This window comes from Coenobita brevimanus, chromosome 76 (assembly GCF_032717465.1).
Source record: "Coenobita brevimanus isolate Jiangsu-jjx chromosome 76, ASM3271746v2, whole genome shotgun sequence".
In the NCBI taxonomy this organism is placed as follows: Eukaryota; Metazoa; Arthropoda; class Malacostraca; order Decapoda; family Coenobitidae; genus Coenobita; species Coenobita brevimanus.
Window position 1 is genome coordinate 17576516 of NC_137029.1, and position 72089 is coordinate 17648604.

Here is a 72089-nt window from a genome sequence, read left to right on the forward strand (position 1 = left end):
TATATATATATATATATATATATATATATATATATATATATATATATATATATATATATATATATATATATATATATATATATATATATATATATATATATATATATATATATATATATATATATATATATATATATATACTGAACAGCCATGGCGACACCACACAACCTTATTGCACGCCCACACCGATCGTGAACCATTCACCTAGATGCCCATTAACACTTGCACATGCTTCACTACGTTTTTGTTTTCGTTTTTAAAGGCTCCAACATGCTTGCATGTGTCGGCCTTGGTCACCTAATGGCAGCTCTCCACGCTACACGATCCATTGCAGCCTCCCTGTTCAGTCCCTTAACCCTGAGGTCACACTTAATGACCTCGTCCCATGTCTTTCTCGGTCTACCCCTCATAACCCCACCCCCAATATTAACACTTCTCACCTTCCTCACCCAGTTATCATCCCCCATCCTCCCCACATCACAAAAACTCTTGACGGCACCTAGCAGCTTACCATCTACACCCTACATGTGCAAAACTGTCCACAGTCCTTCTCTGTCCACTTTATTGTATGCTTTATCCAGATCCATGGATGCCATAAACACCTTATGGTCCTTCTCACAAGCCTTCCTTGTTATCTGTCTCACTGCAAATATTTGATCCACACATCATCTGCCTCCCCTAAAGCCACCCTGTTCATCTCTGACTAGGATTTCTGGTATCTCTCTTACTTTCTCTATAATAATTCTTCCATATACCCTCCCTACCACGATAATTCTCGCACTTACTGCGCTCACCTTTATTTTGTACGGGGGTACAATCACAGCCTTTTTCCACTCTGCTGGCACAGTTTCAGTCATCCATGCCTTCTTACATATCTCCAACAAGCACTTCATTCCACTTTCTCCACTACACTTAAGCATCTCTGCATATACCTCATCAACCCCAGCTGCTTCCCCATTTTTCAGCCACTTCACAGCACTCATCACCTGAGATGTGGGCACCATCCAGCCCTCTTAAACTACCAGAAGAGGCTGGATGACTCCATCGCTGATGCCTGTCCAGGATGTAACACAGCACCCCATATTATTAATCACATTATGGAAGACTGCATTGCACACAATCACCTATGCCAACAACACAACATACACTCTTTAAGAGCTCTTTGGGAAAGCCCGGTCTCGGCCATGGCCTTCCTAAGGGACTCGGGGCTGTTTGGCCAGACTGCCTAGGGAACAGCTACTACTCCTACTACTACTCTTCACCTGTGCGAGTGTCACGTCTCCTGGCACTGCATTCCTTCTCTGCACACCCCCAAAACCAATCATGTTTACAGCTGCTCTGCTCTCTCTATTCCCATTCATCAGGCTTTCAAAATATTCTTTCCATCTCGTCCTTACTTCATCCGCATGGGGTAACAATCTATCACCTACATCCTTCACACCATCACATTTCTTTCCACTTTCATTTCTACATTTCTGCAGCACTTTCCAGCATAACTTCCCATTTTCAGAGTAATTTGCATTCATTTTCCTTCCGAGATCATCTTTTACCTCCTCCTTTTTCCTCTTCACTAGTCTCTTTACGTGCTTCTTGCTCTCAATATATTCAGTTCTTATTTCAACTGAACCCCCGTCCTGTAACCATTTTATCTACTTCTTCCTCTTTTCCTTCACTGCTCTCTTAACCTCATCATCCCACCATGCCGTACCCTTCTTCTTCATTGTTATTCTTGCCACACCACACACTGCTTTAGCATTCCTTACTAAGCAATCCCTATATGCATTCCACAGGCTGTCCAGACCCATTTCATTCCATTTCGCTGATTCTAACTCCTCCTCTACTTTGGTCCTGTAATCATCTGCCAATTCTTTGATCCTCAGCTTCTGAACTTTCAGTCTTTTTCCCTTACTGCTCCTCCCTATCCTGATCCACCTCACTCCTTTCATCTTGATCTTGCATACCACAATCACATGATCTGACAGACCTCCACATCGTCCTTTCACGACCTTCGTATCAGCAACCATTCCCATCATCAACCTCTCTACGAGCACGTAATCAATCAGGCTTCTTTAAACACGATCTCCGTTCCCTCTGTACCATGTATATTTATGTGCATCTTTGTGTTTGAAATACGAGCTACAAATGCACAGTTTCCTCTCCTGGCACATATCCCTTAGTCGCTTCCCTTTGTCATTTTCTCCTGGTACTCCGTAACAACCCATTATGTCATCCTCAGGACCAGTGCCTACTCTTCCATTCATATCGCCCATTACGACCACTTTATAGCTCCTGGGCATTTCTCCCACTACTTCATCCAGCTCATCCCAAAACCTGTCTATCTCTCTCTCACTCCTGTCCTCACATGGTGCATACACTACAATAATACACTTTCACCTTCTCAAACTTGAACTTGACATAAATACACCTCGAACTGACACATATGTAGTCTCCCATTCCACTCTGCAACACCTCAGCTCCTTCCTTGCATCTTCCTTGCTCATTCATTCCCAATCTTACACATTTCATACCCTCCCACTCCTTCACTTCACACCCTTTCATCTTCGTTTCACAGAATGCCATCACACATTCACCACTTCCACCCTCTTGCTCTCCTCATTCACACCTCTCATATTCCACATGGCCATACGAGAGTGCCCATTTGGCTGGGGCCCTGGACAGGTATTGGGCCCTCCGAGGCTTTCTGAAACAACTGCTAAGATTAAGAGATTTTGCATAAAGGAATCTGGGGGACACTTAACCCTGCCAGAAACCCCGGTTATATGGTTACCACCCAGCATAGTAAACGGTTTCCTGAGTACAGGAAACCATTTGGCTTGTCACTCAGTAAACAGATCATATGGCATCTCTACAATGAAGATTGGATGATGGGCGCCCCCATCCACCATATATATATATATATATATATATATATATATATATATATATATATATATATACATATATAATCTCATTTCATCTCATCAGCCGTTTGAGTGTCCACTGCAGGACCGGCCTATCCCTACTGAAGTGGGGACGATACAGCCAATGTATCTCTACCATGTGGCTTAGGCTGTCTAGTAGAGATTGTATGTAGGGTGAGAAGTGCTTGTAAGTGTAACTGTTGTGTTGGAGTGGCTTTGGATGTGTGTGTAGTCTGTGGACCAAGTGTAATCAGCCCGTGCAAGCCAACTGGGTGCAAGCATATTTTATTGTATGCGACACTGGTTCAACCACAGCACCCCTTGTGTCCGCCAATGCAATACTTGGCCAGAAGAACGCTCCCAAAGTTTTTTACCCTGGCGGGACGCGAACCCTCGTTCTTCAGTGTACGAAAATGCACACTTTACCACTGTACCACAGAGGCTCTATATATATATATATATATATATATATATATATATATATATATATATATATATATATATATATATATACACTGGTATATCTCCAAGGGCACTAGTTGCCTAATGCGTACCCAAGTGGTGGACAGGGTAAGGCCTTGCATATCTACGAGGTAGCATCTTAGATGAACAGACCATGGGACCCCCGTAAATATAATGGACTCCACCAAATAAAGAGAATAATGTGGCACAAAAATTACATCTCACCATAAGCTATATGACGGGGTGGGGGGTGAGATAATTTGTCACAATCTTCCCAGCCAAAAAGGAATTCTAATGTTAAAGATTTGATGGGCATTCCTGTTGGATCATCGTCTGCTAAAGGTCCAACTGCATTGCCTCCTGTGCTTCCGGGAAGTGTGCCACCGAAAGTGAGTAGGCACTGTCTCGGCAAATGAGAGACCAGGACATTAAACAAACTGAAATCCATGAAGATCTACATGTACAGTGTAAGAAGCCCCGCAGAAGTTTCCAGACTTTATAACTTAATGACTGAATTGGAAAACATTAGTTAAGGTAGTGTAGGTTTGATTGAGATTCACAGAAAAGAATAAAAAATAATTCAACTCCTAGACAGCAACCACCTATTTTACTACAAAGGAAGGCAAAATGAAACCGTTGGTGGTGTAGGATTTATAAGAAACAGGAACCTTGCAGAAAACATTTTTAAATTTTGCAGTGTATCTGAAGGAGTAACACGGCTTGTAATTAAACTATGCAAAGATATACCCTAAAAGTAATATATGAATATGCATCGATTTCTAAAAGTTCAGATCTAGCAACAGAATCATTGTATGACGACATCTCCCCGATTATGGAGGAAGAAAAAGCCACATATCGTATATACATGGGAGACTTAAATGGAAAAGTTGGCAAAAGAAAAAAATGGAGAAGCATGTATGGGAGTATTCGGAGTGGGAGAAAGGAATGACATAGGTGAAATGGTGTTTAATTTTGCTGAAACGTAAAACGTGAGAATATTGAACACATTCTTTCATAAAAGAACTGGGAGACAATGGACCTGAGGAAGTCCAAGTGGAGAAACAAAGAATGAAGTCAACATCATCTTGGAAGATAAGAATAACAAGATCATAAATGTCACAGCCATCAATCAAGTATGTATAGTAGGTGACAAAAGAATGGTGAGCTGTACAGCCAGATTAATTTCAGAAGTGAGAGAAAGAAGATTATTAAATATATATATATATATATATATATATATATATATATATATATATATATATATATATATATATATATATATATATATATATATATATATATATATATATATATATATATATATATATATATATATATATATATATATATATATATATATATATATATATATATATATATATATATATATATATATATATATATATATATATATATATATATATATATATGCCCACTAAAAGTAACCCCCCTCCCCTCAAAAAAGCCCTTAAGTTAGAAATATCGAACAGATTTCAGGCTTTAAGCTATGCGGAGTGTGACATTGATGAGTTCAATGATCAACTTAGAATAGTGCTAAGAAAATCAGCGGAGGTTGTAGGGAAAGCAAATGCAAGCAAATCCAACAAGTATTAAAAAAAAATACTCGATCTCATGAAAAGTCGAAGGGAGATGAAAACAGAATCACAGACAGATGAACTCATGAAACAGAAAGAGCGGAAGTAAGTCTATCGTCAAGCGAAAGAGAAATAAAAAGAAAAAAGAGAGAAACATGGATCAGATCAAAGAAATAATCAAAACAAGATAAAGTCTGAAACAGGTCCGAAGTAAAATGACTCTAGGAAAGCAGCAAATTTTATCACTGAAAGACAAAAATGGTAGTCATTAAATGCAGGGATAGGATGGTGAGGAGAGTTGAAGAATATTACAAAGAACCGTATGCATCAAAGTCAGTGGTACCAATTGCTAATGTTTCAGTTGACGGAAGTGAAATACCTGAGGTAACACCAGGCCAAGTAAACATGTCTCTTAAAAATATGAAAAGAGGGAAGGCCCCAGAGGAAGATGGAGTAGTAGCAGATTTACTGTCGGGTGCAGGAGTAGAGGTATAAAACACGCTTACTCACTTATTTATTCTGTATATAGAAGATAAAATTTCCAAAACATGGTGTAATGCAGTAGTTATTTTGCCTTACAAAAAAAGCGACTAAAAAGATCTTAGCAGATCGACCTATTAGCTTATTACCAGATATTTACAAACTCTTCACAAAAGCTCTTACGAACATAATAACAACAAATTTGGAAGAAAACCAACCTCGTGAGGAGGCAGGATTCCAAAGCGGGTATTCAAATACTTATCATCTACACACAATGAATCAGCTAACGACGAAATCTACAGAATAAAACAAACCACTGTGCTTAGGTTTTGTTGATTACAAAAAGGCTTCCGGCTCAGTGGAGCACATAGCTATTATAAATTCACTGGGGAATAAAGAGTAAATGACAACATTGTAAACCTGCTCGAGAAATATATGAAGTGGGAACTGCTACAGCTAAGTTACTTAAAGACTCAGGAAGAAAATTAAGAAGGGTTGCTGGTTCTCTGAGAGCAGTGATAAGTAACAGGGAAGTGAGCATGGAAGTGAAAGTGTTACTGCATAACAGTAACCAACTCTAACGTATGGAAGTGAAGCTTGGACTTTGTTGGAGGGACACAAGTCAAGAGGGAGAGTGGTGGCAATGAGTGATCTAGGTGAAGCATGTGGAGTCACATGGAGTGACAGACTGACAAACGAGGAGATGAAAAAGTGTTATGGTGTGGATGTGGATGTGATAGGAAGCATTAGGAAAACACTGTGGTTTTGCCATGTGGAGAGGATTGAGAGTGAGAGACTAATGAGGAGAGTTTATGTGAGTGAGGTCGAGGGGGAGAAGAGGGAGGGGGAGGCCAAGGATGAGGTGGAGGGATGGAGTGGAGAGGTGTATGAGAGAGGGTGTGTGTGATCTGGGAACCGGACAGTGAAACGGTGGGGGACAAGCCGACATGGAGGCAATTTGTCTGTGGCCATCCCTTATGGGAATAAGGCATCTGCCAATAGATAGATAGATAGATAGAGAAGGGGATGCGTGAGGGAAATACAATATCACCAAAACTATTTACAGAGTGCTTGGAAGGTAATTTCAGAAAGCTAGACTGGGAGAAGAGAGGAATAATCTTATATAAAGAAAACGTAAACCATTTAACCCGCCGCATTCCATTGACGTATATACGTCTGAACGTTTTGTCACTGTGACTCCTGTTGACGTATATAAACGTGCAGCAATTGCAAGGTCCCTAATTTGCACAATTTTCAAATTTTGAGCGTGATTTTTGGTACATATACACGGGACACCTTCTTCTACAAGATGCCTGGCAGGGACAATGCCTTACCCCGCATAACCTCCCTACCCTCCGCACGCCACTGTCTCGACAATTCATCTGTTACCAGTGACCTGGCCAGTAAAGACAAGTCATGCCACAGTACGAAATTCAAGGCCAGAGTGATTCCCTAATCGATGACAATGTGGAGGACAAAGTTTACATAGCATTAGAGGAAGAAACAGTCAGAAATGATGATCAGGTAATGTCACCAAAAAAGGTCAGGTATGCTGATGTGTTTGGTGAGTGAAACAATGCTTATATTGCCTGTATTACTGGGTGAAAACCAATATACTCTCGTACTCCATATAAATTCGTACCAAATAAATAAATACCGCTTATGAGTGGTGTGGAATAGTTACCCTCCCATAGAACTCGTTTTCTTTGGAGCCAGCCTGATAGAAAACCCAGTAAGATAAGGGGTACTGCTACCTGTAACCAGTATTTTAAACCTCATGTGACCGATTTCTATATGAATTTTCAATGTTTCTCACCAAAAGCGGAGGTTTGAGCCAAAATTTTTTTTCCAAAATTGGTCGGGATGGGGGGTCAGTGGTGGAAAATTGGTTGGGACAGGGCAGGTTAAGATGGCATAGCCCTAATCTCAAAAATGGCAGAGACATTGAAAGAAATGTTAAATGACGCGAAATCAGAGAACGTCTCAAGGTAGGGCTAAAGATGAAACAGAGTAAAATTAGTATTGTTTAATTCAAATACACCAAAGACAGTCATCAGAATGAGCGAAGAAATGCTTGAAGCAGTCAAGGAGTATAATTACTTGGGACAAATACTAAAACTAACATAAGACCATAAAACGAAATAAAAAGACGCATTGCGATTGGATGGAAAGCTTTCTGTAAATATAGAAATATCATGAAAAGTAGCATGACAATACGTATGAACTGAAAAGTATATAACGAATGTATAATCCCAGCAATGACATACGGTTGTGAGAATTGGAAATCAAGAAATCAATGAAATATAAACTAATCAGGTATCAAAGAGCAATGGCAAGGACAGTGTTGAGAATATCTTTAACCCCTTAACCGCGGGGATGTCGGAAGTGGTCCCTGCACATACCCAAGGGATAATCACGCTCCAACTGACATTTTAAAAATATTTGCCAAAAATCAGTTATTGGTCCTAGAATTTTATAAATAAATATACTTATGGCAGATACCTTCAACTTTCTCCTGGGATGTTTTTTGAGCCTTCATCGACTACCATAGGACTTGTGGAGACTTCTGAAGTTGGGTAATGAAGTCTCCACTTTACACTTCCCGACACCCCGTAATATGATTACCACAGCCTGATATTATCACTAGAAACACTGTTCTATGATTTTCAAGTAGTTTGGAATCCATACCCCCCCCCCCTAAAAAAAAAACACTGTGAAAGCAATGTAAATAACGAGCGCGTACCAGCTTCCCACCCGCGCTTGTTTCCCGCTGGTATTCTGTCATTTATTATTCATAAACACACTCACACTTTATATTCCTAGTACTTTATTACACTTATATATATATTTACAGTATTTATCCATAAGTTGCCTTCAGTAATAGTAGTTTATTTTCACTCCAGGCATTCACTTTCTCATCCAGTAAACTACGTAGAGAGCGAAGCTTTCACTGTCACTGTCATTACTCCAAGCATTTGTACTCTTTTTTTTATATTACTAATTATTAACATTTCTATTTACATTTTCCATTTTATTTACATTATATACACTTCTATTTTATTTACACTATGTTATGCACTGTCACTTGCTGTAACTTATAAAACTATATTCCACTGTTCAGTCATATTTACATCCATTGCTTTCACTTCCTATTTACACTTCATTTACACATTATTTACACATTATTTACATTTCCACTTGCACTCTTTTAGAACTGCTTCAGCCTGTGGTAATCAAAGAAGCAGGTTACGCAGAGGGGAACCTGGCACTCAGCGCACTGCCAAGAGGTGTGTTTGTGCTCAGGTGTTCTTACCTTACCTAATTGTTCTTACCTACTTGTATCTTTACAGGAATGAATCAAGCTCGTACTGTCCCGTGTCTTAAACCATATTTATCGTACATATCCTTAAATTTGTGAATTGTTTTGGCACAAAGTATTTCATTCGGTAGTGCATTCCATTGATCAATTGCTCTGTTTGGGAAACTGAATTTCCTTACGTCTTTATCACCTCTCTTCTTATGCAGTTTTTTGCAGTGTCCTCTTGCTGATGCTTCTCCATATGTTAAGTAATCATTTATGTCTATTTTCTCCTTCACTGATATGCACTTATATGGCATTATCATGTCACCTCTTTTCCTTCTTTCCTGTAGTGTTGGTAGATTCAGTTTATTTAGTCTTTCTTCGTAGCTTAGGTCCCTTAAGCTTGGTATCCATCTTGTAGCGGGCCTTTGAGCTTTTTCAATCTTGTCTATGTGTTTTTTGAGATGAGGACTCCACACTACTGATGCATATTCCAGGGTTGGTCTAATGAATGATGTTATTATCCTTCTTATCATGTCTTCATTTATGTATGTGAATGCTATTCTCATATTTGCAAGCAGTGTATACATGTTCCGTACCTTCTCGCTGATGTGGTCAGCTGGAGTTAGTCTGTTATTGATAATCACACCTAGGTCCTTCTCTCTTTCTGATGTGTATAGGGTTTTATTTCCTAACTTATAATCCCAATCAGGTCTTTTTCCACTTTTACCAAACTTGATTACATGACACTTGTCCACATTGAATTCCATTTGCCATGTATTACTCCATTCATGAAGTTTATTTAATTCTTCTTGTAGCTCTTTACAAGAGTCTGTGTTAGTAATTCTCCTTCGTATTTTTGCATCATCTGCAAACATAGTCAGATAGCTTTCATTTCCAGTGTTACTGTTTATATCATTTATATACACTAATAACATGATTGGTGCCAGCACTGAACCCTGTACTAGTCACTTCTTTCCATGATGAGTAGTTTCCTCTTAGTACTGTTCTCATTTCTTTTTTTATGAGAAAATCTTGCATCCAACAAAACAGTTTGCCTCGAATTCCTCCTTGATGGTACAGCTTCCATAAAAGTCTTTGGTGTGGTACTGTGTCAAAAGCTTTCTTGAAATCTAAATAGATACTGTCCACCCATCCTTCTCTTTCCTGTATTGTGTTTGTTACTCTGTCATAGTAGCTCAACAGATTAGTAACACATGATTTTCATTTTCTGAAACCAAACTGTCTTTCTGTTATCATACTGTGTTCTTCTAGATGATTTACCCAAGCTTTTCTTATAAGCTTTTCTAATACCTTGCTTTCAACACTGGTCAGTGATACTGGTCGGTAGTTGAGTGGATTTTGTCTATTTCCTTTTTTGAATAAGGGGACAATATTTGCTTTCTTCCAAATATCAGGTAGTTTACCTTGACTCAAGGATTTCTTGAAAATTAAAAATAATGGTTTACTTAACTCCTTTGCACATTCTCGTAGTACCCAACATGAAATTTCATCAGGACCACTTGCTTTTCCTCTGTCTAATTTACTTAACTCCTCCTGTATTACTTTTTCTGATATTTGTATATCTGATAGTATGTGTGGACATGCATGTTCCGCATAGTCCCCCTCAAAATTTTTTTCTTCTGTAAAAACTAATTGGAAATTCTTATTTAGTGCTTCACAAATATCTTTCTCTTGCGTATAAGTGATTCCCTCGTCCGTAATGGATTGTATTATATCTTTTACTTTGGTTTTGCTTCTGATGTAGCTGTAAAACAGCTTTGGTTGATCGCTACTTTTATTTATTATATCCTTCTCAAACTGTTTTTGGGCTGCCCTCCTTATTCTTGTATAATCGTTTCTTGCCTGTTAATTATTATACGCCCTTTCACTATTGTGTCTTCTGTATCTATTCCACAACAAATCTCTTCTTTCTTTTGATTTTTTACATTCTGTATTGAACCATTTCTGTATTTTCTTATCTGCTTCTTTGTGCTGTGGGATGTACTTCTGGACTCCTATTTCATAAAATTCACAGAATTTTTTATATACAGCATTTAAATCTTGTCCTCTAAGCTCATTTTCCCAATCAACTTCTAAGAAATACTTCTTTAGGTCTTGATAATTTCCCTTTTTATAGTTTAGGCTCTTTTTGTAACTTTCATTGCTGTTAACTATGTCATATGCTATCCTGAAGTTGTAATTTAGTACTGCATGATCACTTTTGCTGAGTGGAGGGTGATATATTAAACTGTCAATATCATTTTCTTGCCTAGTAAATATTAGATCTAGCACTGAAGGTACATCGAGTCCTCTTTTTCTGGTGGTTTCCCTCACATGTTGCCTTAGGAAAAACTCTTGCACGAGATCCAGGAGCTTTTGGTCCTAACAGCTTTCTTGGCTAATTATATCTAGAGTATTCCAATTTATATTTGTATTAAAATCTCCAGTTAGTATAATTCTTTCCAATTTCTCTTCCATTTTATGTAGTAATGATCTTAAACTCTGAATTGTACTCTCTGTGTGCATCTGGTGGTATGTGCACACACCTGGCACCTGCGGATCGTACCCTTCCTCTTCCTTGTGGCAGGCATCTGCACCAGTCTGTGCCGATCCATGTATGCCCAGTGCTCAAATCTGTCAGGAAGTCTAACAGAATAGCACCTTGAAGCTGTTGCTGTCACCCTACCATACCTCTCAAGCAGCTGCTGAACACAAGTCCTGGTGAACAACCTCAGGGAGAAGGACTTGGGTGGCTTTACCTTCATCTTGTACAGGATGAAGGCGTTCAGCATCGTCATGCCAATGAGACGCAGAAACACTTTCCTGTACCACCTAGTATTCTTCCTGAGGCAGTCAATCTCTCCAATCATCATGTCGGACTTGTCCACCAGCCGCATGTTGATACTGCAGTCGATGACAGCATCAGGTTTCATCACAGGTTCGCCTGTCCTACGGTCGACCTTCCCACTGTCTTGGAGTTCCCCCTTGTGTACGGTGGTGAGCATGTGCATGACCCTCTTGTCATGCCACTGTATTCCCAGCATCTTCTCAGACTTGCGTAGGTGCATGTCTCCTCACTGCGAATTTCCTGCCTCAGGGTATTTTGGGAAGTTGGCACAATTACTCTTGACAGTGACGCAGGAGCCGATGCCGTGCTCTGAAAGGTATTTAGCAAGTTTTGGTGCTGTATAGTAGTTGTCAGTATACAGCACATGATTCCCACCAAAATACCTTTCAAGCAGCACTTTCACTATACAGTCTGAGAAGCCAAGGGGATGTGTTTTATCCAGATCGACAGTGCTGGCTGAATAGATGACGAAGTCAAGGATGTACCCAGTCTAACAGTTGCACAGTACAAAGAACTTTATTCCAAACTGATGACGTTTGCTTGGAATGTACTGTACGAACCTCAGACGTCCACTGAACAGAACCAAGGCTTCGTCTATGACAACCTTCTGAAATGGGTGGAAGAATGACATAAATTTATCCTGCATTCTGTCTGGAAAGGTACATCATTGTTGGTGAAGTGCTGGTTTCCCATGATGATACAGAAGCGGTCTCTGGCCATGTACTTATTGAAGGTGGGTGAGGGTAGTAAGGGGTCCATGGACCAGTAATCTTCCAACTCATGCTTCCTTGAATGGGGCATGAGAAGCATGAGGGTGAAGAACACATACAGTTCCTGCACTCCAAGCATGGTCCACTGTTGCGTTTTTGCTGCACCTGCACCACTTGCACCACGTTGTGACTCGTACCTATTGGTCTCATCACATACTGTATGTGCTGCATGACTTCGTCATCAAGGAAGGCCAAAAGGTAGTCCACACACTCAGCATCCTCATCAAGAGTGAAGGCAGGCTGTATCCCAAAGGAACTCTTATCGAAGTGGAGTTGTTCCGGGACAAAATTGGAACCTTCCGTCTACACGAAGGCGTCCAGGGTTCCCTCTCGTGGCGGTGTAGGCTGGGTGAGGGTGGATGATGGTGGCTGTGAGGCAGACTGGGCCATTTCAAGGTCACTCTGATTGATCCTAGGTTGCCGTGTACCACTAGCAGCCCTTACTCTAGAGGCTACTCTACTTTTACAACGAGTATGGGATTTACCTCATCCCCTATGGCCTACCTTCACCGTAGGTGCTGGTGGAGACTCCGACGACGAAGACTCAGGAGACATTACCGCTGAAGAGGTGGAAGATATTAGTGAAGTGGGGCTGGAAGAGTGGGGAGTGATTCACCTCGGGACTCATGGTGGGCTGGGTCATGCGGGGCTATTGTTCCGGGGCTAACCTGCCTCCTCTTCACTCCCTTATCAAAATTCCTTCCCTTGCTGCACTAAGGACTCCTTTCCCTTGGAGCCAGGACGAACCTGGGACACTGAAGCACTCATACTGGCAGTTTCTGTCACCATATCCTCCCTAGGCTCGTCACACAATTGACCGGAAAAATCAAAGTCATTATCCATCCTTATAATCGATAAATCAGCCTGTTCACATTCCACAGCAGTCTCTTAGTCCTTTACCCCTTCCCACACGAGGTTTAGTAGGGGTAGAGATCATAGGGCCCTTTGCAACGACGCGAAAACAGTGTAATGGAGGGGCGCGAGTGCAACATGGTCTCACCTCAAAAGACAACACTAAACTGAATGACGTGACGTATAGGCAGGCAAGGGTTGACAATGTCAGTGTGGTGACAGCTGCTAATTTATTGGCTATGAAATGATTGGCAGGAAATGTAGACAATACATAATAAATTAGGTAGTTCCAGGTGAATGTAAATATCACTTAGGCTTCTCCCTTCCTTTCTTTTACATATTTTTATTACGAAAATAGGTCATACAGCATATTTCAAGGGGAAATAAGCAAGGAAAATTAGCAAACGAGTGCACGTGGGGTGTTGCCAGGTGATAATTAACCAATTCCAGGTGTATGGCTCTGTCAGTTACCTTTTTTCTTTTTTGTATATATTATTTTGTATAAGAATAGGGTATAGGGCTCATTTCAATCGATGAAATCAGTGGAAAAATCCAGGCAAGATTTGCGTAGCGCAGCGCGGCCGGGCAGACAAGAGGAGAGGGTAATGGAGGGGAGGTAGGGAGGGGAGTCAAGAACGGGGAAAAATGGCTAAATTGTCAACAATGGATGGGAGTACAGATGACATTAGCAGCGCTGACTATTGTTGGATACTGGCAGTACTGATAGATGATGCAAGTCACCACTTGAAAGCCAGGGCGAATTCAAAAATAACACAGAATCACAAAAGTGATGCTCCACAGTATAATCCATTGCTCCCAAGCATAACGAAAGTGTCGCCCCACAGTTAAGGGGTTAAGAGAGAGGATGAGATCAACTTGGGCAAGAAAGCAGACTTAAGTCAAACACATTATAGAAGTTATAAAAGAGCAGAAATTGAGGTAGGCAGGACATGTAGCAAGAATATGGGATAACCGATGGAGCAAGAGGCTAACTGACTGAACTCTCAGAGACTGTGAGCATAGCAGAAAAAGGCCAGACAGGAGATGAAGAGATGAGATAGGGAAGCTTGCGGGCAAGACGTGGCAAAGATTGGCACAGTCAAGAAATTTGAGGAAATGGTTAGGGGATACCTTTGTTCAGCAGTGACCTTGCAATCGCTGATGATGATGAAGATGATGATATATCTATGAATAGATAGATAGATGAATAGATAGACAGATAGATAGATAGACAGATAGGTAGAAAGATAGACAACAAATATATATATATATATATATATATATATAGATAGATAGATAGAGAGAGAGAGAGAGAGAGAGAGAGAGAGACTGTAGCACCAGCCGAGCAGGGTAGTACTCCCGACGTGGATGGAAAGCTGATGACAGGGAGTGCTGGAGCTCCCGTTTCATCAGCACTCAGGACTAGTTCCTGACCATCCCCCTTTGCTGAACTTTATCAGTGTCTCAGTTACACAGAGAGTAGGCCAATATGCTCTCCAACACAATTTGCTCTAACTACCTACACCAAACTACATGCACAGTACAGGCTGCACTTCCTTTTCCAAAATTCAAAAAAATCATGGCGACATCACCCAGCCTCGGAGTCCCCAGGGGGGGGGGACCATGAATGCCCCCACCTTCCGCCCCTCTCCCGGTGACGACTTGAGCTGCCTGGAACCACTGACTCTCTTCTTCTTCATTTCTGCAACATTCGCAGCCTTTCCTCTAACTTACACTCTGTTGAGCACCACCTCTCCTCCTCTAAACCTCACCTTCTTTTTCTAACTGAGACTCAGCTGTCTGAGGCAACTAGCAGCAAACCCTTTTCTGTATCCTCCTACTTTCTTTATACTCATTTCAAAGCCAAAGATGGCTGTTGTGTATATATACGCAACGACTTATCTTGCTCTCGTGTTCCTGAACTTGATTCTTCTGACTTCTCTACACTCTGGCTTTGGCTTTCCTGTCATTCTCTGACTATATATATCTGCACTGTTTACTTATCCCCTAATTCTACTGACTATCAAAAATTCTTCGATATCTTACTTCTACGATGGAACACGTTCTATCCACTTCTCCTTTCTCTGAAATCTCCATTCTAGGAGATTTCAATGTTCACCGCCACCTTTGGCTCTCCTCTCCTTTCACTGATCCACCTGGTGAACAAGCCTACATCTTTTCTATCCTTAATGACCTAGAGCAGCTTGTACAGCACCCTACCCATATCCCTGACCGCCTTGGAGAGAGCTCCAACATACCTGACCTCTTCCTTACAACTAATCATTCTGCTTACACTGTTAATCTTTTCTCTCGGTTGGGCTCCTCCGATCACAACCTTATCACCTTAACCTGTCCTATCTCTCCGTTACGGCCTGTGGACCCCCCAGGGAAATGTCGTCTGTGGCATTTTGGAGCCGCGGATTGGGAGGCCCTCAGGCAGTACTTCTATGATTTTCCCTGGAATGGTTATTGCTTCCATGGCCGGGAGCCATCTGAGTGTGCCTTGCGCATTATGGAGTTTTTTCTCTCGGGCATGGAAGCATACATTCCTTTCTCATATCCTTTGACTAACACAAGAAAGCCTTGGTTTAATCACGCTTGTTCTAATGCTGTCCGCAACAAGGAGAGGACCTACAAAATGTACTGGAGCCAACCCACCCCTGAATCACATCATCTTTACTTTCCTGCCTGGAATCGTGCTAAGTCTGTTCTTTGCTATGCTAAAAATAATTTCATCCATACTAAATGCCTCAAGTCTCCAACCCGAATACTTCCCGCTCCTTCTGGCACCTTGCCAAAAACCTTTCTAACAACTTTACCTCATCATTCTTCCCTCCTCTTTTCTACTCTGATGGTTCTGTAGCTCTTTCTTCTACTGATAAAGCAGATCTCTTCGCACAGACTTTCTACTCCAATTCGACCTGAGACGATTCCAGTGCTGTTCCTCTATCAATTCCGGCCTCTGACTTCCTCATGGCTGACATTAAAATTTCTTCAGCTTATGTATTTTCTGCCATCACTGGCCTCAATACTAACAAGGCATATGGGCCTGATGGAGTCCCTCCTGTTGTTGTCAAGAACTGTGCTTCTGTGCTTACACCTTGCCTAGGCAAACTCTTCCGCCTTTGTGTACTTGTACCTTTCCTTCTTGCTGGAAGTTTGCTCTCATTCAGCCTGTCCTAAAGAAGGGTGACCATTCCCAACCCTCCAACTATCGTCCAATTGCTTTAATGTCCTGTATTTCAAAAGTTTTTGAGTCAATTCTCAATAGAAAAATTTTAAGGCATCTTTCCTATCACAACCTTCTTTCTGATCGTCAGTACGGGTTCTATCAGGGATGCTCCACTGGCGATCTTCTCACCTACCTTTCAGATTCCTGATCCTCCTCCTTTCAGGACTTTGGCGAAAGCTTTGCCATTGCACTTGACATTTCAAAGGCTTTCGATCGAGTCTGGCATAAATCTTTAATTTCCAAACTGCCCTCCTACGGTTTCTATCCTTCTATCTGTGCCTTCATCGCTAGCTTCCTTTCTAGTCATTCTATAGCTGCTGTTGTAGACGTCCATCGTTCTTCTCCTAGATCTATCAACAGTGGTGTTCCTCAGGGCTCTGTTCTATCACCAACTCTCTTCCTTTTATTCATCAGTGACCTTCTAAGCTGTACATCTAACCCTGTCCACTCATACGCTGATAACTCCATCCTTCACCTTTCCATTCGGTTCCCGCAACGCCCATCTCAGCAGTTGCTTCAACAAACAAAGGATGAGGCTATGGCACACCTAATGTCTGACTTGGCTTGTATCTCTGACTTGGGTAAAAATAATCTGGTTGTTTTTAATGCATCAAAGACTCAGTTCTTACACCTATCAACCCGTCAAAATCTTCCACAGGTATACCCGCTAATGTTTAATAATATTCATCTTAATCCTGCATCATCCTTGAACATGCTTGGGGTTTCATTTACTCGGGACTTATCTTGGAAAATCATATTACATCTCTTGTAAAATCTGCTTCCAAGGGATTGGGTGTGCTAAGCCGACTCCATTCTTTCTTTACCCCTGCATAATTGTTGACTCTATACAGGGGTTTTATCCGCCCCTGTGTGGAGTACAACTCTCATGTGTGGGAAGGCTCCCCACATACAGCCCTTCTCAATAGGGTGGAATCAAAGGCTTTTCATCTCATTAACTCTCCCCCTCTTACTGACTCCCTTCAACCTCTGTCTCTTTGCCACACTGTTGCATCTTTATCTCTTTTCTATCGCTACTTTAATGGTCACTGCTCCTCCGAACTGTCTGCATGCATTCCTCCACCTCTACGACATTCGCATAGCACCCGTCTAGCAGCAAACTCTCATCCCTTTTCTGTCTAACTCTCTAATGCAAGAGTTAACAGTTACTCCCAGTCCTTCATTTATTAAACAGGTCAACTCTGGAACTGTCTTCCTCTGTCTGTATTTCCTGCTTCCTATGATCTCCAGTCTTTCAAACGCAGTGTCCAGGCATCTCGAAATGAATGGATCTTGAATTTGGCTCTCTCTTGTATTTTGTTTTTCTCTTGGAGAGAACTCTTATTGTGGGCTCATGGCCTTTGGTTCCTTCTTCCTCGTATTAAATATATATATATATATATATATATATATATATATATATATATATATATATATAATCATCATCATCATCATCAGCCTTTTGAGTGTCCACAGTAGGACCGGCCCATCCCGACCGAAGTGGGGACGATACAGCCTATGTATCTCTACCAAGTCGCTTAAGCTGTCTGGTAGTGATTGTTTGTTGGGTGAGAAGTGCTTGTGTGACTGTAGTGTTGGAGTAGCTTTGGATGTGTATGTAGTCTGTGAACCAAGCGTAATCGGCCCATGGAAGCCAACTGCGTGCAAGCATACTTTATAGTATGTTTCACTGGGTCAACCACAGCACCCCTTATGTCCGCTAAAGCAGTATGTTGCCAGAAGAATGCTCCCAAAGTTTATTACCCTGGCAGGGTTCGAACCCTAGTTCTTCCATGTACAAAAACGCACAGTTTACCACTGTACCACAGTGGCTCCATATATATATATATATATATATATATATATATATATATATATATATATATTATCTGAGGAAGAAGGAACCAAGGGCAACGAGCCTGCAAAACTGTTCCCTCCAAGAGAAAAACAAAATACAAGAGAGAGCCAAATTCAAGATCCATTCATTTCGAGATGCCTGGACACACTGCGTTTGAAAGACTGATGATCATAGGAAGCAGGAAATACAGATAGAGGGGGACAGTTCCAGAGTTGACCTGTTGCATAAATGAAGGACTGGGAGTAACAGTCAACTCTTGCATTAGAGAGGTGGACAGAAAAGGGGTGAGAGTTTGCTTCTAGACGGGTGCTATGTGCCCATCGTAGAGGTGGAGGAATGCATGCAGACAGTTCAGAAAAACACTGACCATTGAAGCAGCAATAGAAAAGAGATAAAGATGCAAAAGTGTGACGAAGAGACAGAGGTTAAAGGGAGTCAGTAAGAGGGGGAGAGTTAATGAGATGAAAGGCCTTTGACTTCAACCTATTGAGAAGAGCTGTATGTGGGGAGCCTCCCCACACATGAGAGTTGTACTCCATGCAGGGATGGATAAAACCCCTGTATAGAGTCAACAGTTGTGCATGGGTAAAGAAGAAACGGAGTTGGCTTAGCACACCCAATCACTTGGAAGTAGATTTTACAAGAGATGTAATATGATCTTTCCAAGATAAGTCCCGAGTAAATGAAACCCCAAGCATGTTCAACGATGATGCAGGATTAAGCTGAATATTGTTAAACATTAGTGGGTAAACCTGTGGAAGATTTTGTCGGGTTGATAGGTGCAAAAACTGAGTCTTTGATGCATTAAAAACAACCAGATTATATTTACCCGAGTCAGAGATACGAACCAAGTCAGACATTAGGTGTGCCATAGCCTCATCCCTTGTTTGTTGAAGTAACTGCTGAGATGGCCGTTCTGGGAATCAAATGGAAAGATGAACGGTGGAGTCATCAGCGTATGTGTGGATATGGTTAGATGTACTGCTTAGAAGATCATAAAAGGAAGAGAGTTGGTGATTGGACAGAGCCCTGAGGATCACCACTGTTAATAGATCTAGGAGAAGAACAATGACCATCTACAACAGCGGCTTTAGAACGACCAGAAAGGAAGCTAGAGATGAAGGCACAGATAGAAGGATAGAAACCGTAGGAGGGCAGTTTTTAAATTAAAAATTTATGCCAGACTCGATCGAAAGCCTTTGAGATGTCAAGTGCAATGGCAAAGCTTTCGCCAAAGTCCCAAAAGGAGGAGGATCAGGAGTCTGACAGGTAGGTGAGAAGATTGCCTGTGGAGCGACCCTGACGGAACCCATACTGACGATCAGAAGGAAGGTTGTGATGAGAAAGATACTTTAAAATTTTTCTATTAAGAATAGACTCGAAATTTTTTGAGATACTGGATGTTAAAGCAATTGGACAATAGTTAGAGACTTGGGAATGTCTGTAAAGCCTTTGCCTGTAGTTTGACATCAAAAAAAAAAAAAAAAAAGAATCACCTACTCATTCGTTAAATTGTTATACTGTTTCTCAACATGCACTCAGAAAATTAATTTGTTAATCATGAATGACATCTCTCCTAATACGTGCACGTATTGTAACACTAGTGGGGACAATTATTAGGGGCTAAAACACCCGCTCATAAGCTATTAACCGACATGAAATTGTAGCTGGCCCACTTGAGACCCAATCCTACCCATCCTGCCAAGTTTCATCAAAATCCTTTTTCCAGTTTTGGTTGCACCACACACACACACACACACACACACACACACACACACACACACAGGATTATAGCATATTAAATTTGTTCTTCCTCACATTCACTTACACCTTCCGCCCCTATCCCAGTGACGACTCGAGCTGCCTGGAACCACTGTCTGACTCACTTCTTCTTCATTTCTGCAACATTCGTGGCCTTTCCTCCAACTTTCGTTCTGTTGAGCACCACCTCTCCTCCTCTAACATCTTCTTTTCCTAACTGAGACTCAGTTGTCTGAGGCAACTGAGAGCAAACACTTTTCTGTATCCTCCTAGTTTCTCTATACTCATTTCAAAACCAAAGGTGGCTGTTGTGTATATATAAGCAACGACTTATCTTGCTCTGGTGTTCCTGAACTCGATTCTTCTGAATTCTCTACACTCTGGCTTCGGCTTTCCTGTCTCTCTGTGACTAATTATATCTGCGCTGTTTACTTATCTCCTAATTCTACAGACAATCAAATATTCTGTAGAATTCTACTATCAAAAATTCTTTGACTATCTTACTTCTATGATGGAACAGATTCTATCCATTTCTCCTTTCTCTGAAATCTCCATTCTAGGAGATTTCAATGTTCACCACCACCTTTGGCTCTCCTCTCCTTTCACTGATCCACATTGTGAACAAGTCTACATCTTTTCTATCCTTAATGACCTAGAGCAGCTTGTACAGAACTCTACCTGTATCCCTGACCGCCTTGGAGAGAGCTCCAACATACTTGACCTCTTCCTTACAACTAATCCTTCTGCTTACACTGTTAACCGTTTCTCTCCATTGGGCTCCTCCGATCACAACCTTATCACCTTAACCTGTCCTATCCCTCCGGTACGGCCTATGGACCCTCCAAAGAAATGTCGTCTGTGGCACTTTGGAGCTGCAGACTGGGAAGACCTAAGGCAGCACTTCTTTGATTTTCCCTGGAATGTTTATTGCTTCCATGGCCGGGAGCCATCTGGGTGTGCCTTGCACATTACGGAGGTTATTCTCTCAGGCATGGAAGCATACGTTCCTTTCTCATATTCTTTGACTAATGCAAGAAAGCCTTGGTTTAACCCCTTAACCGCGAGGCGTCACTTTCGTGACGCTCGGCCACAATGGATCATACTGCAGGGCGTCACTTTTGTGATTCTGTGTTATTTTGAATTATCCCGGGCTCTCAAGTGGTGGCTTGTATCATCTATCAGTACTGCCAATGTCCAACACTAGTCAGCACTCCAAATCTCATCTGTACTCCCATCCATTGTTGACAATTTAGCGATTTTACCCCCTTCGTGACTCCCCTCCCTACCTGCCCTCCATTACCCTGTCCTCTCACCTCCCACGCCACGCTGCGCTACGCAGATTTCCCCCGGATTTTTCCACAGATTTCATCCATTGAAATAAGCCCTATGCCCTATACTTATACAAAATAATATATACCAAAATAAAAACAGGTAAGTGATAGTGTTATACACCAGAAATTGGCTAATTATCACCTGACAAAACCTCACGTGCATTCATTCGCTACATTACCACGGTAATTTCCCCTTTGACTTATGCCTTGTAATCGATGTCTGTAATAAAAATATATATCAGAAAGGAAGGGAGAATCCTAACTGACATTTACATTCACCTGGAACTACCTATTTCTTTATGTATTGCCGAGATTTTCTACCTATAAAAAATTAGCCTGTAAGTTAGCAGCAGTCAGCCTAAAGTGTCATTGTCAACCCTTCCCTTCTCAGATAAGCCGCGGCATTTAGTTCCTTGTCCTCCACTGTAGAGAAACCATGTCGCACTCGCGCCCCGCCATTCCTGCCGCTTCTGCGCCCATTGCAAAGGGCCCCGTGACCTCTACTCCTAAGAAAAGTAGTGAGGCAAGCAGGAAAGGCCTTAGTGACTCTGCAGTGGCACGTGAACTGGCAAAATTGTCCATGATAATGATGGACAGTGACTATGACGATTCGGGTGAATCGTGTGATGAGCGGGGTGAGGTTATCGCGCCAGAAACAGCAACAACCAGTGCTACAGTAAGTGAATCAGTGTCTAGCTCCAAGGGAAAGGAGTCTTTAGTGCAGCAAGGACAGGAATTTGGGAAGGGAGTGAAAAGGCGGCGTGTTAGCCCCAGAACAATGCCCCCACGTGACCCAGCCCGCCATGAGTCACGAGTGCATTCACCTCCCCGTTCCCGAAGCCCCACTTCACTCATCTCTTCATCATCGTCGGCTGAGTTATCTCCGGAGTCTTCGTCATCGGAGTCACCACCAGCATCAACAGTGAAGGCAGGCCGTAGAGGTAGAGGTAAATCAAGGAGAGTGAAAAGTAGTGTAGCTAGTAGGGTAAGGGCTGCTAGTGCTTTACGGCAACCTAGGGTCAGTGCGAGTGACCTTGACCGAGATAAACCCCCCTCACAGCCAACCTCCACCACCACCACCACCACCCGCCCTACACCACCACGACAGGGAATCCTGGACGCCTTCGCGTGGATGGAAGGGTCAGATTTTGTGCCCGAAAATCTAGTTTTTGATGAGAGCTCCTCAGGAGTTCAGCCTGCCTTCACTATGGACGAAAATGCTGAGTGTGTCGACTACCTTTTGGCCTTCCTAGATGACGAAGTCATGCAGCACATATGTGATGAAACCAACAGGTATGAATCACAACATGCTGCAAGTGGTACAGGTGCAGCCAAGATGCAACAGTGGTCCATGCTGGGAGTGCAGGAGCTGTATGTGTTCTTTGCCCTCATGCTTCTCATGCCACACTCCAAGAAGCATGAGTTGGAAGAATACTGGTCCATGGACCCCTTACTACCCTCACCCACCTTCAATAAGTACATGGACAGAGATCGCTTCCAGAACATCATGGGAAACCTGCACTTTGCCGACAACGATGTACCTTCCCAAACCGACCCACTCTGGAAGATCCGGGAGATTCTGAACAGAATGAAGGATAAGTTTATGTCATTCTTCCACCCCTTTCAGAAGGTTGTCATTGATGAATCCTTGGTTTTGTTCAGAGGACGTCTTCGGTTTGTTCAGTACATTCCAAGCAAATGCCATCGCTTTGGAATTAAGTTCTTTGTACTGTGCGACTGTAAGACGGGGTACATCCTTGACTTCGTCATATATTCAGCCAGCACTGTCGATCTCGATAAAACACACCCCCTTGGCTTCTCAGGCTGTGTAGTGAAAGTGCTCCTAGAAAAGTATTTTGGTGGGAATCATGTGCTGTATACAGACAACTACTATACAGCACCGGAACTTGCCAAATACCTTTCTGAGCACGGCATTGGCTCCTGCGGCACTGTGAAAAGTAATCGTGCCCACTTCCTCAAATTCCCAGAGGCGGGAACCTCGCAGCGAGGAGACGTGCACCTACACAAGTGTGAGAAGATGCTGGCAATACGGTGGCATGACAAGAGGATCGTGCACATGCTCACCACCGTACGTAAGGGGGAGATGAGAGACAGTGGGAATCGACCGTAGGACAGGCGAACCTGTGAGGAAACCTGATGCTGTGTTGGACTATAATATTAACATGCGGCTGGTGGACAAGTCCGACATGATGATTGGTGAGATCGACTGCCTCAGGAAGAATACTAGGTGGTACAGGAAAGTTTTTCTGCATCTGATAGATATGACGATGCTGAACGCCTTCATCCTGTACAAGATGAAGGTCAAGCCACCCAAGTCCTTGTCCCTGAGGTTGTTCGCCAGGACTTGTATCCAGCAGCTGCTGGAAAGATATGGTAGGGTGACAGCAGCAACTCCAAGGCGCCATCCAGTAACACTTCCCGACCGACTTGAGCAGAGGGCGTATATGGATCGGCACAGACTTGAGTTTATGCCTGCCACAGGGAAAAGGAAGGCTGCAATTCTCAGGTGTCAGGTATGTGCACATACCACACGCCGCACACCTGAGCATAAACGCACCTCTTGGCAGTGCGCTGAGTGCCAGGTTCCCCTCTGTGTTACCTGCTTCTTTGATTATCACAGCCAGAAGCAGTTCTAACAGTGCAAGTGTGGAAGCAGAATTATTTGGAAATAATGTGTAAATAATGTGTAAATAATGTGTAAATAGCAGGTGAAAGCAATGGATGTTCAGTTCATATGATTGAACAGTGTATTATAGTTTTATCTTACTGAAAGTGACAGTGAATAACATAGTGTAAGTAAAATAGCAGGGTAAATATTGAAAATAGAATAGAAAATGTAAATAGTAATGTAAGTAATTAGTAATATAAGAATATGAGTACAAATAATTTATGTTATAACAGTGAAAGTGAATCCGTGGCTCTCTACGTATTTTACTGAATGAAAAATTGAATGACTTCAGTGACAATAAACTAATACGACTGAAGGAAAGTTATGGAGAAAGACTCCAGATATATATAAGTGTGATATAGTAATAGAAATATAAAGTGTGAGGGGTTTTATGAATAATAAATGACAGAGTGCCTAGAGCGAACTAGCGCAAGTGCGACGATCAGACACACTCGTAATTTGCATTGCTTTCACAGTCTTTTTTTTTTTGGAGTATGGATCCCAAACTACTTGAAAATTGTAGAATAGTGTTTATAGTGTTTGTATCTGGCTGTGATAATCATATTACGGGTTGTCGGGAAGTGTAAAGTGGAGACTTCGTTACCCTACTTCAGAGGTCTCCACAAGTCCTACGGTAACTGACGAAGGCTCAACAATCATTCCAGGAGAAAGCTGAAGGTATGTGCCATAAGCATATGTAATTTTATTATTCTAGAACTAATAACTGATTTTGGGCAAATATTTATTGAGAGTCTGTCGGAGCCCGAATAACCCCGCGGGACACGCAAGTCATTGGTAAACAAGCCCGCGGTGTAGGGGTTAATCACGCTTGTTCTAATGCTGTCCGCAACAAGGAGAGGGCCTATAGAAGATACCAGAGCCAACGCATCCCTGAATCACATCTTTTATACGTCTCTGCCCTGAATCGTGCTAAGTCTGTTCTTCACTCTGCTAAAAGTAATTTCATCCGTACTAAATGCTCTCGACTCTCCAACTCGAATTCTTCCCACTCCTTCTGGCACCTTGCCAAAAGCCTTTCTAATAACTTTACCTCATCATCCTTCCCTCCTCTTTTCTACTCTGATGGTTCTGGAGCTATTTCTTCTCCTGATAAAGCAGATCTCTTTGCTCAGACTTTCTCCTCCAATTCCACCTTAGACGATTCCGGTGCTGTTCCTCCATCACTTCCCCCCCTCTGACTTCCTCATGGCTGACATTAAAATTTCTTCAGCTGATGTATTTTCTGCCATCACAGGCCTCAGAACTAATAAGGCATATGGGCCTGATGGAGTCCCTCCTGTTGTTCTAAAGAACTTTGCTTCTGTGCTTACACCCTGCCTAGGGAAACATTTTCGCCTTTGTCTGTCAACTTGTACCTTTCCTTCTTGCTGGAAGTTTGCTCTCATTCAGCCAGTCCCAAAGAAGGGTGACCATTCCCAGCTCTCTAACTATCGTCCAATTGCTTTGATATCCTGTACCTCAAAAGTTTTGGAGTCAATTCTTAATAGAAAAATTTTAAAGCATCTTTCCTATCACAACCTTCTTTCTGATCGTCAGTATGAGTTCTGTCAGGGAGGCTCCACTGGCGATCTTCTCACCTACATTTCAGACTTCGGTCATCCTCCTTTCGGGACTTTGGCGAAAGCTTTGCCATTGCACTTGACATCTGAAAGGCTTTCGATCGAGTCTGGTATAAATCTTTAATTTCCAAACTGCCCTCTTACGGTTTCTATCCTTCTATCTGTGCCCTCATCTTCAGCTTCCTTTCTGATCGTTCTATAGCCCCTGTTGTAGACGGCCATCGTTCTTCACTTAGATCTATCAACAATGGTGTTCCTCAGGGTTCTGTCCTATCACCAACTCTCTTCCTTTTTTTCATCAATGACCTCCTAAGCTGTACATCTAACCCTATCCACTCATATGCTGATGACTCCACCATTCACCTTTCCATTCGGTTTCTGCAACGTCCATCTCAGCAGTTACTGCAACACACAAGGGATGAGGCTATGGCACACCTAATGTCTGACTTGGCTCGTATCTCTGACTGGGGTAAAAATAATCTGCCTGTTTTTTAACGCATCAAAGACAGTTCTTACGCCTGTCAACCCGACAAAATCTTGCACAGGTGTACCCACTAATGTTTAACAATATTCAGCTTAATCCTGCATCATCATTGAACATGTTTGGGTTTCATTCACTTGGGATTTGTCTTGGAAAGATCATATTACATCTCTTGTAAAATCTGCTTCTAAGAGATTAGGTCTGCTAAGCCAACTCCGTTCCTTCTTTATCCCTGCACAAGTGTTGACTCTATACACGGGTTTTATCCACCGCTGTATGGAGTACAGCTTTCATGTGTGGGGAGGTTTCCCACATACAGGTCTTCTCAATAGCGTGCAGTCAAAGGCTTTTCATCTCATTAAGTCCTCCTCTTACTGACTCCCTTCAACTTCTGTCTCTTCGCCGCACTGTTGCATCTTTATCTCTTTTCTGTCGCTACAGCAGTGGTCACTGCTCCTCTGAACTGTCTGCATGTATTCCTCCACCTCTACGACGGGCGCATAGCACCCATTTAGCACCAAACTCTCATCCCTTTTCTGTCCAACTCTCAAATGCAAAAGTTAACCGTTACTCCCAGTCCTTCATTTATGGAACAGGTCAGCTCTGGAACTGTCTCCCTCTGTTTGTATTTCCTGCTTCCTATGATCTCCAGTCTTTCAAATGCAGTGTGTCCAGGCATCTCGAAATGATCGGATCTTGAATTTGGCTCTCTCTTGTATATTGTTTTTCTCTTGGAGGGAACAGTTATTGTGGGCTCGTGGCCTTTGGTTCCTTTTTTCTCACATAAAAAAAAAATACTGTCGTCACACACATTCCCAAATTATTGTACTAATCTCTGTAATTTATTTTCCTTACTCCCAATAAATATCTGATCACATGTAAATAGAAAAAAGTGTTAATTATGGTTCTCCTCTCACTAGTTTCAAGCTGTTCCCATGGTGACTCTCCTTGCATCGATCTTTATTGTCTTTACCGTGGGGAGATTTTTCGTCCTTTAACACTTTTCCTCTAAATCAATATCAAAATTTGACCATGCTATTTCTCTGCAGCCTTTCCATAAAGCAACTTCGTATTTGTTGCTTATGTCTTCATACAGTTCTCATTCTAGAGCAGCGTTTCTTAACCTGGGGTTCTAGCATCCCAAGGGGTGATGAGGTCAATTTTAGGGGGTGCTGGAAAATGCAACATATATTGATTTTGCTTAGGATTGGCATCAATGATATTTTATTTTTGGAGAATACATTCAATGAACTGTCAAGGAGTACGTCACTTTACTTTATCTTTGTAGTAGTGTAGTAACTGTATCAGTGTAGCAACTGTATTCCCAGTAACCAGATGAAAGGGGGTGCTGGACTATGTGGCCTTATTGTGTCATAAAGACTTTGTATCATAAAGCAGCGACTTTGTATTTGCTTGTAGAGGCAGGAGAGGTAACGAATAGTATGGGACTATTTTTATTTGTCTTGTAAATATTAACAAGTCCCTCACACGGAACGAATATAAGTCCCGGGTAGCTACCTCCCTGTCTCGCTATCTGTCTCTCTCTCAAATTGCCAAGCCCTTCTCCCGTCACCTGTCTCCTCTGAGGCCTGTCTACTGCTCTCTTGCCTGTTCGGTGGCTAATCTCCGTCTCACCTCTCTTTCCTAAATTCTGGTGTAGCAGGGGTGTGTCACGTGTGTTCCTCGTGGATCTTTGTTCACGAGAGGACTGCTGACAGCTAACTGCATCATCTCCTTACTGGCCGCTGTCGTCAGCTTTCCTCAGCGTTAAGAGTGTGTAAGCATGTTTAGCACTGCTCGATTCTCGCAGACACAACACCTTCTCATCATCTGACTCCCTGCTTCTATCTATCTATTTATCTATCTATCTATTATGATTTGTAAATATAATATGTGGTCCTACCACACTGCTCGGCCGCGCAAAAATGGCGTACCATCGACATTTAATAGTCATAACATATTAATACATACTACATATACATTATAATGAACTTATAAGCTAATTAAGTGAAATATATAATATTGTAAAGTAACATAATATTCTATACATATAATATTTATAGTAAATAGTGATTATTCAGTAATAATACATTTTAAACAAGTTGTATACATATTTGAATAAATGCAATGGTTGTTGTATAACACTTTGTAAGACGTGCATGTACAACAGACGTACGCATATAATTGTGCAATGGTAATACTGCTAGGTTATACATTACATAGAGTTATCACTTTAGTAATGTCTAATATTTCACCTAACTTGTATGATGATACTGGTAATACAGAATTGTGCTATAATTGTATGACTTATATTGTGTTAATGCATAATTGTGTTGGCATTATAACTGTAGTTACATTTTGTTAATGCAACTATTACATAAGTGTCTTGGCCTTATAATTGTAGTTAAAGTTACATAAAAGTTACATCTTGTTAATGCAACTGTTTTGTCGTTACATAATTGTTACATATAGTTTGTAGGTACATAATTGTAGTTAAAGTTACATAAAAGTTACATCTTGTTAATGCAACTGTTACATAATTGGCAAAGTGTAACATAATGCAATCGTTTGTCGTTACATAATTGTTACATATCGTTTGTAGGTACATAATTGTAGATAAAGTTACATAAAAGTTACATTTTGTTAATGCAACTGTTACATAATTGGCAAAGTGTAACATAATGCAATCGTTTGTCGTTACATAATTGTTACATATCGTTTGTAGGTACATAATTGTAGTTAGTGTAACATAATGCAATCGTTTGTCGTTACATAATTGTTACATATCGTTTGTAGTTACATAATTGTAATAATTGCAGTCCTAACATATGCTGCGGTCGATGATAGTGATGATGTGTCATGCCACTTGTTTGTGGAGACACAATTTGCTTTTTTGTTTGTAGTTTATGTGGTATTTTGGCATATATAGTAACATTTACACTTATTTTCATTTGTTTGTTATGTGATCTTACTCTATTTCTCTTTTTTCTTTCTTACTTTTTCTTTCTTTTTTTTTTTTCTTTTTTTTTGTATGTATTGATTTTCTATAGTTTGTTTCTCTTTGCTTGTGTACACTTTTTCCATGTTGTTCATGGTTACATAATTACTGGCTAATTTCCTTGGGATACTTTTTCAAAGTTTAGTTTATATTGCACAGATACTATAAAATGATATTATATAGTCCCATATTTTGTTATTTTATATAAAAAATATATATATATATATACTATATACAGTATTAACTATATACACTGATTTGTTGTTCACCTGTACCTATCGTGGGTAATATGTGTGTCAGCACTGTGTGGAAATCATTGTCTTCACGATTGTGTTGAAGATGTTCACTCTTGCTAACGGCATTTGTGTTGGCCATTTTTTTTTTCTCTAGTTTACCTTGTAACTTAATTTATATGTTTCCACTAGGTAGTTTTAATTAATAAATGTTTAATGCAGTTCTTTTAATTGCTCACTGAGTAACTGTGATTGTATATTTTCTTTATCACTTTGTAGATATAATAATGTATAGTTGTATGTATGAAACACGTATTTTACGTAGGTATAAATGGTAACACTCGTTGGTAGTAAATAAATGTTATAATAAATGAATGAATATATACAGTGTAGAATATTTATTGTTGGTGCAAGTATTTAATGATTGAATTATGAAGATAATTGAAGTAAGTATGTGTATTTAAGCTGTAACTATACAACACGTTTTATATGTTTGTGCAGAAGCTTATTGTCTATCACTGTGTATTGTATAAATGAAGTAACTATGTAACTCACTAATTTTTACCGTGGTGAGAATGGTGTGAGTGGTGTTCCACGTGGTGATAGCGTTGTCCTTCGCGGGTTGATTGGCGTGTTGTCGTCTCAGCACAGGGTGACGTCGGCTTCCCACACTGGTAGCTGTGGTGAGTGAATGAGTAGTGATGAGTAACTTGAGTGAAGACGAGTGAGTAAGATGAGTTGTGAGTCGTGTCTCACTCTTCGTTTGTTTGTTCCGTTTTTCTATGTCGATGTTTTCTCGGTCCTTTTCTCTAGTGATTTACTCGTTGTGGGATGAAGACTGCCGCTACTTGTAGGTGCGTGTAGAAGATTATACAGACGACGTAGAGTTGTTAATTGAAGTTGATTGTAGATGGCTGTAGTTCGCTGATTCGTCGTAGACTTGTAGACTATTTGCACTGTAGGCTGTATTTTGTAGGATTCAATGTAGAACTGAAGCTAATCTTGTAGTCTCGGTTGCTTTTGTAGAAATTTGCTTTTAATTCGGAGACGATGTCCGTAGATTTGCTGGTTTGTCGTTAAGCTACTTGCAAGGCGTCGAGTGATCTCTTGACCTCTGCATCAGCGTAATGATCTGGGAGACGGAGGGGGCTGGATGGAGAGAATACTGTCAGGAGCTGATGTTGTTGGTTGTCTTCAATCTTGATATTTTGTAGGAATTTGATGTTGATTCGTAGACGAGGTTCATATACGTTCGCTGCTACCAAATGTCATAAAGACTTTGTATCATAAAGCAGCGACTTTGTATTTGCTTGTAGAGGCAGGAGAGGTAACGAATAGTATGGGACTATTTTTATTTGTCTTGTAAATATTAACAAGTCCCTCACACGGAACGAATATAAGTCCCGGGTAGCTACCTCCCTGTCTCGCTATCTGTCTCTCTCTCAAATTGCCAAGCCCTTCTCCCGTCACCTGTCTCCTCTGAGGCCTGTCTACTGCTCTCTTGCCTGTTCGGTGGCTAATCTCCGTCTCACCTCTCTTTCCTAAATTCTGGTGTAGCAGGGGTGTGTCACGTGTGTTCCTCGTGGATCTTTGTTCACGAGAGGACTGCTGACAGCTAACTGCATCATCTCCTTACTGGCCGCTGTCGTCAGCTTTCCTCAGCGTTAAGAGTGTGTAAGCATGTTTAGCACTGCTCGATTCTCGCAGACACAACACCTTCTCATCATCTGACTCCCTGCTTCTATCTATCTATTCATCTATCTATCTATTATGATTTGTAAATATAATATGGGGTCCTACCACAATTGCAGGGGGGTGCTGAGGTCGGAAAAGGTTAAGAAACGCTGTCCTAGAGGGAGAGACGGCAACTTTAGGCCACACTAGAATGGGCAGATTACAGCCAAGGAAACATTACACTAACCTGTCTGTCTTCTCCTATCTCTGTCTTCGTCCAACGAAAATACACACTATATTTCTTTCAGCATCCTGCTGTTCACTCCACGTACCTTATAAGTGGAGCCACACTGGGTAGTTTTGGCTAATATTTTAGTCATTTTTGCTTGCCGAAAGAACCAAGAAAGCGAACCGATTGTCACACTGGCGAACTTTGTTAGAGCGCTGCCCAATGATAACAAACTTCGTTTTCCTCTGTAGAGTTTTGTTGAAGTGCTAATGTTCATGGTTCATGAGATTGGAGTAATCTCTTACAACCAGTATCAGTCGGTGCTTTGCCTCTACCGTTCTATCTCCAAACAAAAAAATTTACTGCTTGTAGAAGAGCTTGTTTTAAAATTGCCGTCTGCAACTGATCAACAGAGAGTTCGAGCAATGATTCAGTAGCATTAGAAATCGAAGCACAAGATTATCACTTTATAGCAAATAATGCATTATTATGATTACCGTAGTTCATACTCTAATGGAATATTTTACTTATATATAAACATTTACCACTAGTCTCATCTGAATTTACATCGCAACAACAAAGCTGACAAACTGCTATCCATATCTCACTGCAGGTAAAATCCTGTTCCTTTTTTGTTGTTTTGGCTAACGGCTAGCAAACTTGGCTAAGGTGTCAGACAAAAATCCTCAGCGTGTCTTCAGTTTACGTGTTCATCAAACTGTGGGTGGGTGTTTATCCACCCACATATTCTCACCAGATCTATCGGTGACATGTAAGACTTCTAATTTCTCTCCATAACTCAAATTCTTCTCAAGACTGCAGTCTACCGTGCACTGTCCTTCTCATTTGTAAACGCGTTCAGTTCTTCACCAGCTAACGTTCCCGTACAATCTCCCACACTAATGTGCTGCTACCATACTACTACTTCCTTTATTTGACAAAGAAGAAAGACGCATTTGTGCTATGAGTACGAGATGGAGAAAAAAAGACTCATTACATTGAACAACAAGCCATCACCAAGATCATGAGGAGATTAACAAAACGTCAGTCTTTTGTAAGTTTTTTTTTTTTTTTTTTTTTTTTTTTATGTGTCCGACTCTGGGCATAGGCTTCACAGCCTGCAAGTAAACAGAAAGCTTCAAGTTTCATATTCTCATCATTCTTACATTCACTTAGAGGAAAACCTTCTCTTTATCATTTACTTCTGTCATCATCAGTTACGTTAGGAGAAAAATTTGGTCTCTGAATCTATGCCTTCCCTTTATTAGTCACTCACTTAAAGTCCACTTCGCAGCGTACAGAAGTAGCCATCATTTACGTGAAGAAATAAACTGTCTCGTTAAATATTAATTAAGAAAAACTAAGACAATGGCAATGGACTAAAAAAAAAAAAAATGCTTTGGCCGTAAAACGGCCAAGACATGAACACTGAATGGCGGGCTGGATCCAGGAAACATTTGGCAGTAAAATGCACGGATCATACAAACTGCTTTCATTTCCTGCATATTTTGTTATTGTTTATATAATGTTCTTATACTGTTGAAGCTTGTCTTTTGGTCAGTATCAAATGTAATGCATTAATGATGTAATATTGAGCCAAAATTGCTGATATTTCTAGATATTACTCCTTAATACGCACTACTGTTTCCATGGGAACACCTCCTTCAACAATTTCCCACTCCACACACACATACTTAGTTCCATCATCATCTCTAACCTTGATCTTGTAATGCTGATAATATTTTCGTCTGTGCTGGCATTACATAAGTTCTTTGTGACTGGTACTTATATTACGTGCACATTTGTGTAAATGAGTTACTCCATTTTACCTGTCTCAGTTACGCTAATATGGCAGGATGGATTAATTAATGAGTGAATAGTAGTGTGGTACACAATATGTGATTGTTCAAATCAGTTTATAGTTATAATGCTACTAATTTAATTTGATATCTATGGTTAGAATAAGAAACTCATTGGTAATATTTGCATTTCTAAATTATTTTGCGTTCTTAATGCTACATATACGAAGGGAGAGCACACTGCAGATAAATTTTATATATGGGACTATCCGAGATTCCGAGCGTCAGTATGAGTACCACACACTAACCTACAATGTACTCCTTCGACCTCAAGTGGCTTCCTAGGGGTGCCAAAAACCCACCGACGATACCCAGAGTGAACTAGAAAAGGCTTTACCCTGGCTTAGTGGTTAAAATTATTCTAAAGTCTATTTCATTATCACCCGCGTTGTGAAGCGAGCAGAGTGGTAATGTTTTCTGCTGTGAGGTTGGCTGGCTGGCTTTGTTTGTGTGTGTTACATCCTGAATTTGTGTCAAATCAGAAATGGATATGCAAAATTATGTGGCGAGGAAAAACTTTCTGGCTACGCGGGTGGCAAGATCCCATCGTGAGATGGCTTCTAGCTCATTTCGTTTTCGTTTTCGTTTTTAAAGGCTCCAACATGCTTGCATGTGTCGGCCTTGGTCACCTAATGGCGGCTCTCCACGCTGCACGATCCATTGCAGCCTCCCTGTTCAGTCCCTTAACCCTAAGGTCACACTTAATGACCTCGGCCCATGTCTTTCTCGGTCTACCTCTCATAACCCCACCCCCAATATTAACACTTCTCACCTTCCTCACCCAATTATCATCCCCCATCCTCTCCACATGTCCAAACCACCTCAATCTACCTCTCCTCATCACAACACCAATACACTCCAGTCCCATCCTACCTCTCAACTCTTCCATTGTAAACCCAGCCCCTCCAGGCCTAGGATGCATGGACGCACTGCACATCCACCTAATCATTGTCATTTCTGTACGTCTGAGCCGGCGAATATCTTCCTCCTTCACTGCCCAGGTCTCACTGCCATACAGCATTACACTCCTAACACATGCTGCATACAAAGACCCCTTAGCACGTAGGGAGAGTCCTCTCAATGTCAGGAGAGGCAAGAGCTCCCTGAACTTCTTCCAACCACTTCTCACCCTAGCCACAGAGCTAGCTCCAGCCCCACCTCCAGCACACAACATGTCTCCCAAATAACAAAACTCTTCCACACACTTAAGAGATTCACTAGCAAGTTCAATCCTTTCACGTCTGACAATCTCCACCTGCTCACCCCGGCACGCCGTACACATAAAATCAGCATTATCTCGCAGTCTACCTCTGATACCACTACATCTCTTATGCACCCATTTATCACACACACTGCACAAGATGGAATTACTTCCCACGCCCTTGTGGCAAACTGCACATGGCCACTCTCCCTCGTCTTTGACAGTACCGCCACCAACCCTAGATATCATCACTTTTGTTTTATCTGCATTTACCCTTAAACCCTTTTGCCCCATACCATCTCTCCACTTCCTAAACCTTTCCTCCGCCTCCCTTTCATTCTCTGCAATCAACACCAAATCATCAGCATACAACACCTCCCACGGGAGTCCGTTTCTAAAGTTACGTGAAAGGGCTTCAAGTACCATGATAAACAACATGGAACTCAAGACTGACCCCTGATGCACACCAACATTCACGGAAAACTCTTCACTCAAATCTCCATTCACTCTCACCTGGGTGTGAGCATCCACATACATGGCCATAACCACCCTAACCAGCCACTCCTCGAAGCCAAGCTTTCTCATTGTCCACTTCACCACCTCTCCAGGGACTCTGTCAAAGGCCTTTTCCAAATCAAAAAAAACAAAATAAAGATCCCTTCTCCTACCAATATTTATTTACGCATATAAAAATTTAATGAAATATATATTTATGTAATGACTAGATACATAGCTGTATTCGTATAACAACACAACTATTACATAAAATAGACCTAAGTAATGATGGCGGTACATTCACACCAGGTCATAGGACTGTGGGTTCTGATGGTTTGGCCAAAAAAATAAAATAATTAGCAGTATGATTACTTTTTCTTATGGACTCATGTGAAGGTTAATATAATATAGCTTTGACAATATACCATGTAATATAACATTTTTATTACTATTATATATATCATAAGTTCATGAAGCAGAGACAGTGATTAATACCTTAACACTCCCAGGTTGCTATGACTAACTCTTAGCTAAATTATATTATCTGGCATTGGCTGAAAAAGCATATGAGATATCCGACCGCATGAGGGTCGGTGTTAGCAACGTAGTCTCCTATGACTTACAGTTTGCCTAATAAAATCATCAGGCGTTAACTAGAATATAATACTACATATCGGATCATGAGAGGTTTCGCTGGGACAAGGGGGGAAACATAATATTGCATACGTAGCTCCTGCGTGCCATGTAGGGCAGTACAGTTGAGCCACTGCCCAGCACTTGTACAGAGTGACCCCCCAAAACCTCCCACATTTCGAAAGGCTGTAGCACTGACAGTAGTGAGGCGGGAGGGGCGGGGCTAGGGTCTGTTGGTAGCCCAACCCCAACCGTCCTCAGTCACCAACATGGCGTGGTCGGAAGCACACTGTGCGTTTGCTGTCGAAGAGTTCATCACAAACAACCATTCCGTGATCGCCGTGCAGAGGGCCTTTCGGAGACGTTTCAGTATTCCACGGAACCAAAACGTTCCAGATTGGAAAACTATCTTGCAGTGGGTTGAGAATTTCAGGGCAACAGGCTCAGCTTTAAAAAGAAAATCACCTGGTCGACCTAGGAGCGCTCATACGCCTGAGAATATTGAAGCATTCAGGGAATCTGTTGTGCAGTCTCCAAGATGTTCGCGTGAAAGCATCCTTTAGCTGTAGGGATATCCCAGGAAACTGCAAGGAGAATCTTACACATAGACCTTCACTTCCATCCATGCAAAATGATGGTTGTGGAAGAACTCAATGCGAGAGACTGGATAAGCTGCAGGGAGTTATGTGAGAACATTCTGCAACGTATTCCAGAAGATGTTGTTCGCTTGTGCAGTGACAAAGCTCATTTTCATTTGAGTGGCTCTGTAAACAAACAAAATTTTCGTTATTGGTCTGAAGACAACCATCGCATGGTACATGAAAGACCGTTGCACTCCAATCAAGTGACTGTGTGGTGCGCTGTTGCCGATGTTGGCTTCATGGGTCCTTATTTCTTTGAAGAGGGTGGTGTAACTGTTACCGTAACTTCTGACCGTTACATTGATATGCTCAAAAACTTTCTAATGCCACAACTCGAACACCTTGACCTTGAAGAACTCAATGTGTGGTTTCAGCAAGATGGAGCTACGGTGCACAAAGCTCGAAGATCATTGCAAGTGCTGAGGGAAATGTTTCGGGAACGGGTGATCTCGTTGCGTGGGGATGTTGGGTGGCTGGCCCATTCCCCTGACCTCGCCCCTTGTGATTTTTTTCTGTGGGGCTACATTAAATCACGAGTGTATACTCATCGACCCCAAACTCTTGAAGCCCTTAAGGTTACTATTCAGCAGGAGATAGCCGCTGTTCCACTTGACATGCCCCGTCGAGCCATGGCAGCCTTCAGAAATCGTCTCCAAGCGTGTATAGACAATGACGGCCACCGTTTGGCGGATGTCATCTTTAAAACATGATGAATAAAAATTGTTTTGAAGGAAGTTTCATGTGTGCAAATAATATTTTTATTATCTTTAACCATTTTGTTTTCATGTACCTTTCAAATGTGGGAGTTTTTCCTGAGTCACCCTAGTATTCCCTGCGCATTGTGAGGGGGGGCAGGGGGAATAGAGATACGTTCTTTCCTGTCGAACCGACTCCATTCACCTGCAGTTTTGCCTGTCATTAGAATTCCGCCTCCAATTTGCAGTCCCAGGGAAAAGAATAATGCAAAGATATTTTGATATGTGCTATGAGAGCCTGTTTTATGGTGTGTGTTTCAGTATGGTCAATCATGACAATGCTGTTGAGGTGTTTATGTACAGTATACCAAGTTGCCTGTAGCAAGTTATATATTACCTTTTAAATCAAAATGTTACACGTCTTATACATTTCAGGTAATATTTATGACCTGTGTCACTGTCGATACGCTGATCGAGCGTCAAAATATGGCAGGGTAGGTTGGCTGTGACACCTGATAACACCGGTGAATGCCATGCAGGAATGATCATCACTTGTCCTGGGTTGCCAGTCCACTTTCGTCGGCCGTGAAAGGGTCAGGAGCTTGAGTGTACACTCAGCATAGAAACTATTGCCTATCCTGCTATTCCCTTCATGGACTTTAAAATTCATTCTGGTTAATCGACAGTAACAGACACCAATGGGAGAGACCCTTGGCCAAGAAAAGAATCAGCATTGGTTGCAGAGGAATCATCAGACAAGATTATCAAAGTTCATAAAAAAAAAAAAAAAAAAAAACAAGAGAGGTAACAGGACTATTGATGGCCATATGAGAAAGTGCAGAAGCATCGTAAGCAGCGGTAAGGGGCGTATAATAATCTACATGGTTCGATATGTGCGAATGTTTTGAGATGCATGGTAACTCCACCAGGTCCTTCCATGATTTTTGTTGCTTATTTGGGCAAGGTTAAGTGTTGCTACCCCTCAGTTCTGATCCGTCACCCTCATGAGAACCGGAAATCGTGTCCGAAGTGTCTAGAAGAGATGCCATTGTGTTTCACAAGCAGTTCTTAATTCATGGTATTGTGTGTGTGTGTGTGTGTGTGTGTGTGTGTGTGTGTGTGTGTGTGTGTGTGTGTGTGTGTCTGTGTGTTCGTATCTGCATATGATCAGATTACTCGTGCTGAAACAAAATTGCTGGTGATAGCATAGTTTGTTTCAGTGTTAAGAAACTGTGATAAGAGGAAACTACGATAATTTAGAAAAAAAAGTACCGTGTGTGTGTTTGTGTGTGTGGTGTGTGTTAGGCTATTTCCTTGGCCAATTAGACCATTCCTGATTTTTTTTTTTTCATGTAGAACTGTTTGTGCTTGATGTTGTACATCGTTTCACCAAGAATTTTTGTATTATATTAAGAAATCGGAACTCCAGCTAGGTGTACCTTACATGTATTTTTCTAGCTTACATTCAGCACAGCGTAACAATTCGATTGTACACTTCAGTATGTCATAAAGCCCCAAAATGAACTAGTAATCCCTGTATGTCTAGAAAGTCTGAAACCAAGGTCTCAGTGATCAATCATTCTCTGGATTAGCGGTTCAGCCTGGGGTATTGTTGTTGCCATACGCTTGTCAGCGTTTTCCGTAAAGAGTTATCTGCGAATGGGTGCTGCATTTTCTTGTGTGATTAATGCGTAAGTGATTTATGTAGCATATTGCTGATTAGCATTTTTCCTGTGATGTACAGTACTGTCTATGTACAGATGTGCTAAATGTTCCTCACTCCATTCTTCTTTGGGAAAAGAGGTCGTGATGATGATGATGATGATGATGATGTCGATGACAGGTAATATTATCTGGAGCATTTTACTCTGGTTCATTGATATATAACTTGCCTGTAAAATATAAGTCTGATACTGTGACACTTAACACGATTTATGATCTTTAATTAATTGTATGTTGGCTCTCTGAACGCTCTTCTGGTGTGGAAAGAGACGGAACATAGCGAAATGATGGGAAGTTGAATGCGTGAAGAGGGAGAAGGGAGGGATGCAAAATAAATAAATAAATAAAAAACAAATTACGCCCATCGATTTGACGACGGTAATCATTCTTTGCAAAGTCCTAATCATCCATTAGAACAATAACGATCTATGTTATACATTTTTTTTTATAAATTAAGCCGTATTCCTTCTCTTGCAACTTATTTCCCTTAGCTCAATGACAGAAAAAAAAAAAAAAACATTACTACATCTTTACATCCTTTCCATAAGACCACTTCGCAACTGGTATCACATTTTAGTGCTCATCTCATGCGGCAACTCAGTATTCAAGATGGAAAGGTGGCAGTTTTAGGACATGTTTGAGTAAAATTTGTGTAGGTGGTGTTATATCTAGGTCCTCCGTTGTAAAATTTGGTGACGATGGACAAGGATTAAACAAACTATACCAAACAGTCTGACCGGCCCGAGAATCGAATTCATTTATTTCATGCTGAGAGCTGGATATGCTAAATAATGCACTATCGCCTTCCCCGCATTGTTTTTTGTTATCCAAGGAAGAAAGAACCAAAGGCTAAAAACATGCAAAACTGTTCCCTCCAAGAAACAAAGTTTCATTCATTTAAGGAAAAGAAGGAAAAAAGAGATGAAGGAAGAAAGATAAGGATCAAGCGGGGACGAGAGGCAGATAGACAGACTGACACACAGAGAGCGTCTGGTTGAGATCAGGTTGCTCAAGCTGTGACAGATTTAGAAGCTAAAGCATTGTTTGTTTTCGTGTCTGCATAAGATCAGATTACTCGAGCTGAATCTAAATCACTGGTCAGATCACTGTTTTCGTGTTGCGAGAGTGTGATCAGAGAAAACTACAGTACGATAATTTTTATGAGAAAGTACATGGGTATATTAAATCATGACAGAACTACAGTATATTGCAAGACTTTTGAAAATAAAGACAACAACATTTGCAAGGACTTTGCACTTCAGGCAAATAGCTAAGGTCATAAGGAACTGAAACCCTAAAGCGACTGACAAACTGTTGAAATTAAAGCAGGATTTAGAGGGATTGCCACCAGATGTGCTTAGTACGTATGTTCTGTACGTAAGAGACAGGCAGACTCCACCAAAATGACAGTGAGTCCCCTAGAAGACTGTGAATTTGTCCGAGGAGATAAAAAATTGGCGGTGTGACAAGGTGTACACTGGCACCTGGAGTCAGGGAGATGGAAGGTAATGGATCTTTGTGCCAAGTGTGTAAAGAGCCAGGATACGGTCCTGTGGAAGCAGTGTAGGGGTAAAAGAAAACGTCAGAAAGCCTAGAATGAGTGCAAAAATCCTCGACATTATGCATCACGGTGCAGCTATCGTACCTCAGGCGGGGAGGAAGCATGTTGTAGGCAAGAATGCATAGCTACCATGTCATTGGCAGTGGAGAGCAAAATAATGTGTTATGAATGACTAGAATCTGAAAATGGAAGAGTGCACAGTGTTTGTGGCAATGCACATTTGCATTTCCGCGAGGAATGACAGTGTGGAAGATGAAAGAAAGGTATTTTCACTGAAAGTTCTCAGAAACGCAAGGCATTAACCGAGTTTAATGCTTAGGGAGGCAGAACTAACAATGGCGTTTCATATATGTGAAAAATCAGTGATATACCGCACGCATTGCCTCTCATACCGAACGCACATCCCCTAAAGTTTTTAGATTTACCCAATTAGGGGTAATTTACCCCAGTTCCCCGACCCATGACCTAAGTGGTCTGATGCAGATTCTTTTGCTTAAGGTTATTTCTGGACGATCAATATAAACAATCAAGTGAATGTAGAAGTTCCTGACACAGACTTGTTGAGAAAGACATATCTGAAACTTTGTTGTCGGAAATCCACTAATAATTTATGAGCCACTGAGCTCTCATGCTCTGTTCAAAATGAGATGGCCTGATTCACCATACTTCTTGCTCGTGTAATGAAACTTACCATTGATCATAGAATGAATGAGGAAGTTCCACGTGTGGTGACCAGATGTGAACGAAATTATGAAGAATAGAGTGAGGACATGGCAGTCAGTGATCTACTTCAATCTACTAATGAGGCGGAGGAGGAGCAGCAGGTGGGAACAGTGATTCCCGGTGCTAAGCTCCTGGATTCTGTGGAGCAAGAGATCACAACAGAGTCATGGTTGAGGATAAACGACCGTCACCAAATGTTTTGATTTAGTTTTACTTTGCAATTGAAACACCTTTGAATACAATACAGTTTGGTTTTATTGTGCTCAATGGTCATGATAATTTTGCTTCAAGGTCTAAATTATGTCTTATTAAAATATATAAAGAAAATAATTTGGGAGTTAATCAGAGACCAAATTTTCACGTGTCATATAGAATAATTAAATTTCGCCAAACGTTAATTGTGCTACGTATACTATTAATACTTTTGCCTGTCTGATAGAGTATATCATTCAGGTGATGTCAAACAGTTTCACCAAGCTGACATGATGCCATTGTTTTTCTCTCGTACATTTACACGACCCCCCTGTGGCGAGGGGGACACAACCTGGCCGCACTTTGGGGTGGTACTACTACTCTGCGGCCAGGTTGTGTTAGGAAGAATACTGCCAGAGTATTCCCTGCGTATCGTAAAAGGCGACTAAAAGGGGTGGGGTGAGGGAACTAGGGACCCCCTCCTCTGTCTTTTAGTTCCTAAAAAGAGACAGGCCAGAGAAAGGGATGGGGGATGGAGTTATCCCCGTACCCTGAAGATTGGGTCTATGAATGTGCGTGGATGTAGTACGATTGAGGCTAAAAGGGAGGAGATTGGGAGAATGTTTGTGAGAAGAAAGTTGGATGTGTTAGCTTTGAGTGAAACGAAGATGAAAGGGAAGGGGGAATCTATGTTTGGAAGTGTGAATGAAAGATTGTCAGGTGTTGATAGAAGGAGGGCAAGAGAAGGTGTGGCCTTGTTAGTGAGTCCGGAAGTACAGCAATGTGTGACTGAATGGAAGGAGGTGTCACCGAAACTGATGTGGGTGAAAGCGAAATTTGAACGTGAGTTGTGGGTGTTTGTGAGTGCATATGGGCCTGGTAGTGAAAAGGATGAACAAGAGAGGGAGTCTTTCTGGAATGATGTTGATGAGTGTCTGCAGAGTTTTGGAGCGAATGTGAATGTGGTAATGATGGGAGATCTGAATGCTAGAGTGGGAAATGTACCAGTTGAAGGCGTAGTTGGTATGCATGGTGTGCCTGGAAGAAATGAAAATGGGGAACAAATGATAGCAATGTGTGTTGAGCGAGAGATGGTGATTGGGAATACGCTGTTTGAGAAGAAAGATATTTATAAATATACATGGGTGAGACAGGAGGGTGGAAGGGTTGTTGATAGAGCTTTGATGGACTATGTGGTTGTGTCTAGGAATGTAGTAGGAAGATTGTTGGATGTGAGAGTTCTGAGAGGGGAGGGTGGAGGTATGTCTGACCACTACCTGGTGGAGGGAAAGTTAAGAGTAGGTAAGAGATGGGTGAGAGCTAGGAGGGTTAGGTATGGCAGGGAGGTTTTGAAAGTGAGTGAGTTGGATAAGAGACAAAAAGATAGAGTATCAGGAGAAATTGAAAGATGAGTGGAACGCAGTGAAAGATCGGGAAAATGGCAGTGTGGAGGAGGAATGGCAGTTGTTTAACAGTGCTGTGGTGGGGCATGCAGAAGAGGTGTGTGGTGTGAGACGTGTGGGTGGTGGTGTAAGAAAAGGAAGTGAATGGTGGTGCGAGGAAGTAAGTATGGCTGTGGCTGAGAAGAGACGTGCATATGAAGGGTGGCTGCAGAGGAAGGATGAAATGTCATATGAAAGGTATAAGGAAAAGAGGAATAGAGCGAGAAGGGCTGTGCGTGATGCTAAAGTGGCAGCAGATGAGAGGTGGGGTAGGCGGCTGACAGAGAATTTTCAACAGAATAAGAAAATGTTTTGGAAGGAGGTGAAAAGGGTGCGAAAGGGAGAGTCTGGGAAGGAAGAACGAGTAAAAGCAGAGGATGGAAGAATGTTAATTGAAATGGATGCAGTAAGGAAGAGATGGGCAGAGTATTTTGAAAGATTGTTAAATGTAGAGGAGGAAAGGGTGGCTGAGATTGTGGCAGATGGAAGGGTGCAAGGAATAAATGTGTTGGGAGAGTTAAATGATTCTTTGATCACGAAGGAGGAAGTGGAGAAGGCAGTAAAGGAGATGAAAACAGGGAAAGCTGCAGGTATGGACGGGTGTGCTGTGGAATGCCTGAAGGGTGGTGGAGTGACTATTGTTGACTGGTTAGTAAGATTATTGAATGTGTGCTTTGAGAAAGGTATGGTGCCAGTTGACTGGGCAAGTGCTTGTTTGGTCCCGTTGTATAAAGGCAAGGGTGATAAGTATGAATGTACTAGCTTTGGGGGTATAAGTCTGTTGAGTGTTGTAGGTAAGGTGTATGGTAGAGTGTTAATTATGAGAGTTAGAGAGGGTACAGAGGGAGTAATTGGTGATGACAGTGTGGCTTTAGGAGAGGGAGGGGATGCGTTGATCAGGTGTTTGCTGTGAAACAAGTGTGTGAAAAGTATTTAGCGAAAGGCAAGGATGTGTTTTGGGCATTTATGGATTTAGAGAAAGCGTATGATAGAATTGATAGGGAGGTTTTGTGGACTGTTTTAAGATTGTATGGACTGGATGGTAGGTTACTAAAAGGGGTGAAAAGTTTTTATGTAAATAGTAGAGCGTGTGTAAGAGTGGGAAGTGCTGTGAGTGATTGCTTTCCCGTGAGAGTGGGGCTGCAACAGGGATGTGTGATGTCGCCTTGGTTGTTTAATATTTACATGGATGGTGTTGTAAGGGAGGTGAATGCAAGAGTTTTAGGTGGAGGTCTGAGTCTGGTGAATGTTGATGGTGGAGAGTGGAATCTGAAGCAGCTGCTGTTTGCAGATGATACTGCACTGGTGACTGATTCAGAGGAGAGATTGAGACAGTTGGTAGAGGAGTTTGGAAGGATGTGTGAAAGGAGGAAATTGAAAGTAAATGAGAATAAGAGTAAAGTGATGAAGTGTACGAGGTTGATAGATGGTAGGGGGATGAATATAGTTTTGAATGGTGAGTTGCTTGAGGAGGTAGATTGTTTTAAATATCTAGGGTCACATATTGCTGTGGATGGAAGAATAGATGCAGAAGTGAAGTTTAGAATAAATGAAGTAGGAGAGGTGCTGGGAGGAATGAAAAAAGTTTTTAAATGTCGTTCGCTTAGAATGGATGTAAAGAGAAGGCTGTATGAGGGTGTTGTGGTACCGACTGCATTATATGGGGCTGAAACATGGAATATGGGTGTAGCAGATAGGAAAAGTTTGAATGTAATGGAGATGAGGTGTCTGAGGAGTATGTGTGGAGTGGCGCATATGGATCGGGTGCGAAATGATAAAGTGCGAAGGAGAACTGGAGTTGTTCGGGAGATGGCTGGTAGAGTTGAGCAGAGGGTGTTGCGATGGTTTGGGCATATGGAGAGAATGGATAATGAGTGATTGGTGAAAAAGATAACTAGATCTGATGTGAGAGGTGTAAGGCTGAGAGGAAGACCACGAATAGGAATGGATGGACATTGTGAAGAGAGCGTTGGATGCGAGAGGGATGTTTGTTGAGCAAGGAAGAGTGGCTGTGCATGACAGAAATAAATGGAGAGAAATTGTGAATGAATAAGTGATGACGCAGCCCTGAGGGGATATTCTTCCGTATTTGGTCTGATCAGCTAGTCAGGTCAGGTGCGGGTAAGGGGATGGGTCTGTTATGATGTGGCAGGGGTAAACCAGTTCTGCTGTCGGGCCCTGCTGCGGATGTCACTGATTGCATTGCACAGTTGATCTTTGTGCGGTGTGGTGCGGTGAGGATCTGTCCGTTCTCCCCTTTGGGGCTAAGATGCGAATGAATGTTTGAATGGATGAGTAAATGGGGAGTGTGTCGTCCTGTCTCGGCTACCTCCCTGTCCTTGGGGGAAGCAGCCTAGGTATATAGATAGACAGATAGACATTTACACGGGTGTGGTCCTATCTACCCTGCAATTAGAGGTAGTATGCTGGGGAGAACTTGGGTTCATTTATTTTGTTGTCCCTTGTATGTGTTTGTGGTTAATCACTGCTCACAAAATACCGCTCGTGCATGTCGAGGTAGCCTAAATCTTGACACTTGATACTACCTCTAAAATTCATCTTCTTTGTACAGTCTTTCTATTGCCCTCTCAGCTTTATAGCGCTTCATGACCATAGTCAAAGATGGTGTTTGCAAAGAAATATACCGTACTTCATTGGCCATATAGTAGAAGTTCACAGACTACTCAGTTCAACGTAGTTATGTAATGCCTTGTGTGTGTGTGTGTGTGTGTGTGTGTGTGAGAGAGAGAGAGAGAGAGAGAGAGAGAGGGTAGCTGTCTTCGAATATGCTGCAAAGCGAGCACCCTGCGGTGATGGAAATTTTCCTGAGTTTGTAAGACAATAGTTGACACTACATAACACAGTCACTGGAAGGCACAACTTGGCAATATAGTTGTTATCACGATACCAGTCATCCAGGCTAGTGTGGCAAAGCAAAAAAAAAAAAAAAGTAAAAAAAAAAAAAACACTGAAACTAGAAGCCATCCCACGATGGTATGTCACAACCCGCGTAGCCCTAGGCACATAAATTTGCACCTCTATTTCTGACTTGCAACAAATTCAGGATGTACAACACACATATACAAAGCCAACCAGCCAACCTTGCAACTGAAAACATTATTATTCCGCTCGCTTTGCGACGCGGGTGGTAAGCGAGCGGAGTGGTAATGTTTACAGTTGTGAGGCTGGCTGGCTGGCTTTGTTTGTGGGTGGGTAAACAAGATATCTCATGAACGGCTTGAGCTATGAACATGAATCTTTCATGGTATCAAGATATAGCCAATATCTTCGACGAGTTCGAAAATGGGCATTCGGGGCCAAGGTCAAGGTCACCAAAATGGTTGACAAAAGTCAACCAGTTGACCTTTGGTGACCTTGACCTTGACCCCGAGTGTCCATTTTCGAACTCGTCTAAGATTTTTCCCGTACTGTATCTTGATACTCTAAAAGTTTTATGTTGACATCTCATGTCGTTCATGAGACATCTTGTTTACCCACACACAAACTAATGCCAGCCATCCAACCTCAAAACTGTAAACATGACCACTCCGCTCGCTTCGCAACGCGGGTGGAAACAAAGGAAATATAATGAAATAATATTCTATTTGGAAACGAAAAAAATACACAAGAAATAGATGAGGGAACTTCAGGGCACTTCGGTTAGTGACCTTAGTGTGGTGTGGTGTGAGGGGGGGGGTATGGTGTGTTACGTGATTTGGAGTTGTGTGATATGGCGTGTGACTTCTCTAAATTCGTTAAAGTTTCCAGACGTGAAGAATCTCATTTCCAAATATTGTTCGTGAGAAACGAACGGACAAGGACGCTCCTTCAGTTGCTGCCTTATCTAATGGCACATGAATCTGTACTTGATGCGTCTGGAACATTCGTCTGTAAATTATATCTCCATCACAAAGAACTAACATGAAGCTGATGTTAGAATGCAAGTTTACCCTTCATTATGATAAAGTATCATTTCTGTTTATTCTTTGCTAACCATAGATGATTTCGTTCAACTTTATAAAGACCTCCCATATTTACCATTGAATTTCAGGGCATGGTTTATTCATTTTACCCTGAATAACTACACACTACCTCACACGCCAATAGGAAACTTCCTGGGGTTTGAGAATTAACAAGCTAATGCGACTAACCCTTACGTAGAGGGGAATGAATCTCTCTCTCTCTCTCTCTCTCTCTCTCTCTCTCTCTCTCTGTATATATATATATATATATATATATATATATATATATATATATATATATATGTATGCACACTGATGCCTTTTATTAGAATATCGACAGCATGCACACAAACAGGAGACATGTACTAAAATTGTATATTGTGAACTAAAATCAAAGTTTAATTAAAATGCATTTCTCTATTTTCATAGATCCTCAGTTAAAAATAGTGGCCCAGGAAGAGGTGTGCTTCCTACAAGTGATTAATAGGCTAACAATCACTTGTAGGAAGCACACCTCTTCCTGGGCCACTAGTTTTAACTGAGGATCTATGAAAATAGAGAAATGCATTTTAATTAAACTTTGATTTTAGTTCACAGTATACAATTTTAGTACATGTCTCCTGTTTGTGTGCATGCTGTCGATTTTCTAATAAAAGGCATCAGTGTGCATACATATTTATACATATATTTCCCCACAAGAAGATTTTCATACCTTATAAACCAATATATATATATATATATATATATATATATATATATATATATATATATATATATATATATATATATATATATATATACAGTATATATATATCATCATTTCGCACCCGATCCATACGCGTCACTCCACACATACTCCTCAGACACCTCATCTCCATTACATTCAAACTTTTCCTATCTGCTACACCCATATTCCATGTTTCAGCCCCATGTAACGCAGTCGGTACCACAACACCCTCATACAGCCTTCTCTTTACATCCATTCTAAGCGAACGACATTTAAAAACTTTTTTCATTCCTCCCAGCACCTCTCCTACTTCATTTACTCTAAACTTCACTTCTGCATCTATTCTTCCATCCACAGCAACATGTAACCCTAGATATTTAAAACAATCTACCTCCTCAAGCAACTCACCATTCAAAACTATATTCATCCCCCTACCATCTATCAACCTCGTACACTTCATCACTTTACTCTTATTCTCATTTACTTTCAATTTCCTCCTTTCACACACCCTTCCAAACTCCTCTACCAACTGTCTCAATCTCTCCTCTGAATCAGTCACCAGTGCAGTATCATCTGCAAACAGCAGCTGCTTCAGATTCCACTCTCCACCATCAACATTCACCAGACTCAGACCTCCGCCTAAAACTCTTGCATTCACTTCCCTTACAACACCATTCATGAAAATATTAAACAACCAAGGCGACATCATACATCCCTGTCGTAGCCCCATTCTCACGGGAAACCAATCACTCACAGCATTTCCCACTCTTACACACGCTTTACTATTTACATAAAAACTTTTCACCCCTTTTAGTAACCTACCATCAAGTCCATACAATCTTAAAACAGTCCACAAAACCTCCCTATCAGTTCTATCATACGCTTTCTCTAAATCCATAAATGCCCAAACCACATCCTTGCCTTTCGCTAAATACTTTTCACACACTTGTTTCACAGCAAACACCTGATCAACGCATCCCCTCCCTCTCCTAAAGCCACACTGCTCATCACCAATCACTCCCTCTGTACCCTCTCTAACTCTCATAATTAACACTCTGCCATACACCTTACCTACAACACTCAACAGACTTATACCCCTAAAGCTAGTACATTCATACTTATCACCCTTGCCTTTATACAACGGGACCACACAAGCACTTGCCCAGTCAATTGGCACCATACCTTTCTCAAAGCACACATTCAACAATCTTACTAACCAGTCAACAATAGTCACTCCACCACCCTTCAGGCATTCCACAGCACACCCATCCATACCTGCAGTTTTCCCTGTTTTCATCTCCTTTACTGCCTTCTCCACTTCCTCCTTCGTGATCAAAGAATCATCAGTTGAGCAGAGGGTGTTGCGATGGTTTGGGCATATGGAGAAAATGGATAATGAGCGATTGGTGAAAAAGATAACTAGATCTGATGTGAGAGGTGTAAGGCTGAGAGGAAGACCACGAATAGGATGGATGGTCAGTGTGAAGAGAGCGTTGGATGCGAGAGGGATGTCTGTTGAGCAAGAAAGAGTGGCTGTGCGTGACAGAAATAAATGGAGAGAGATTGTGAATGAATAAGTGATGACGCAGCCCTGAGGGGATATTCTCCCGCATTTGGTCTGATCAGCTAGTCAGGTCAGGTGCGGGTAAGGGGATGGGTCTGTTATGATGTGGCAGGGGTAAACCAGTTCTGCTGTCGGGCCCTGCTGCGGATGTCACTGATTGCATTGCGCAGTTGACCCTTGTGCGGTGTGGTGCGGTGAGAATCTGTCCGTTCTCCCCTTTGGGACTAAGATGCAAATGAATGTGTTTGAATGGATGAGTAAATGGGGAGTGTGTCGTCCTGTCTCGGCTACCTCCCTTTCCTTGGGGGAAGCAGCCTTGGTATATATATATATATATATATATATATATATATATATATATATATATATATATATATATATATATATATATTCTGGCTAATGCGAAACGATTTACTCGAAGACTTAGGTCTAAAAATGTTGATGAAGTCTCTATCCAACCTTTCCAAATTAACAGCTTTCTCTGTGATAATAGAATCGTCTCCAGATGGCAAAAATAAATTACGGGTAAATAAGACATCACCATATTAAAGGGATACAACAGATACTTTATGTCCCGCAGTCTTCTGCTCTCACTATTAGGCAATGATCTGCATGCTTGATAATGCTACAAACCCTGCATTACAAGAACCTCTGGAATTTGGTAGGGATTCGGTAGATGGGTACTGCAGGCCTGTCATAGATTGTCTGTCTGTAGCTCAAAAAACAATGTTCTGGTAAAATGCTATTGTGTACAAGCATGTTGTGGAAAAGAAATAAAAAAACACTACAACTGATCAGAGAACGACTTGAGTAGTATTACTGTTCGTATCTGCGCCAGTAAAATGCTTTTGTCGGCGAGGTACGAACGAAGCCATTTAAATCCAAAAACATTGAAATGCTGCCTTACACCCCGAGGATGCCTAGAGTACGTTGATGGCTATCTACCTACCAAGTTTCATGCCTTTAGAACCAACTGTCTGTCTTGTTGCCTTTTGAAGACTTTCGACATACTGCACTTGGCGAGTGTCACATGCCACGTGCACCGCCAGGATGAGATGAAACCTGTCAAAATCAGATTTTAAAGAATTGGGGTATCATATGGTGCAAACCACGCGGTGATCTGCCCTGTAGTTGCTGAGATAGCAGCTTCTCAAAAGCTTTACGGTCGTCGGACCAGGTCGGGCCGGGCCTGGTTGGGCCGCTCATATGTGAGAAAATGCCAGAACTTGACGAGAGACTTGCGAGGGCTTCACCCCAGCTCGTAATAAGATCAAGTAATGCGAGAACTTGACAAGATTGTTCATATAGATGGAGTAGGAGATACTGAGGCTGACTACGAGCCATTTTTATCATACTGTATGTGTAAAAAAGCCAAAGATCCCTTAATAACCAATGTGAATGAAGGACTGCAATGTTGCTTGCATTTGGATTTGCCGGGTTGTTTGCAGAGATGCACCAGTACTTAGTATACCTCATCATTTTCAAGTTCTTATTCTGGCAGGCTTCGTTGTAAAATAAAAGTGACTTTACGTGAGAGTTTTTATGGAGAACAAAATTGAGAGAATTATTTTGCTAGCAATTTCTGGCTATAACTGTCGAGTCGGTAGCAAGCTATTGCTTCTTTATCATTCAGCTGACGAGATGAAAAAGAGACACTAAAATGTCAATATTCGAGTGTCTGACAGTTTTATTGTTTGCACATCACCTAATAAAGTAGGATTAAGTAAGTGTTGCCCACTTTGATATACACCATACTCCCACTGACCTGGAAATCATTGCACTGGCGGAGCTGATTACGTAAACTCTATCATATTAATAGCTTTAGTTTGATGAATAACTTTTTTGAGCACTAGAGCAGTAAAATAATTGTAACTGGGGATGGCATCTCCTTGGACAGGCCTTGAACAAAACTAAAATTAGCTGAGCGCTGCAAATTCAGGTTCCAGCCGGTTCTTCATAGTCTGGTTGCTGGCTGTGTGTATAAAAAAAAAATTGCAGCAATTCTTAAACTGACAACGGCTCATTACTGAATATGACATACTTTAAAATGGTAAACAGTAATTATCAGTCCCATATTGCCCCCTCCCCTTCGGAACGAAAGGGTCCGAGGCCGGGCTGCCGTAGTCAAGAATATTTAAGGGTAATAGGCCGACCTACCTTCCTGGTAGCCTTTTACATGGCCGAAAAATCTCCGGTCCCGTCTTGGACTCAAACCGTAGCACGTAAGCCATAGCCTTTCCAATGGCAAGAGATCGAACAGATCACCAGGCTACGACCTCACTCTCACATTAGGCAATGCGCAGAGTTGGCCGTCATGAGATTTATACGAAATAAGCAAATTGCAATGAAGAAAAATGCATATTGAATATAAGCTGAAATGGCTGTTTTCTGCAGCAACATGGTAATTCACTTTATTAGATGATATGTGACATATTTAGAAGAGTGTCATGATTTATACATTCAGAGTCCATATGGCCCTGATCATGTAATTAGTTGACCCTTTGCATGCTAGAAACTTCTTTATAACAGCCAAACTCGGCGGGCGATAGGCAGAATAATTAGCCTATTTTAATTCGTCCAGTACTTGGGATACTGTTAAAGCCAACTTCAAAAGATCAAATCGCACATAGTACTGCAAGTGCGTTCATTGTGTGTGTGTGTGTGTGTGTGTGTGTGTGTGTGTGTGTGTGTGTGTGTGTGTGTGAACATATTTCTTGTTTTCTGAAGATAGCATCCAGTATCCACTGGCTGATTCGATATCATTTGAACATATTAACGTTATTAATTATCTTCATTAAATTTTACTTAGCTTAAGAGAGAGCGTTTTTGAAATGGAAGATCGGATATTGCATTCCATAACCCATGCAGTGTGAATTACCTTTCCTATGACGAAAAAAATAAAATCGTCTGAAAGTGGCGAGGAGCAAATGATGTGAATACAGTGGAACGATTAATACTCTCTTCATAATTTACAAAAACTGTGCCGATATTAAACTGGACATGGAGTGCAAAGGAGATGAATAAGATGTAAATACGAAAATGAACAATAAGGTCGGGTTGCCGAAATGCCTCCTATACCCAAGAGAACACGGCTTTAAGGGAAAAAAAAAAAAAAAAAAAAGGGAGAGTAATGGTCATCATATTAGCTGGATATGAAATGGTGGAGGTAACAGGGCAGCGAGGTACGAAAGTGAATGAAGATTGAGGTAAGAGTAGCGTAATAATAACAGTGATTAAATAGTGGGGTAACAGTGAGGAAATAATGGGGTAATTGAGGTAATAATGGGGTAACAGTGAGGTAATAATGGGGTAATTGAGGTGATAATGGGGTAACAGTGAGCTAATAATGGGGTAACAGTGAGGTAGTAGTGGGTAATTGAGGTAATAATGGGATAACAGTGAGGTAATAATGGGGTAACAATGAGGTAATAATGGGGTAATTGAGGTAATAATGGGGTAACAATGAGGTAATAATAGGGTAATTGAGGTAATAATGGGGTAACAGTGAGCTAATAATGGGGTAATTGAGGTAATAATGGGGTAACAGTGAGGTAATAGTGGGGTAATTGAGGTAATAATGGGATAACAGTGAGGTAATAATGGGGTAATTGAGGTAATGATGGGGTAACAGTGAGGTAACAATGGAGTAACAGTAAGGTAAGAAATGGGTAAGAGTGAGGTAATAATTAGGAAACAGGGAGCAAACTTTGAGGCAACAGAAAGGCAATAATGAGGCAAAAGTAAGGTAAGTGTGGGGCAAAGGTGAGGTAAAAATGTGGTAACAGTCAGGCACAAATGGGGTAGCAGAGTGGTAATAATGGGGTACCAGTGAAGTAATAATGGGGTAACTGAAGTAATAATAGGGTAACAGTGAGATACTAATGGCGTAACAGTGAGGTATTAATGGGGTGGAAGTGAGGCAATAATGGGTAACGGTGAGGTAACAATGGGTAAGAGTAAGGTATTCATGGGGTAACAGTGAGGTATTAATGGGTGACAGTGAGGCAATAATGGATACTGGTGAGGAAATAATGGGTAACAGTGATGTATTAACAGGGAGAGTGAGGTAAAAATGGATAATGGGAAATAATGACAAACTGAGGTAATAATGGGTAAGAGTGAGGAAATAATGGGGTAAAAGTGAGGCATTAAGAGAATATCAATGAAGAAATAATGGGTAACTGTGAGGTAAGAATAGGGTAACAGCGAGATAATAATGAGGTAACTGAGGCAATAATGGGGTAATTGTAAGGCAATTACGGGGTAACAGTGAGGCAATAATGAGGTAACAGTGAGGTAAAAACGTTGAAACAGTAAGGCAATAATAGGGTAATAGTGGGATAATAAGATGGATACTTGAGATAACAGGGAAGTAACGTTGAGGCAATCATGGGCTAAAAGTGAGGTAATGAGGTAACCGTGAAGTAATATTATCGTAATGAGGTAACTGAGGTAATACCGTAACGTAGAAATTAGGTAATAGTGAGGCAACTGAGATACAAAATGAGGTAACTTCGGTAGTAAAAATGTAACTGAGGTAATAATGAAGCAAGAGTGAAGTAACACCGGGGAAACAGTGAGGTAAGGGTGAGGCAATAGTGGGGTAACAGGGAGGTAATTGAAGTAGTACTGAGGCAATAGTGATGGTACATTGAAGTTTCAGAGGTAAGAAACATCTGAAAAGAACTTGGGATAAGAGTGATGTACCGATCAGATCAGTGAGGTAGCTGAGGTAACAATGAGGTAGTACTTAATAGTGAGGTAACTGAGGTAATACTTGTGGAATAGTGGCAAAGCTGAGGTAACAATGAGGTAACAGTGACTTAATAGCGTGAAGCAACAGAGAAATGAAATGGGATGACAGAAAGAGAGAAAAATATATATTGAAACTTGTGAGGCAACAGAACGAGGCAGCGTGGAAAAGTGGAGTGAGGCAGGGTGATTGAGGGAGTGGGGTAAGAAAGTGTAAGTGAAACAGTGTGATTAGGCAGGAAGAGTGAGGAAGTGTGGTTAATGAAACAGGAGAGTTAGGCAGAGTGAATGGGGCAAGCAGAGAGAGCGACACAGGGGAAGTGAAGTAGCAAGATGAGGCAAGGTTTGTCGACCACAGTGAGGTAAGGGAGAATGAGTGCAACGTTGGGATGAGTGAGACTGGGTGACTGAGGCAGGGAAAGAATGAGGGAGGGTGAGTGAGGCAGGGAATGGATGAGGTGAGCTGAGTGAGCAGTGTGAGTGAGAAAGAGAGTAGGTGAGGCTAGGTGAGTGAGGAAGGGTAGGTGAGTTAAACAGAGGATGGGTGAAGCAAGGGGTGGGTGAAACAGGGAGTGGATGAGGCAGGCTGTGTTAGATACGGGGAGGGGAACGCAGGCTGATTAATGATGGATGAGTGATGCAAGGTGAGTGAGAAAGAAAAAGAATGGGTGAGACAGGGTAGGACAGTGGAGTGAATGAGGCAGGATGAGAGGTAGCGAAAGAGTAAATAAGGCAGGGTGAGAGAAACAGTGTGAGTAACGCAGAATGAAAGAGGCAGCAAGAGAATGAGTAAAGCGGATAAGAGACAGTGTGAGTGAGGTAGAATGACATAATCAAAGAGAGGAATGAAGTATAGGGTGAAAGAGGGAGAAAGAGTGAATACGGCAAGGTAGGACTGGCAGGGTCAGTGAGACAGTGAGATAAGGCAGGGAGAGAGGGTGAGAGATGCAGGGAAAGAGAGTAAGAGAGGCAGGGGGAGAGAGAGAGTGGGAGGCTGAGGAAGTATGCAGGAACAGCTGGGTTGCGGCACCTTCGAGACAACGCAGAAAAACTTGCTACTTCCTATCCTGCCTATCCTGCTTCCGCTCCTGAACCCTCCAGCGCTTTCCTTCTTCCTCACTCCCTCTCTCACACTTCCTTTCTTACTCTTTCAATCCATCCTACTTCCTCTCGTACTCCCTTTCTCTGATTTCCTCTCTCTCTCTCTCTCTCTCTCTCTTTCTCTCTCTCTCTCTCTCTCTCCTACTTCCATTCTCTCTTACTTCCACTCTTCCTTACCCCTACTCACTTTCTTCCTCCTCCTTCACTGTCTCGTCCTCCTCATTTCCTTCTCTTTTCCTGTTTCCTGTTTTCTTCCTTTATTCTTTCTCCCCGTTTTCCTGTTTCCTCTCCTCCGTCACTCTTCCTTTCCTTTCCTTCCTTTCTTTCTTCCTCTTCCGTTCTTCTTTATGTCTTCTTCCCTTCTTTCTCTTTCCTGTTCCCCATCTTTCCTTTCTCCTATTCTCTTCCTCTTTTCTACTTCGTTTCTTCCTCACCTCTTTTCCCTCTCTTTCTTATTCTTTCTTCCTTCTTTCTTACCACTTCCACCATCCTGCTTCCCCTCTCTACCTCTTTCTTCCTCCCTCCCTCTTCTCGATTTCTTAGCCCTTCTCAGCTTCCATTGTGCCTCTCTGTTTTTGTTCGTCACACACCCGTTCATTTCCCTCATTGTTCGTACTCTTTCCCTCCTTCTTCCGATACTTATCTTTCTGGCATTTTTCCCCGCTTCATCCTATATCCCCTCTGATTATTTTATCTTCTTTCCTCGTCTCTCCATTTTCTTAACATCTTTCTTCCTTATTTATTTTTCTTTCTCTCCTGTTTTTCTCTTCCAATCTTCTTCCCAGCTTTCTCTCCCTATTGCTTGGCATCCTTTTCTCCAATTTGTTAATCCTTTGAATGCGATTATTTTTATTATTTATATCATTCTCGCTACCCAGTGAAGAGTTCACATGGCTTTTAGGGAAGACCTCTCACAGCGAAATTGTTAAGGGATAAACTATCTAACCACCTGAATCTAAAGTATCTCATAAACCGATTATAATTGTTCGAGGGAGATACGAATCTGACGCCTTTATGGTGAAAGGGTTAACTGTATGTTCGTCTCTCAGTACCATTTACCGGTTATATTTCCGTGCTCACTCTGTGCATCTGTACCGTCATCCACAACCTATTTCATTTGTACCTGCCTGGTTGTATTTCTTTTTCTCTTCGCTGATTACGGAACTCCTTTAACTCATCCAGACTAGTCGTCCCATTATACATAACCGACCACTTGAAATTTTGAGTTTCACTCCAATTTTCTTCTTCACTGGGTTCAGTCTCCCCTTTAGCAATGAAAATTGTGAGTCGTAACCCCACTTACTTATTCTCTGGATCCACTTGCATCTCTACCACCTAAAAATTTGTGCCATAAGTTCGCTTACTCATTCACTGGTTCTGCCTGACTCTACCTTATGGCACAAAAACAATTCAACAGATCCTTAGTTAACTATTCATCTAATCCACTGGCTAATATCCAATATTTCCATCAACCCAGACTCACTCCACCTGCCCAGTATTGCGGCAGCACAAATTAAGCAACCCTGCCACCCCTGCAAAGTCACCTTAACAGACCCAGCCAAGCAGCGCTTCACCGCTGCACACCACCTACTAGATACCCACATACTCACCACCACAAGTGCCTCATTCCTGCTGCAACCCAACCGCCACCCCTGCCAACCCTCTGCCCCTCCACCTCCTGCCCCTTCAGCCCCCGCTCCGCCCTCTCCCAGCACATGCATCCCTCCTAGTCCCCCATGCCCCCTCCAGCTCCCGCAGCACCACCCACCAAAGCCAGCCAGCGTGCAAGCCCTCATCACAGACCTCGTATTAGGAAGCACTCGGCGCCACCTCCCTCCACCGGCCATTATGGAAATTGAACCAACTCAGCTCAGACTGGTTTGCTGTCAGCTCCCAAAATCACAGACGCATACCCACGGTTACACGCATGTGCATAGTCAAAATGTGCGCTTCGTTCAAAGCCAACACGCAAACAGCAACAATACTAATTTATACATGCACGAACTAATTTGTACGCACACGCATAGGAAAATACTCAGGTGGTTTAGTCGCACAATAAGTAAAATGTAGGCATGACACACACACACACACACACACACACACACACACACACACACACACACACACACACACACACACACACACACACACACACACACAAGATGCAGAAGACATACTAGAAAATCACATACATGTATCATCTTAAACCTCTACATACAGCCATGAATATATTATCTACATAATGATGGAAGTCACAGGCGCATACTAACGAATCACACAGCTACACAATGTCTTTAGTTATATATATATTTTCTCGGGTACTTCTACGTGTACAGTACATCTGACGGAAAGGGAAATGAATCACCCGATTAACTACCTGCTTTCATATATATATATATATGTATATATATATATATATATATATATATATATATATATATAGATAGAGAGAGAGAGAGAGAGAGAGAGAGAGAGAGAGAGAGAGAGAGAGAGAGAGAGAGAGAGATAAATGGATGGATGAATAGATAGATAGATAGATATAGAGATAGATAGATACAGATAGTTATATAGATTGATGGACAGACAGATAGACAGATATACAGATAAACAGAGAGAGAGAGAGAGAGAGAGATTGACCAGGTTAATGTTAGTAACTGATAGTTGCCTTGAAGCTGACGTATCTTCAGCAGCAGCAGCATTATGATTATGATGATGATGATGATTATAATAACAATATAATAATAATAATAATAATAATATTATTATTATTATTATTATTATTATTATTATTATTATAACTCACCACATGAGTGGTGAGTTATATTGTTCTTGTCAAAATCATTATTCTAATTATTACTTGCTTAAAGGCCGCCCTCGGCGGTCTTTCCGCTCGATGTCAGAAGACCAGAAGTGAGTCATAACTCGGGAACCTGTGGCCTGGAATTGTTTTATTCTTCAGCTCTGAGCATTTTAACGATACCTTCCTCTTCCAAAAATTGGACTACAATCTGTACTTTCGTCTGTGTTACGGAAACTTCAGTGCCCAAAAAGAAAATGATCTGCCTAAAGGTTGCCAAGTAAAAGGCTAGAACTTAATCATAACTCGGGAACCGGTGGCCCAATTGGAGTGGAAATTGTTTTATTCTTCAAGTTAGAACATTTTCTCGGTACCTTGCTTTAACAAAAACTGCATTACAGTGCACCGTTTTTGTTGTTTTACAGTCACAAACTTACACGCCAACGAACATTTAGAATTCGAATCATTATAATTCAGATTCTTACATTCATTCATTCATCTAATTTAGCGTTGCCCCAAGATAAGCGTAAAAACCCGGCGCTAGGCAAGTAGGTCCTGACATTTAAGATTAGAGTGATCAGCCTCACTCATCCATAAGTGGCATTAGGTGAGCAATAAACCCCAGCCACCCCTTGGATATAAACGTGCACACAGCTCAATCCGATTGGAGAGCCTTTATTACCCATTAAAGCACCAGGCACCATAATTTGGTTATATGGTTAGCATCCTGTATAATAAAGGGCATCCTGGTAGACAGGAAATCATTTGGCTTATCACTCAGTGTCAAGTCACCCGTAGACAGAAGAAAGGGAAAAGAATGAAGGAAAGAAAGACAGAGAAGGCAGGATGGAAACAAGGAAGGAGAAAGGAAAAGGCAGACACTCGAGAGCAGCACTACATCAAGTGTGTGGATGGTGAGTGCCTCCACCAACCACTAGAAGTAAACTGCTTGTATTTAATTAATTTCAAAGCTACGGCCATCATACTAGGCCATCTGATTACCCCCATCTGGCAGCTTCATATGAATCAGTATCACAGCCAAAAACCTATAAAAATAGTCAATTTGTTGATTCTCAGAAACTGCGAAAGGTCCAGACATGAAGTTTTTGTGGGACATAGCCAAGGTCAGGGAGCAGGTCTGAAATGCCCATGGGCCCATTTGGGTAAGTAGTTTCTGTGATCGCCCTCGGGCCAATGGAAAGTAGTTAGGGGTCATTGAGTGGACACTGCACAGTTTAAAAACCATGATAGAATGTAGGTACAATCACCAAACTTTGTACATTTATAGAACTTGATGTGCTATGCATGGCTACCAAGTATGAATGACCTTGACCCAAAACTCAAGGTCACAGCCTGTTTGACACTCTTCTAGGGGGGCCATAATACCTTCACTTCGAAGGGAACACTATATATGAAGCCCAATGAAATCACCAGCTAAAGGAATTGGTATTGGGGAATAAATTGGCCCCTGCAGTAAAGAAAGGAATTGAATGACCTTGTCATGTGGTGAGTTACTGAAATTGCTAATGACAGTTTCCATTTTCTAGTTATTATTATTGTTATTGTTTTTGTTGTTATTATTAAGCTTCACCACATATACTGTATGGCGAAGATTATTGTTTTGGTAAGTAGTAGAATATAGTATTTTTCTTTGCACTTCTTTCTCCTATATCTTGATGATATTGTACAGGAAGGTATCCTAGGGTAACGGAAGTACTTGTACCAAATGTAAATGACCTTGACCTATTTTTTAAGGAGATATATTTATTTTTATGTGCAAAATTATGCATATTATCCAGAAACTAATTGACATACAGCTATTTCGTTGGAAAATCTATAATAAAAATGTTTGCTGAGAATTTCAGCTGAATGTTTTGCCATTTAGCCTAATGGAAAGTACCAGATTCAAATCTGGTCAGAGTTTTCCTTGTAACATGTTTTAGAGAAAACTACAAAAGCTGTAAAGCTGTAACTTTACATAAATAAAGCTGTGGTCCCTCTTATTACCTGAAAGGAATATGGTTACAGTTAAATATTCAGTTATCGAGTTATTGAGAGAAATGTAATATATACCCAAGTGTTCTTCCACACCTTTGTCGTCAGATCTTGTTGGTATTATACAAGAAGCTATCTTAAGTTAAACTAAGTACATGTTCCAAATACGAATGACCTTGAACTACCTTAAAAGGCCTCATGCTTGTTTATGACAAAATTTCATACCTATTATACCATAAATAGTTATGGCAAAGCTTCCTTATTGCAGTTCCACAGTAAGGAAATAGGTAACTAGTTAGTCTCCACCTTTTACATAGGTTTACAGTATTGTTTTTGCTAACACTATTATAATTATGGCCTCAGAGTCTCACGACGATTCCAGGAGAATCAGAGACTGCGCGAGAAATCTGAAGGGCAAAGGCTATGTGCCCTTGCATGGGCCATTGCTGAAAAGAATAAATCATAATCCTTTATGCACAGTGGAAGGGCATGTCAGAAAGTTTCATATCAGCATTATGTTATGAACGAGATAAGTTGGGCATGTATACTGGAGATTTCAATGCGACCTTTCAAGGAATCTGAATTGCCCAGGGTATGTGTCCTGGAATGGGCCACTGCTGATAAGAAAAAATGCAGATCTCCCCATAGTCTGGAGGAATTTCACTGAACCTTGTTTCGAGACATATACAAAGTTTTATTGCATTTTTTGATACATTGGATCCTACTAATGAAATTAAAAAAGTGCACCCAGTTGGCACACTTGAGCATTTTGTTATATGGGCCGAAATCCAAAATGGCCACCCTCAAAAATGAAAAATTACAGTAACTGATTACTATTGTCACTAGTTTTACAAATATTACATTATTTAATTCTAGAATTATTTCAAGAAATTCTAGGCATAACAAAGTATATTATATATGTGTAAATTGTGAAAAGAAAAATTACTCAATTAATTATAATTGCTTAAAAAAGGCACCAAATGTGATTACCGTACCCTGTTAGACTGTCACCAGGTATTACAATATTTCATTTTCTCAACAAATTATACATGGAAAGGATGGAGAATTAGGTCTTTCTGTCAGTAAACATTTTTAAATATTTAACATGTCTGTTCCAACAAACATATTTAAACCATATTTTTTTTTACAACTAAAATGTTCATATCCCTTATATCAGAATGTTAGACCAATTATGCCTTTCAAAATTGATCAAAATGCTTTGCATCAAAAATATATGTTGCTTATAAACTTAAAAACACTGATAAACTAAACACATTTACAATTAATATATTAAGTGTCTGTCATTTCCATGTCCATACTTTCCTCTTCTTCAACTGACACTCTTGATTTACGTTGAGGATTGTGGCAGTCAGTTCCATGGCAAGCACAAAACAGTGAACAAGAAAGTTATGCTGCAGCACAACTGCAACGGGCAGTTGAACATGGGGTGTGGGATTGACACCCACACTTGATTAGTTTTAGGATATCAAGTGGTGCACGAGAAACATCAGGTGGCAAGCCAATTGGAACCAACATGTCTGAATCAGGATCCTTGGTCCGCTCGTAATGAAGAAGGTTCATTTCTGGTGGCTCTAGATCAAGGGACATCTCCTCCTTCTTTACACGTTTAATTGTGTATGGATCTTTGTTTTCTATATCTTGTTCATTTTCAGGTTAAGTAACCAAGATAGCCAGAGCATGAATAGAACGGAGGCCATTAAGAGACGAGATGTTAGCATGAAAATTATATGCTATGGCTTGAACTAAACCTTAATTATGCTTGGAAAGACCTGACATCTCTACTGCGTTTGCAGCTGCATGTGCTGCAGATGCCTTGAATCTCAAGAGCTCATCATAATGTGTTGTAATATCAAAACCATGTAGCCTTTCAACAATTGATTTTTCTCTAACAACAAATGATAAGGCAGTCTGCAAAATTGTTGGTTTATATGTGAGCAATGAGGTCACAGAATCTCCTATCATGGCAGCAGGAAGTGTGTTGGAAAGATTTTGTGACACAGAGGACAATGAAGTCATCAGTGCTGAACTGCAGCAAGTAAGAGCATCAGCCAAGCTAATAAAGCACTCATATGTTGATGAATCTTGTTTCAGTTGTTTTGATTTCTTTATGACTGCCTTTGCAACCTTTTCCACAGAATCATTAATATCATTTTTCCTACCTGGAACAAGTTTTATCACATTTTGGTGCATGTTTTCTGAAAACAAGTATGTTGGGTACTCCATCACCTGACAGAATCAACAGATCAGGGGAAAGTTTCTCTGAAAGTTTCTGAATCAGTTTTCTTTGTGTGAGCTGATTTCCGCCATGTGAAATATACATTTAATATACTTCAGGTGCACTCCAGATAGATGACTGGTCTCCCCTCAGGTTTTTAATAACATTATCAAATGCTAGGTCTTCTGGTGGTGTGGTATTAGATTTGGGAATATTACATCTGAAGGCTGACATACAGTCTTTATGGTATTGGGTATTGCAACATGAAGATCACTTACAGCAGATTGGATTCTGCATTGAACTTTTTCAGCCCATTCATCATTTCTTTTTTCACACATATCGATAAGTACATCTTTGAATGATTTTTCTTAGTATCCGTGATCAGCAGTTTGACATTTAACAACACGGCGCCACCTACTTGGATTTTTTAGGTCTAACTCAACGCATTTTTCCCCACAGAATTTACAGTACAGTGTTCCTTAAAGATTAATGTAGGGTCATCTGAAAGACGACTAATTTTGGCATCCGGTTTATTAATGAGTTCCTCATCTTGCTGTTTAGATAAATGGCGCTTTATGTGATACTTGGATGTGTAAAAGGAAGCACATTTTTTATGACACTTATATCTAGTTTCACTGTCATGACTAAGCTTTTCATGGAGACTGTCACCTCTATGCATGCTAGCTACTCGAAGTCTTTCTACTCCTACATTAAGAAAAGCACCACCAACAGTTCACTACAGTTCATACAGTATAGTCTTTTAGAAAGCAGGTGTCTTCCATCATGACCTCTTTTCATAGAAACCTGGAACAAAAATGCTTCTGTTAGATAAAATCTACTCAACATTACTCTATAACAGAATCTTGGGTAAAAGAAAAATGCAAGCTCCTCTGAAATTTAAATAAAGCATTATGTATAATTTGATATAGAAGTTTGCTCTCTGAATCTGTAATTACGATATGTCCCTAAAATGTAAGCAGCATTGAATTAGGAAATAGCATTCAAATGATATCTTTATTGTTTTATTGACTTTGATGATAGCAATTAACATTCAAGATTTCTTCTATTGCCACCTGAAAATGACCATAAAAGCTTAAAAATCGTTAAAATAAAATGTTACAATGTGTAGTTTACAGGTGATCATTTTGTTTAGTGCATGTTCCGATAGGAAAAGTTATTATTGTATGAAGAAAATTAAAAACTGAAAAAGATAGCTTAACATGTTTTATTAGCATCATCATTCATGCAGGCGGCCATATTGGATTTCGGCCTCCATTTTGAAACGCTCAAGTGTGCCAGCTGGGTGCACTTTTTTATTTGATGGTTACATCCCAAAGTATCAGAAAATGCAATAAAACTCTGTATATATCTTGGAACAAGGATCACCCAAAAATGGCCAGACTACCAATGAGGTCAAGGCCATTGTAGGAAACAGTAGATGGACACTAGTGACTATCTGCAGGACAGTTAAAGTGTTCTAGTTATTACTTATCTTTTTTTTTTTTTTTTTTTTTTAGATCTTGATGATATTCAGGAAGGTACCCTAGGGTAACCTATGTAATTGTGCCAATCATAAATGACCTTGACACATTTTTGAAGGTCCTATAATCATTTATGGTGCAAAAATTGCATATTTGAAATCTAATGGTGAGTGTAGGGAAGAGTAAAGTTATGGTCTTCGAGAGAGGTGAAGTCAGTGAGTGTGCAGTGAGGTTGGATGATAAGGAAATGGAAAATGTGAGTACGTTTAAGTACTTAGGTAGCGTGATGATTAAGGATGGAAGTTTGGAGGGTGAAGTGCTTGAAAGGGTACAACAAGGAAGAATGGTTGTTAGTTCCTTGAAGGCAGTGATAAGAAACAGGGAAGTGAGCATGGAAGTGAAAAAAGTTATTACATGACAGTATTGTGATAACAACTTTAATGTAGGGAAGTAAGGCTTGGACGTTGTTGGAGGGACACAAGTCAAGAGTGAGAGCAGTGGAAATGAGTTACCGTATTTGAGAGGAGCCTCTGGAGTCACATGGAGAGGTAGACTGAGAAATGAGGACGTGAAGGAGCGTTGTGGTGTGGATGTGGATATGATAGGAAACGTTAGGAGAAACACACTGAGGTGGTTTGGCCATGTGGAGAGGGTGAAGAGTGAGAGACTGACGAGGAGAGTGTATGTGAGTGAGGTGGAGGGGGAAAGAGGGAGGGGAAGGCCAAGGATGAGATGGAGGGATGAAGTGGAGAGGTATATGAGAGTCGGGGGGGGGGGTGAAATGGGAGCAGGGCAGTGAAATGGCGGGGGACATTGTGACATGGAGGCGATTTGTTCGTGGCCACCCAGTATAAGGGATTAAGGCATCTAGCAATAGATAGATAGGAAATGAAGTATCTCAGAAACTAATTGAGATACAGCTATTTGGTTGAAAATCCTATGATAAAAAAGTTTGCTAAGTGGAAAAAACCCAATCAAATCTGCTCAGAGTTTTCTGTATAAAACGTTGTAATGAAAATCACAAAAGCTGTAAAGTTGTAACTTAACAGAAGTAAAGCTGTGATCCTTCTTATTACCTGAAAAGAATGTGGTTACAGTTAAGCATACAGTTAGTCAGTTATTGCGACAAATGTAAATTATGTCCATGTGGTATTCCACACCTTTGATATTACAGAAGACGTTATCTTAGATTAATCAAAGTACATGCTCCAAATATAAATAACCTTCAACTACATTTAAAAGTCGTAGACTTCTTTATGATGCCAAAATTTAACACCTTAAACACCATAAACAATTATGGCGAAGCGTCCCCACTGTTGCTGCACAATAACTAAACAGGTAACTATAGTACGACTCGCGTAAATTTGCGGCTGTGGTGTGACCCGCACCTGTGTACAGTGTTGCCACGTTTTCTATACCGTTATCTCTCTCTCTCTCTCTCTCTCTCTCTCTCTCTCTTGGCGGGAGATGTGAGCCACCCTGAGTACTTTTGATTCTTTTATAAGTCATTTATAATTGTGCTTTCATTTGTTAATTTGGTTTTGTTATATTTAGTGATATTTATCATATTTTGTATACGGCGACAGATGACCCATTATTGCAGTACCATGATTGATTTTCATTCATTTATTCACTTTCCCCTTCCTCCATCTCTCTCTCAGCCTGACAATGCCTCCACCACCACCACCCCCCGTCATGCCGACAATTCATTTAACCTTGCCCCTCTCCTGCCTCTCTCTCTCTCTCTCTCTCTCTCTCTCTCTCTCTCTCTCTCTCTCTCTCTCTTTCGTTGCAAGAGACATTTTGGATATTTTCTTTTACATCAAATTGTATATATTGTAAATTTGACATTATTTCCACACCACCCTTGAGGTCAAGGCCACCGACTGGGTGTGGAAGTGTTGCCGCTCGCGAGTGAATAATGTTTTTTTTTTTTTTTACTTCGGTATTTGCATATGCCTACTATTTTGTCCTACATATTTGCTTATGATTATAAATGTGATTATTCCTCGCCCTTAAAATTACGGTAAAAGCCAGTAAATGTGCGCATTTTTCCCTAGCAACACCTGTACAAGCTATGCTTGGGTCTATGGAGGGGTACGTACTTTACCTTAGGCCAGACTGGGTGTAACAGTGTTGCCACTCACAAGAATTATATGAATTATTTCTTTTACTGTGGATATTGGCATACTTCTTCTTATTTCAGGCTCATAATCTTATATCCATAACTGTGATATTATTACCCACCCTAAAACTACGCTAAAAACCATTAAAAGTGACTACAATTTCCATTAGCAACACTGTACAATACGTATGCCATGTTTCTCTGTTACTGTATAAATATTTTATGCATAATAAGATTACTGTTGATTCATCCATCAAAATACACAAGTGTATGTTTTATTCATCTGAATTTATCGTATTTGTGATGCCTTGTACATAAATAGCTTCCGTTTCACATCACAAGTTGGGGAAACGTGGCACCATTGTACACAGGTGCGGGCCACACCACAGCCGCAAATTTACGCGAGTCCAACTATAGATATTATTATTGTTATTGTTATTATTATTATTATTATTATTATTATTATTATTTTTATTATTATTATTATTATTATTATAATTAATCTTTTCCATATATATGGCAAAGCCTTTTGTTTTCTTTGTATTATTTTTCTTTGCACTTTTTTTCTTAGATCTTGATCATATTATACAGGAAGGTACCCTAGGGTAACACAAGTACTCGTGCCATACAAAAATGACACTGACTTATTTTTGAAGGTCATATAATCATTTATGGTCCAAAAATTGGAAATTTGAAATAGAAATATCTCAGAAACTGATTGAGATACAGCTATTTGGTTGAAAGATCTATGATAAAAAAAAAATTTGCTGAGAATTTTGGCTGAATATTTTGCCATTTAGTCTAGTGGAAAGTACCATATTCTAATATGGTAAGTGTTTTCTTTGTAACATATTTTAGAGAAAACCACAAAAGTAGTAAAGCTGTAACTTTTTGGAAATATAGCTGTGGTCCCTCATATTATCTGAAAAGAAAATGGTTACAGTTAAGCATGCAGTTACCCAGTTATTGGGACAAATGTAAAATGTACCCATGCATTCTTCCACATCTTTGTCTTCATCTTGCTGATATTACACAAGAAGCTACCTTAAGTTAATCTAAGTACATGTTCCAAATATGAATGACACTGAACTACTTTTAAAGGTCATGGACTTGTTTATGGTGTCAACATTTCATATCTTTTATAGCACAAATAGTTATTGCAAAGCTTTCTTATTGTGGCTACACAGTAAGCAGATAGGTAAGTTATTAATACTATTATTATTATTATTATTATTATTATTATTATTATTATTCCATCACTTTTTCCCTCCAGTATTCATGATACTGAGGATGTACAGCACCATGACCCTGTTACATCGACCCAGTTTCAATAACCTTGGCTTACTTTTCAAGGTCACAGGTCCAAAAAAGTCCAAAAGTCATGAACTTTCAACCTCAGTTTACTCCAAAGTCATTACAGATATTCGAATAAGGAAGGATATCGCGATGAAATTATTTTCGAAACATTTGTATGGAAAAAAATTGAAGCTCATTCATGCGTGACATATTTTGAACACCCCACTTTTCAGCAATATTCAAATGATCTAACACACAGAAAAACCCAAAACATAAATGAGGCTATTCTTGACCGTAGAACTTGTCCCTAGTCCTGGACGAGGTCTGTATACTTTCTGGTGGCAGTTTGGCCAATGGTTATTGAGTTATTAAAAAAAAAGAAAAAGAAAACGTAAGCAGCAATATTCTCATAAATGGAGATTAGTAACTGTCTCTGACAGTTATGGTCTTCTCTTTATTATTATTATTATTATTATTATTAATATACCATCATCATTATTATCATCATCATCATCTTCTGCACTTTTATTATGGCGATGGCGTGATCGACACACTGCCTTCATTATTATATCGGTGTGACACTCTGGTACAGCATGATAGTAAAAAGTCGGGAGAAGGAGCAGTGGAAATAAGATAACTAATGTGTGTGTGTGTGTGTGTGTGTGTGTGTGTGTGTGTGTGTGTGTGTGTGTGTGTGTGGATAATCTGGCTAGCAAAAGCATTATTGTGAGCGATATATGTATAGTACGTCTGTAGTTAACAGGGATGATGTGCATAAATGGTATGGCTATACAGAGAAAATTGTGAGGAGTAGACCAGTCGACCAGGGCAGTACTCCCAAGGTGGATGGAAAGCTGATGACAGGAAGAGCTGGAGCTCCCCTTTCATCAGCTCTCGGGGCTAGTTCCTGACCATCCTCCTTTGGTGAACTTTTTCATTGTTTCAGAATCACAGAGAGTAGGGCAGAATGTTCTCCAATACAAGTTTCTCTGTCAACACCAGTCTACATGCACAGGGCACACAACACTTGCTTTACAAAATTAAAAAGAAAATGGCACACATTAGCCATGCCTCGGAGTCCCCAAGGGGGGAGGGAGAACATTAATACCCCCAGCATCCGCCCCTATAACGGTGACGACACAACTCGATGCCTGGAATCACTGTCTGACACTTCTTCCTCACTTCTGCAACATTCGCGGCCTTAGCTCTAACTTTCTTTCTGTTGAACACCACCTCTCCTCTTCTAAACCTCATCTTCTATTCTTAACTGAGACTCAGCTGTCTGCAGCAACTGACAGCAATCTTTTTTCTGTATCCTCCTACTTTTTCTATACTCATTTCAAAGACAAAGGTGACTGTTGTGTATATGTATGCAATGACTTATCTTTCTCTCGTGTTCCTGAACTTGATTCTTTTGAATTCTCTATTCTCTGGCTTTGGCTTTCCTGCCATTCTCTGATTAAATATCTCTGCGCTGTTTACTTATCTCCTAATTCTACTGACTATGAAAAATTCTTCGACTATGTTACTTCTACAGTGGAACACATTCTATCCATTTCTCCTTTCTCTGAAATCTCCATTCTAGGAGATTTCAATGTTCACCACCACCTTTGGCTCTCCTCTCCTTTCACTGATCCACCTGGTGAACAAGCCTACATCTTTTCTATCCTTAATAACCTAGAGCAGCTTGTACAGCATCTTATCTATATCCCTGACTGGCATGTAGAGAGTTCCAACATACTTTACCTCTTCCTTACAACTATCCTTCTGCTTACACTGTTAATCTTTGCTGTCCATTGGGCTCCTCTGATAACAGCCTATCGCTCTGGAATGGCCTGTGGACCCTCCAAAGAAACGTTGACTGTAGCGGCACTTTGGAGGCCCTCAGGCAGTACTTCTTTGATTTTACTTGGAATGATTATTGCTTCCATGGCCAGGAGCCATCTAAGTATGCCTTGCACATTACAGAGGTTATTCTCTTGTGCCTGGAAGCACACATTCCTTTCTTATATCCTTGCCTTGGTTTAATCACGCTTATTCTAATGCTGTCCGCAACAAGGAGAGGGCCTATAAAAGGTACTGGAGCCAACCCACCCCAGAATCTTTCTTATGTTTCTATTCGGAATCGTGCTAAGTCTGTTCTTTGCTGTGCTAAAAAAATTTCATCCATACTAAATGCTTTCCACTCTCCAACTCGAATTCTTCCCGCCCCTTGTGGCACCATGCCAAAAACCTTTCTAACAACTTTACCTCATCATCCTCTCCTCCTCTTGTCTACTCTGATGGCTCTGTAGCTATTTCTTCTACTGATAAAGCAGATCTCTTTGCTCAGACTTTCTCCTCCACTTCCACCATAGATGATTCCAATGCTGTTCCTCCATCACTTCCTCCCTCTGACTTTCTCATGGCTGACAATAAAATTTCTTCAGCTGATGTATTTTCTGACATCACTGGCCTCAATACTAACAAGGCATATGGGCCTGATGGAGTGCCTCCTGTTGTCCTCAAGAACTGTGCTTCTGTGCTAACACTCTGCCTAGGTAAACCCTTTCGCTTTGTCTTTCAACTCTTGCTGGAAATTTGCTCATATTCGGCCAGTCCCAAAGACGGGTGACCATTCCCAACCCTCAAACTATCGTCTAATTGCTTTAACATCTTTGCGCCCTGCATCCCTGATATGGGACTGAACTAGGCATTTTCAAAATTTATTAAAGAAAGGAACCCTGGGATAGGGACCTATGAGCTTTGCAACTATTAGCTGACAGGTGGAGGGCAGTACACCTAGCACCCATCAAGCAAAATCCCTCACACTGGAACTCTGAGCACTAAGGGGTTAAACAATGACAAATCAACCATCTTCTTTAACCTCTTACCGCCCTGCATCCCCGATATGAGACGGAACAGGGCATTTCCAAAATTTAATAAAGAAGGGAAACCCGGGGTAGGGACCTACGAGCTTCGTGACTATTGGCTGACAGGTGGAGGGCGGTATGCCTAGCACCCATCCAGCAAAATCCATTGCACAGAAGCTCTGGGTGCTAAGGGGTGAACATCCTGTGTCACAAAAGTTTTCGAGTTTATTCTTAACAGAAAAATTTTAAAGCATCTTTCCGATCACAACTTCTTTCTGATTGTCAGTACGGGTTCTGTCAAGGACGCTCCACTGGGAATATTCTTACCTACTTTTCAGACTCCTGGTCATCCTCCTTTCGGGACTTTGGCGAAAGCTTTGCTATAGCGCTTAACATCTCAAAGGCTTTCGATCGAGTCTGGTATAAATCTTTAATTTCCAAACTGCCCTCTTACGGTTTCTATTCTTCTATCTGTGCCTTCATCTACAGTTTCCTTTCTTGTCGTTCTATAGCTGCTGTTGTAGACGGTCATTTTCTTCTCCTAGATCTATCAACAGTGTTAGGGCTCTGTCCTATCACCAACTCTCCTCCTTTTATTCATCAATGATCATCTAACCTGTACATCTAACTCTTTCCACTCGTATCCTGATAATTCCACCCGTCACCTTTCCATTCGGTTCCAGCAACGACCATCTCAGCAGTTACTTCAACAAACAAGAGGTGAGGCTATGGCACACCTAATGTCTGAGTTGGCTCGTATCTCTGACTGGGGTAAAAATAATATTGTTGTTTTTAATGTATCAAAGACTCAGTTCTTACACCTATTAACCCGACAAAATCTTCCACGGGAGTATCCACTAATGTTTAATAATATCCAGCTCAATCCTGCATTATCTTTGAACATGCTTGGGGTTTCATTCACTCGGGATTTAACTTGGAAAGCTCATATTACATCTCTTGTAAAATTTGCTTTCAAGAGATTTAGTGTGCTAAGCTGACTTCGTACCTTCTTTACCTTTGCATAGTTGTTGGCTTTATACACGGGTTTTATTCGCCCATGTGTAAAGTACAACTCTCATGTGTGGGGAGGCTCCCCACATACAGTTCTTCTCAATAGGGTAGAGTCAAAGGCTTTTCGTCTCATTAACTCTCCTCCTATTACTGGCTCCCTTCAACCTCTGTCTCTTCTTTGCACTGTTGCCTCACTATCTCTTTTCTATCACTACTTCCATGGTCACTGCTCCTCTGAACTGTCTGCTTGCATTCCTCCACCTCTGCGACGAGTGCGTAGCACCCATTTAGCAACAAACTCTCATCCCTTTTCTGTCCAACTCTCCAGTCCTTCATTTATGCAGGATGTCAACTCTGGAACTGTCTCCCTCTGTCTGTATTTCCTCCTTCCTATGATTTCCAGTCTTTCCAACGCAGTGCGTCCAGGCATCTCGAAATGATCGGATCTTGAATTTGGCTCTCTTTTTTTTTTCCTTGGAAGCAACTGTTTTGCGGTTTCCTAGCCATTATTTCCTTCTTCCTCACATAAAAAAAAAAAAAAAAAAAAAAGGTAGGATGGGTAAGGCATGTGTGAGTCATAAGACGGGAGAAAGCGTGGTAGGGCAAGTGGGTGGGTGAATATGGTTATGACTGAGAAAACGAAGAATGAAAACTGATGACGCTTGGAGACTGACAAGGGATCAAGTTGGTAGGATGACTCATGTACAGACGAGTACCTAACAACAGATTGACGTCCCCTCTATTTTTATCTTCTTTATGGTAGAAGGATTGATTTGATTTGGCACTATATGTGTAGCAGAACGATAGAGAAAAATAACATGAAGATAAAGGACATTTGACAGTCATATCCACTTCTGGAGTGCTATAAGGGAAAAGAAAATTATTTACTGGGGAAGAACCCCAGGGACCCCATTCTGGATAAAACCTTATCAGGATGGAGGTCTATCACTGTGCAAAATTTTGTTTTCCTTGGTTGAAAAAAAAAAAAAAAAAAGCCATTCATACCGACATTCATCCCCCTAGGAGTCATCCCCTCCCAATGAGGGGAAGTGAGTCTCAGCCTGCCAAATACTTGGTCTGGAGGAGCTCTATCAATGTGGAAAATTTCGCTTTATTAGGTTAAAAATAAACTACGGCCGTGCATACCAGTATTGTTCCGGAACCCAGGGGTCCGCCCTCATGGAGAGGCACCCCTCAGGAGTCTCACCTTGGCTAAAACCTGGTCCATGTAAAGGTCTCCCAGTTTTGTAAAAATCTCATGTCCTTAGATTAAAAAGAAAAAGTATAAATGGCAGCACACACCAGTTTTGGCTGGTACCCCGAAAGCCCCTGTGGGTGACACCCTTCGGGGTTCTCACCCTGACTAACACCTGGTCCGAATGCATGTCTCCCAATCAGCGAAAAATTTTTGTCCTTAGGTTGAAAAAAAATAATAATGCGGTGTATAACGGCGTTGGCCAGGATCCCCGGCGGCTTTCCCTCCTCAGGGAACAGACCTCGGGAGATCCATCCTGCCTGAAAGCTGGCCCTGGCGGAGGTGAAAAAAAAAAATAAATAAATCCCAACACAAACCCATAAAGCATGGACTCCATCCTTCGAAAAGTGAGTAGGTGAGTTATTGAGTGACACAGAAACACTTATTGTATTTGGTTGCCCTGTGGGTGCAGGAAAAAAAAAATGTTTAAATGTGATGCCTGTGAGGTGGAACCAGGTTCCCTTGGACTCCGATGA